This window comes from Vidua macroura, chromosome 8 (assembly GCF_024509145.1).
Source record: "Vidua macroura isolate BioBank_ID:100142 chromosome 8, ASM2450914v1, whole genome shotgun sequence".
Taxonomy (NCBI): Eukaryota; Metazoa; Chordata; class Aves; order Passeriformes; family Viduidae; genus Vidua; species Vidua macroura.
The window spans coordinates 26,832,357-26,893,304 of record NC_071578.1 but is presented as its reverse complement, the minus strand read 5'-3'; the positions used below and the strand labels follow the sequence as shown (position 1 = coordinate 26,893,304).

General features: G+C 37.9%; 2 protein-coding genes across 2 annotated transcripts; one reads left to right on the top strand and one right to left on the bottom strand.

The window, feature by feature from the left end:
• Positions 1-353: 353 nt before the first annotated feature.
• GLUD1 (glutamate dehydrogenase 1) lies at positions 354-29,463 on the bottom strand. Its single transcript, XM_053984081.1, has 13 exons — positions 28,970-29,463; positions 17,314-17,394; positions 16,415-16,470; positions 15,475-15,538; positions 13,742-13,836; positions 9,443-9,622; positions 7,826-7,963; positions 6,627-6,764; positions 6,419-6,499; positions 5,531-5,654; positions 4,579-4,670; positions 2,624-2,686; positions 354-2,016 (listed from the first exon to the last, which is right to left on the bottom strand). The coding sequence occupies exons 1-13, from the start codon at positions 29,403-29,405 to the stop codon at positions 1,897-1,899; spliced, it is 1,668 nt and encodes a 555-aa protein (XP_053840056.1). The 5' UTR covers positions 29,406-29,463; the 3' UTR covers positions 354-1,896.
• Positions 29,464-49,754: 20,291 nt separating this feature from the next.
• On the top strand, positions 49,755-58,836 carry SHLD2 (shieldin complex subunit 2). Its single transcript, XM_053983753.1, has 8 exons — positions 49,755-51,267; positions 51,799-51,906; positions 52,664-52,858; positions 53,716-53,850; positions 54,821-55,027; positions 55,886-56,120; positions 57,720-57,835; positions 58,403-58,836. The coding sequence occupies exons 1-8, from the start codon at positions 49,755-49,757 to the stop codon at positions 58,573-58,575; spliced, it is 2,682 nt and encodes an 893-aa protein (XP_053839728.1). The 3' UTR covers positions 58,576-58,836.
• Positions 58,837-60,948: the final 2,112 nt, after the last annotated feature.

Below are 60,948 nucleotides of genomic sequence, written 5' to 3'. Positions count from 1 at the left end.
AAGATTATTTCTAATTTTTGTAATACAACTGTTTATTTGTGAGCTTTAAGCCTCCAAGTTTTGGTTACGATTTGTCAGAGCTGAACTATGAAAATCATAATTTTGTTTTACTTTATAATGGTTTATATAAAAATGGCACTGAAGAATATGATCCAGGATACAGATCTTGTGTTTAGAGATCCATACCTTGATCACAATAATTCTCAAGCTCTAAGGGTTCATGTTTTTTTTAAACAGTATCAGTCAGTGTATATATTTATATATATATATATATATATATATGCTGCACTTCTTTTATCTGTAGTACTTCTACAACCCTAGATGGCAGCATATATGGCATAGTAAACCACCAATTAAATGCCTCACACAGGTTTATTGCTCCATGCTGACTACTAAATAGTTCTTCACACAAATTTTAAAGGATAAGATAAAAAGACCTGAAATGATTTACTAAATATATGCAACTTCAAAATCTTGCTGAGAGGCAAGTTCAAGAGACAAAGACCTGTATTAGTGAGCCCCTTAAGATAATTCAGGGACAGAATCGTAGTAGTGGTCAGGTAATGAATTGATATGTGTGCTGTGAAGAGATGCAGATTGTACCTACAGAAACCTATTCCATGAAATAGAAAACAGTAATACACCAGCATAGTTGGTTTGGAAAGGTCAATTTTTTTTAATAACTGCTCTCTCTCCAGGTTATGTCATGCAGTTACAAAGTAGTTAGGAAAAAAAGCATGAGTTTCTGGGAGGGACTAATTGTCTTTTTTAAAAAAACATTCATATTCATTACATAAATAACATCTGGCACTTCAAGGGGACTCCAAGGGACAAAAGCCTTAAACTTCAAAAACTGTGCTTGATCCAATATTTTGTTGAGGTCCATTTTGTTGTACTTTATGTTCAAAACTGTCAAGACCTCCTAATGACAAGGAAAAAAAAAAAAGGCTGTGTATGTTAAGACAGTGAATTAAGTTTATAGCAGCATTCTAACTCCTCTGTGGTTTGGCCAATGATTTCTGGGTTCAGTTTCACTCTAGTTGTTCACTGAGGCAGTATCTAATTTCCAGAAAGCCTCTGAAAGGAAAAGACTGAAAAAGAATTCCAAAAAACCTAAGTATGATTGCTTACCAAATTCAGAATATCCCTTTCATAAAAAAAAAAGGAAACAACCTATAGTCAGAATAGTTATGTAGATACTTGATTAAAAACATAACTAGAGTTGCTCAATAGTCTCAGCTATAAAAATATTAGTCTGTCAGCGCTACAAACGTCATGATGATAGTCAAACTGGCTTGAACAAGCGAGGAAAGGCAGTCCTGTAACAGTAGCACAGTTAAAGAAAAAATATTGCCTTAAGAGATTCAGGCCTGAAGCTTTACTACAAATAAAAACTAGACTCCTATCAAAGTTAATCCCTGCTGGAGGCCCACTCTTCCTTTGACAATGCCACAGCATTGATCATACAAGGCCTTACTGAAAGTGCTGAAGCCAAAATTATGTCATTAAACAAAAGTGCATGAAGTAATAATGAGCTAAGTGCTCATATAGTACAGTATCTGATCTGAAGTCTGAGAAGTGGCTCAGGTGGCAAGACCACTCTTTCATACATAAAATGTACCATTTTGTTTTGTAGGTGAAACACCCAGAATGGCCCCCACAAGTGCAGATGAACTGTTATCTTCAGATACATACTTGTATACAATTTCCTAATCCATGGATTTTTTATTGTAAAAAAGACTAGTTTGGAACTGAAACTAATTGAGAATAGAATCCACTATAATGTCAGAAGAAAAGAAAATTTTGTGGTTACATGTAAACTTGTGATAAGCTTTCTCAAGAAGAGGGTACATTAACAGCGGGGGTGGGATACAACAAGGAGCGGTCGTGGCCTGTTTATGTAAAGGTCAAACCAGCCTCATTGTACACTTTGAAGACTTTCTCAATTGCATTGACATAGGCAGCTGTTCTCAGGTCCAGACCCAGGTTGTATGTCATGGCAGTACGCATGATTTGCTGAAACAGAAAAGGTTACATGTAGTTCCTGCAGGTTTCTCCATAGGAGCTCAACAATTTTGCTTGTAGGATCCAAGTAAGGAGTAAAAAGTAAGGAGCTGCTAGATTGGTATCAGAGCTCTGATTCTTTGTGGATCAATTCTGAAATTTCTTGATTCCCTTTACAACTGAGAACTGAAAGGGAAGGATATCTTTCCCAGGTCACTATATTACCCCTTTTCAACTGATAGGGAGAGATGAGATGTTTCAAGTAGCCTTTGTCCCACTAATTAAACATACAGCATAAAGGAATTAATCTAAAACTGCTAATGGTGAAGTAAAGCACTCTTATGTACCTGTCCCAGATTAGCCAGGTACAAGAGGACAACTAAAGTTTCTACTTACTGCAGCTTCTATGAGAATAATCTCTAATGTTTATTATACCCAGTTAAAGTTGGCCATGATGGCACAGAGCAGAAACTCTTCATACTCTAAGTGACTTTCATTAATCACGTACTATTTATCTACTCCTTTAATTGCAAAGAAATTCTGCACAACCTATTCAAAAACTGTCCCAAAGCCATTGAGTTTTCCTGCATGTAAGTATCTAGAGTTATGCAATATTTACCCGGGCAGAACGTTCCATCGTGTAAGCCAACCCAGAATGCACAATGTCTTTCTCAGATGCACCCTGCAACAATAGAGAATAAAATCAAGGTTTAATCCAAGACACAAAAAGGTCCTCATTGTGTGCTGGGGACAATGACCTGTTGGATTCTCTTAATTACTGAAGCTTGCTCACTCATTCTCTTCTAATGATGGGTGAAGAATCTAAATAGCCTTTACTGTGTTATGTGAAGTGCTAGCTGTGGTCAATTCAATTCTAAAACCTCAGCTGTAAGCACTGAAGACTTTTATGGGCCTAACTTCTAGAGCATGATTATCTATTGATGTAGTAATTACTGTTTTCAGCCTTCAGACCACACAGTAAATATTAAACAAAAAAGTTTCCAAGAGTCAACAACCTATTGTAATTGTTTTGAAGACAGACAGGTTTTAGGAAGGGCATAGATCCCAAATTAATATACTCCACTTTACATTAGGCCTTAGCAATTCCACAGCTTTATTCCCATTAAAATTTAAATATATAGAACAATAAGCAGTTGAAAAATCAGGATGACTCATTACAGGTTTAATGTTCCATCATCCTGATTGCTGTAATTTACTAATAATTTGACATCTGGGTCCACAAAATACTTGCTTTCCCTCAAATACCAATTTGGCTTGGAAGCAGAAAGTAGTAGGCCAGTTTCTATGGCTTGTGTTTAAGAGATCCAGCATATGCTTTAAGCCACAGAACCCATCACACAGGCTACTCATATAGCCTAACATGTATAACATGCACCATTCTGCATCAGGCTGAAGTCTATTGCTATCTGGCTGTAGTCCAAGTTTATATGCACTTCTCCTGATTTCTTCCTGAGGAAGTATGGTTTAATGTTTTCCCAACTTGCTGGACTTTTTTCTCCTCCTCATTTGTCCCACCTCTTTCTGAATTAAAGATCAAACCAGCCAATGCTTTTGGTTTCCATGTATCCCTTGGCAGAGTATTGCACACCTGAACTGTCTGCTCTGCTAGTAACCACCCCCTTATTCTTCATTCTACATCTCACTGTGCTGGTTTTGTTGGAACACATCTCACTCTCTTCCACCACTCCGTGCAGTGAACAACCTGTCCTTACCCACCTCTTTCCATGTCTCTCATTCTACAGATCACTGTCTCCACCTCAGGCCTCGTTCAGGCTAGTAGGACCTAGGTTAGTTCACTGTTCCATGCCAGAGAAGCTCCTGTACTTTTATCTATCCTTGTGTTTGAAGATGCAGAGACCTAACCTGCACACAGTATTCAGAAGGCAGCACACTCTGAATTCATATAGTGGCATCATTAGTTTAGTCTTACCCCTTCAGAGCAATTTCTAATGCTGGATTTGCTTATTGATTCCTGTGGATTTCTAGGCTTGTATTTTGTCATCACCTCCAAAATTTCTTTTTAAATACAAACGGATGAGCTCACAACCCATCACTTCATGTGGAAATTTCCCCACCATGTATTGCTACACAATAGATAGCAAAGAATTTTACCTGACATTTCTTTGCCTGTTGATTCACTCTTAAAGGAACAAACTATAGTTTTTTCACTCAGTTTTTATTCTGGATTTACAGAAACATCAAACTGTCTGTGGTGAGATATCTTGTTCAAAGTTTTTTTGGAAAACCAGGCAAACTATATCAACAAGAGCTCCGAAATACAAAAAGCATCTGTATTAAAACTGTAGCTTTTTTACTATATTGGAGGTATTTTGCATGGACTGAAGTAAAAGAAAACAAAAATAGCTTATTTCCAATATTCTGAAGCATTTCAGATCATTTGCTCACTTTGTTTGGCCATCAGGCTAATCATATACTAATGCTTTGCTTGGGGGAAAGTGCTCCATGATAGTTAAAACAGTAAAATTTAAATTTCAGTTATAATATCAGAGTACACCTCCCCTAACAGTAAAAAAGCCAGCAGCAACTACTTACCGATATCCTGTCTTGAAATTCTGCTGTAGGCACAACTGGAATAGTTCCCCCATGTTTCCCAAATTTTCTTTCCAAGCTTTCCTGGACAGACACTAGGGGAAGAAAAAAAAAAAAAGTAGATGCAAGGTAACTGACAAATGTGAAATTTTAGGATTTTTTTTCCCTTAGGACATGAGCAGTGCCTTGGTATTTTCATTGATATTTATTTCATCTTAGTTCTTGAAATTCTGAAATTCCTAAATGACATCAGAGCGTTTGAGACAACACAATCTCAAAGTTAAGAAAGGGATTTAAATGAGAATTGCCATCACTCTCCACTACTTTAGAAACACCTTACAATGTATGATTTATGAGAAATGGTTATATTAAAAACGATACAGGTGTATATTTTGTCAAGTCCAGTGTCTCAAGATTCTCATGTTTTCTACAGAGTTCTGTTTAAAATAGAGCAACATCCTCCAGTTCTTCTCCACTGAGCTTCCTCTCATCACGTAATTGTTATTGTTTCCCAGAAAGTGGAGCTGTGAGCCATAAGCAGGTTTTCCCAGTGCCTGTCTCTATTATATTATTGGCCTTTATAGAAAGCCTTTTTGTTGTTATGTGGAGAACAATGGCACCTGCTTGAATTTCATTTGAATGTTTCCTAAATACCAAGTGTACAGCTGAAAGACATTTATTAAGAAGTAATAAATACTTCACTTAAGTGAAATTTTACAAAACTGAGGAAAGAATTTAAAGATAACCAGAAAAGTATGTATTTAACTTAAGTCATTAGAGTTGCAGGTCAGTTAACCTATGAAACCTTTTCTATTCTTTAGTAAGCAGCAATTACAGACTTCTGGGGAAACTGTGGTGAATTTGAAAGAGTTCTGTTTCCATTTCTCCCACCTTTGGTGTTTGCTAGTCCGGTCTATTAGTTAAACAGTGTGTGGAAGCAGAAGTGAGCACTTACTGAGCAAGTGGTAGTTTGAATCTCTTTCATATTTGAAAGTCAGACGGCCATAACTGACGTGGTTCAAGTTTTTTAGCCATTCAAAGTAGGATACTGTTACACCACCAGCATTCAGGTAAAGATCCTGCACAGAAAGAATAAATATTTTGAACTGTGACCATGTGACATAGACAGTGCTATCATGTTCTGCAAAAGTAAGCAGTATTATGTCCACGGCACTACTATAAACTGCAGTACAGAAGGCAATCCAGTTCTTACTCTTAAAGGACAACACCCTTTCCTTCAGTTTAGGAATTACTTCTACTGATTTAAAACAGGACTTGACTTTAGAACACATCAAGTTCAGGTGTGCTTGACAGACTACTTGCTTCTATTTTAGCACAAGTGTTTAAGAAAATTAGAGCATTCTTAGGCCATCTCAGTGAGTAAAGACTGAAGATCAGCTACTCTATCTAGCAAGGTCAGTTGATCAGGACACCCTTTCTCTGTGAAAAAAATTGTCATTCTAGCTGGATAGGTCTTATTCTTTCAAGCTATCACTACACATACTCTATACACTCTGCAGTACACAGTTCTTCCAGAGCATCACCCAGACACACCATGTCTACAAACTGGCCAGAATATTCTTCCTGTGTTTAGTGCACTTTTTGATTGAGCAAATGTCAGCTAACAATCATTTTCTTTAGTCATTTACAGTTGTAGTGAGGTCTTTAATAAATATTATAATTCTTCAGCAACATTGACACCCATTTCCTAGACATCAGTTAGTAAATAAACACTCTTAGAGAATGAATGGCTATTAATAAAAACCTTCAATAACTAGGGTCTTGTACTCTTCACAAAAATGTTCCTTTGAAATGAAAATCAAAGGTCATGATAGATCCTTACAGGGATAACCATGATATTCCGCTCCAAGAAGATTTTGTCAGCTTCAGGAGTTGTAGGCCCATTGGCACCTTCAGCAATAATCTGAAAGAAACCACAGCACAGAGTAACTCAGAGGTATAGATTTGGGGTTTTTTATGCTGAATATTGAATATTAGTATTTAAACAGACCATCTCTGGTTTTCATTTCCATTTGAACTTTTTGACTTACTTTTGCTTTAACCTTGTGTGCATTGGCCTTTGTCAACTGCTTCTCACTGGCAGCAGGGATGAGAATGTCACAGTCTGTTTCCAGAATGCTGCCCTCAAGTGGCTTTGCTTTAGGGAAGCCCATGATTGTCCCGTGTTGCTGTGTGAAGAAAACAAACCACAGTGCTTTTAGTGTGTTGTGCACTCATACCAGTTTCTTCCCTTCTGACTTTCACAGTGAGAAAAAGGAGAAGCAACAGTACTAGAGAGACAGCACATAATGTAATTCCTACCCTTACTGAGACGTAAAAAGCAAGCTACAAAGCTTCAGGAAGAAAGTTCCCAAGACTGAAGCATAACTGCTTTTTGCATAAACCACTGATAAACATTTGGGTTCTGGAATATATATTAAAAAAAAAGGTCCCTCTGAGCTCTTAAAATTGTTTTCAAACAACCAAAATGACTGACTACTCTGCTACACCCAGGATAAATTGCATCACAGGTTCAAATGGTTTTTAAAATCCAGTACTACAATGATAGCCTTTGTTTAGTGATAGAATCTACATTCTTTTGAGAAAGAGGGTGATAAAGAAATTCAAATGTTCCCTATATACAAGAAGACACATAAAATGAGCCCCTGAGAAGCTTTAAGTAGAAAATTGTATTTAGTGCCTGTGAACTGTTCCCTCAAGTCTGCTTCACTTGGAAACTGAAATGAAAAGACCACATCCAGTTTTCATTATAAACTACACATTCAAGTCACACTGCCAGGCAGGCTTTCATTCTTTCAGAAACATCCAGTAGGTAAGAAACAGCAAAAGTACACTTTGTACATCTTAAATGACCATGTGCTTGTGATTCTCAGTCAGGAATCCCTCAGGAACCTGCTTGTTCTGGTTCCTTAAGACATCCTTTCTAGTTTAGGCATAAGAAAGGCAATATAATAATAATTCCAATTCCGAAAACAAAGTAATTAGCCTGCACACATACAAACATTTTTTTTGAGAGTCAGGTCAAAGGGTAAAAAAGGTACCACCTGCCTCTGCATTCTTGTTGGGGATAAGAAGGAAAGTCAGAAGAATCAATATTTCTAAGCCATTTTGTAAGGACTATTTGCAGCATGCTTTAAATATCCCAACACCAGTTTACAGTCATCAGTCGTTCTTTGTACTTGCAAAGCTGACAAAAGTGAAACTCTTTCTGCTTAGCTAAGTTTCATACCAATTTGAAATCTTCTAGTTCCTTTGGGTCAATCCCATCAGGATTCCAGATGGAACCATTAAACTCTCCGACAGCGACGCATTTTGCACCAAAACGATGCAAGTATCTCATCGAATGCAAGCCCACGTTACCAAATCCCTGAAGGTGGAAAGAGAAAGGGAAAAGTAGTTAATCCTCCAGTTAAAACCATGCTTACTGCTAGGGCTAATACAGTTTTAAATAGTTCTTCATCTATTGGCATGTCTTGGCATTAGATGATGTGCATAGGCAAGATGGAAGAAATCTACATACATTCTATTCTTATCTGAATATCACTGCAGAAATTATGCACTATAGCCAGTTATCACAGTTGTGATAAGTGCTTTATACTGGAAATATAGAAAGGAAGGAGTAATGCTACTATGAAAGTGTCAAAACTATGATGTTTATCAACCTGAGAACATTTTGTGTATCCACTTTATGACTGGCACCCTCTTAAAGGGATAATGGATTTTTGTATGACTACTGACTTAATTCCAGGCCATTAAGTTCCTTTACTTCCAGAATGCTGATGTTCTGGAAGTAAAAGAACACACATAGCAGATAAAAAGTCATATGATCATTGTTGAAAGTTTGTCTGTGCTGAAAAAAAAAGCTGAATAATAAATTCCTGTATAACACAGCTTCAATTATATTTGGGATTTTTGCTTATGTATTAGAAGCAAACTTTGACAGAAGAGTCTATCATGCTTTAGGTCTCTTTGAAATGCTCTAGGTTCATTTTCCTATGAGAATTTTCTGCTTTTCTTATGGCCATGTTTTCAGTCTACGTTTTGCTTAAGGGCCTGTTGGTTAGTCCTCTGCCAGGCAGGAAAATGCCAATGTGCAGGGAGAGAAGTGTGCTGCTGGGCCTGTGCAGGGCAGAGATGTTTGTTGCAGACCAAGGTTAACTAGAGGACAACTTGGAGGTTACAATTACTCTGCTGTTTCTTTTCTAACAAGCACTTTCGAAAGCAACAAAACAAATCAGTTCCTCAAACGCTCCATTTAACATAGAGTTTAAAGTTGAACAAGTTTCCTCTCTTTGAAATTTTAGGAACGATAATGCATACTACTATCACTTTCAAAATTCAACTACATAAATCTCCAAGTCTTAGGAACCCCAAAAATGTACATTCAACCCTACAAATTTAGGATAAGGTCTTAGTTTCTATTTTTCCAATTGATTATTCTGTAATGGAACCCTCAATTCCTCCTCTTCTTAGATTTTTTATTGTAAAACATTGCAACAAATTTTATGTAGGTAAAACCAGTGTCACACCTCATTGAAAAGTGTGCTTAAAGTGAAATACTCGTGTAACAGTATTTCATTTTGGTGTTTGTAGCTTACAAGATCATAAAGACTATAGAGATTTGGCTCTGTGCCTGTAGAGTGCAATTGAAAGTTCAGTTTATAAAAACCAGTCCAAAATAAAGGACAGCTATGTTGCTTGAAAAACGTTTCTAAAGTTTGAGAGTAAAGCTTAACTTGGAAGTTTTAAAGCTCTCAGTTTTTAAGGGCTACACCCTGTTCTAAGAACAGCTGTACTGAAAGTCTATGTACTACTTCTTTTCCTACTGTCTAAGGAAAAAAGTTACCTGAACAGCAAATGTTTTATCTCCAAATCCTGGAGTCATTCCTAATAAGCTCATATATGAGGCTTCATTGATGAAATTTTCAATTCCATGGAAGACACCACGGCCGGTTGCAGATATACGTCCATGGATCCCACCCTGGCTGATGGGTTTACCAGTTACACATGCATGTGCATTAATATCCTGTAAAACAGCAAAGGACTTGTGAGACATGGAATTAATCAAAAAACAGCTGGAACAAGAAGTTCAGTACACTTTTGACATAAGGGAAAACAGAAATTTTAAGAGTTAGAACATGATATAGCTTAAATGAATTTAGTTTTTAAGGATGATTTCCTTCCTCACTTTGTGTGAACACCTCAGAATATTCTGTCAGGAAAGTTGTGTAATGCAATAGTGGATATGGTCTGTGATTTTTTGTTACCTCTAAGTGTGTGTGTGTTAACTTCAGTCTGTGTATCATGGTGACATCCCCAAGCAGACAAATCAAAAAGCTTTCAGGAATGTTTCTCAAAGTCAGCTCCTATTTACAGCCACAATTTCTTTACATCACTACTTTTCATGTCTTAATTTTTTAAGGGCCCAGACATGTCCTTGAACTGGCTTTTAATCATCTTCAAACAGTGTTTAGTGTTCCTTTATAACAATTCAGTTATTTTACAATTACAAAACGAAGCATGAGGTCTGTAGTCAGAATACAGAGATGCTCCCAGAGGAAATCTGCAGTTTGAAGGTCATATGGGAAAAGTTGTGTATTTACTACTTTTATTCAGAAAAGCAGCCTTTACAATCAAGCCTCTATTCTTAATTTGGAGGCAATAAAATTAAGTTTTCTATATGCCAGATAATCAGCCAAGATAAAATAGCTATTTAAAACCATAGCTGATTTTCCAATTGGAATTAATAACATGAAAGAAATTCTTCCAAACCAGACATTGGAACTCCCTCTTCTGTCACCAGTGGTTCCCATGCTCCCACACCCTGGGAGCACAGTCACACGGTGGCTTGGCTTCCAGCACAAGTGAAAAAGTAGGGATGAAAGAGACTCCACTGAAATGAGTGTGCCAGCAGCGGATGGGTTTCCATTCCAGCAGCCACACATTCACTGGGAGGCTCCCTCTGCTCCATCCCTTGTGCCAAAGGCATTTGCATGCCTGTGGTGCAGGATGCTTGGTGAGAGGAAGGAAAGGAGCAGACAAAAGTAAATGGAGGAAGAATGGCTTGAGGAGACTAGAGCCATAATGAAGACTAAAACTATTTACTGTTTGCAAATGATAGTGAGTTAACATATAAGCCTCTTTAAGAACAATAAAAGTGATGCTGGCCTTGCCACAAAATTCCTGATTCAGCCTCCCAAAACACAGCTCACTGCTCTCCATAAGCTGTATGCTCCCTCTTGTGGCATGTCAACTGTAACAAACATTGGCAGGGGTGTTCTCTTGGAACGATTTGGCCTGATGTTTTGATGGACTTTCATGTTTTTATTCTGTTATATGGTCTTAAACTATGCTTTGGGCTTTGTGCATTCATAAAAGAGGGAATATATTTTATAAATACATGAAGAAATACAGCTTCCCACCATATATAAGAATGTATTTATCAAAGTCCTTTCCTGTGTACCAAAAGTCAGTTGATTGTGTCAGGAAGCACAGAAGAGCAGGAAGGATTAATTTAGTAAAAAACTTCAGCCATATATAACTCAGTGATCCAGAAACTTCAGATGGATTTTCTGGAACAGTTAACATGGTAGTTATTAACAACTTGCATGGTTTGGCAACAAAACAGAGCATGAAGTGAGGGCAGATCCAGGTCTTCTTAAAGTCACATATAAAAGCCACAGCTGATGTCAAAGTCCTAAAATCTTTGGTTTCAAGTCAATAAGCAAAAACTTTCAACACGTCTTGGGTGAAAACCCGTGAGCATGCCTTTTACTGAGAACCTTGAAAAATGGCTTATAGGTAGCATCAAAGACTTCTACATCAGCACTGGTAGCTATGAACTTAGTTGGTGATGTTCAGGCACTAACCTTTGCTCCTTTCTTTACCCCTTTCCCCCCTGCAATGATGTTCTCCTTGTCTCTCCAGCTTCCTTGCTCTGTATGGTAGGTTTTGAGCAACTTCCCTTATTTGCTTGTATCTGTTATTTGATTTATCCTTCCCACTTGAAACTCCCTGAACACAGCTGTGTGCAGTGTGCAAGCACAGAGCCATCAGGTCTGTATCTGAGACAAATCCCTCTCACCAGAGTTATCTTTCCACTCCACTGAATGTAGTCCCTTGCACAGCTTCCATCTGCGTTTGGAATTATGGCTTGTTTCACTTTTGTTCGTTGCTCATTTATTGCTCTTAGTTCCCTTCCCTTCTTCCCCCATGGTCACTTTTATCTTTTTAGTATTCCTTAATCACCTCTAGTTTTGCTCTTGGTGTCCCAACCAGATAGTTAACTGAAACGTCTTCCTGTAGAAACTGATTTCGATGGATTATTCCCCTTTTTATAGCCTTGTCAGAATTCTCACTTTTCTTCTCCATTACCTAGTCATTTTCCACAATAGCTCTGGAGTTCCACTGTGGCCACCATTCTCTCGAGTACAAACAAGCAACCCAACAAAATTAAGGAAACTAACATTCTCCCCCACCCCTTATCTCAATTTTTAAATTAACTTTGCAGAAAAGTGTTCCTGAATCCTCTCAGGTTTTTTATTTTTCAATAGAATACTGCCATACAGAGGGAGTCTAAAAAGAAGCTGTTGTAGCATAATTCCAGTTTTAATCCTCAGTAGTTATTTTCTTTTCTGTTGTCATTGAATCATAAGAATGTGTAGGACTACAAAATAAGGTTAGCTTATAAAATGGTAAAAATAAGAAAATCATTCATTTGAAAACTTCTCTATCAGGGTTTAGTTTAATTTTTAAAAAATGAGCTTTTGTATAAAACTGTATGAGAACTCTTCAATACAGCAAATCTTAAAGCAGGTCACTTGCTGTGATCCTTCTTGTCAATCTCAATAACACAGTGCTGTTGTATCACAGTGAAATACACATTCTAGTGCAACGAGTTAAATGTTAAAACTCAATGCTTTGAGGCAGTAGTTTTGCTCTAAGTTGGAATTTTAAGTTCTGACTGAGGGAATTAGTTGCCACCCTGCATGTTGAAGTCCTTCTGAAGCCATAACTTTTGCATTTTATCAGATATCAAGTTTTAATTAAAATATTTACCTATGTGAAGCGCAAAAAGCAAATAATGTTTTACAGTGATATCCCTAACAGAGAGCTTTGTGCAAAAGTGACTTAACTAATCAGCGTGCCACAGCTGATTCCTCAAGCATTCCTTTTTTTCTTCTGTAAGATACCTCAGACTGTATTTCAGACTTAGAATAACCTGTGCCACTCCATCTCCTACTGTCCAAGGCCTCGGACAGGTCTTGTGCCAGGAGATGCCTGAGGACAGCCAGGCACGTGGTGGGTGGCACTAATGCCCGAGGCACACGCCCTGCAGTACTTAGGGGAGCTGCTGGAAGGGACTGCACTAAGTACAAGGAAAGAGGAGCTGGGATAGGCAAACATCCAATAGAATAGTATATTAACATACTAATACACAGCTACTGACAAATAAGTTGTCCAAAATACACTTTTCCATGAACAGACCTGTTTGGTTAACAGGTACAAATAACCATACTGACACAAGGACAAAGGCCAAACCAAGGGTTAGCATTAAAAAGTAATTTTTAAAAACTTTAATTTTTTTTTTTATTGCCTCCTAGGTTATAAATTATGTCAGTGTCCTTTTGCTTTACACTTTGAAGAATTTGCTGAAGTCCACAATGAAACTTGTTACTTATAGGAGATTGCAGTGAGTCTTAAAACTTTTCGTTTTAAAACTTTTAGTTTTAATTTATACCAATAGTGTGCATGTAATTTGCATCATCTCTTGAATGAATGAAACCATCAGTATGTATTTAATAAAACTTGTAAATTCAGTTATCAGTTAACAACTTTATATTAGTAATTACAGTACCAATGAAAAACAGAGGAGAATTATAGAAATGGAAACCAATTTTAGACTATATACCTTTAAAAACAGTGTATTTTCTTTTGTGGAACGGTTGCAATCAGTATTGTATCAGAGAAGCTTCTTTTAAGGCTAGTGTAAGAATATTATCCTTAAAGCTATATTTCCTTTGCTGTACCCTAAAATCCTCACACCACTGAGATTGTCACAGTTTGCAAGAATATTTTTAGATCCAATAAGTAAACAAATTGATTAGGCAGCTTTTCTGCTCAAAAGCCTCTGCTCAAGACTTACATAGTGTCCTATGGTACTGGCATAGGTGTCAGCAATCCAGGACATCTCCCTCTCCCCCGTGCTCATATCAGGAGCAGGCACATCCACACCAGGTCCTGTTGGCAACAGTGAAAACAGCTCTTAAGGATCAAAGACAAATAGTTATTGTCAATCATTATTCCCTTGGGAACTGTGCAGGCCTTGGCAGAGAAGAATTGTTTTCCTGTTTAATCCTCAGTTTATTATGCAAGCAACATATTTTTCTGGATTCAGTGCAGTTTTAGATGCTGTATCACACCTTTCTACAATATTATCAAAACCCCCAACCTTTACATAAACCATTTGATAAAAGGTGAAGGCCACTTCGTCAAGAAGAAGAGCAAGATAGTGCATCAGTTGTGGTTTGGTTTATTTTGCAGGGAGAGTGCTATCTGGGTATGATTATATTGGATTCTTCTGCATAAGAATTTCCTTTCTGTTCCTGTGTGAGTTTAAATATTGAAGGCAGGCTGTACCTAGTCATTGCACTGTAGCACATGCATTTGATTTTACTGCTTACTTCAAGAAAGGTTTAATTTCTCTTTCTTGATGAAATAAACCTTTAAAAGAAGTCTCACACATCTGTTAAAAATAACCTCTGTTTTTTGTAGATAGCTAAAAATAGTATTTTCCCAGACTATTTAAGATCATAGAATCTTGCTAATATTATATTATATAGGATATTATATGCAACTCTACCCCAACATTTTTTCCTAAGTATTTTTTAAAAGGTTTGTGAAAGTTGTGTAGCACCAACCAGAGAGCCAAAAAGGAAGATAATTTTATCAAACCATTTTAATTGTCACAGAACTGATTATCACTCTAGCTTGCATTGTGTATAGTAAAATCATAGTCACATGTAACATCAGTTAGTGTGTTTATAAAGCAGCTTAATTTAGATGATAAATGCTCTGTCTGGAAGAGCAACAAACACTCTGTCTGAAGAGCAAGAAATGCAGATGAAAAAACAGACATTCCCAAGGCAGTTCGATATCAGGAATACATGACAGACCTTTAACTAATTAGATGCCTCATTATTCATCTGAGTAAGAACCTTCTCTGGATAAAGCTGCTCCCTTCAATTAGAAGTTGAGCTGGTAATAGTCAGCTTTCTGCAGAGGAGAGTCCAGACAGCAACTCCAGACAGCAAAGCTACCAGAACAGCTCAGGGCTGAGTGTGAATGAAGCCCCTACTGACATTACAGAAGCTGAGGTTCTATTACAACAGGCTCTTATGCTTCTTGCCTACGCTTCCCTTGCAGCCTCTGGTTGCCATGGGTGAAGCCATCAGCTTTTGCTGGGGTGGATCTTCTATTTCCTTCCTCTCTTTCCTCAGATACCTGCCAAAAGCCTCAACTGAGACTACAGGAAACAGTAACAGTGAAGAGCTTGCTATTAGAGATTAAAACTGCAACAAATATGGTCACCATTTTATGATCTAACTCTGAGAGAAATGTGATTCATTTTGGATACCATGACCTCAGCTTTTGTGGCTTCTCATAAGAGAACAGCCACCAGAAAAAGTTAAGAGACAGTTCCTTTAAAATGCACTAGGATGCAATGACTCAATTCTTTGTGGTTCTTGCTGAAAGTTCTGTATCCAAATTGTTTACAGCTCTCAAAAATACTGTTATTTAAGGATATCATCTAACGGGCACTGACAATGCACAATAAATCCGATTCCTAAATTTGAATGGTAAAGCTGCCCAACATACCAATAAAGCCCTTTTTTGCCAGCTCCATGGTAAACCTTCTTGTGATCTTTTCCAACTCATTGTCCTATAGAGAAAACGCAATAAATATCAGAAGAAATCATTAGTGCTTATGAGTATTTGCTCAAACTTAGCCCAAGCATAAGCCAACGCCCTCTTCTTTTAGAAGAAAGGATGATTCATCATTTATATGCCACTCCCTAGCAGACCATTGGTATTCAGGCAGCGCAAGAAACATTGGGCTTTCTTTCTGTATATTCTGATCCATGACAAGTTGGGAGCATGGCACAGGAAGAACCACCTGTGCCCACAGCAGAGATTTCCAGCAAACAAATCTGATATCCTGTGTGAGCGATTTACAGCCAGCAACAGCAAGAGCTGGCCCTGCCAGTTGTGTAGGCAACACAGCCAAATGACTGGACACAAATCCTTACAGGAGCTTTGAGCTTAGATTATCTGTTATGTATTCTAGTATTCCTTTCTGTACAAGTTGTTTCAATTAGGGCAAGAAAGCAAGGCTGCAGTAAACCTTTTATAAGCCAAGTTAGTTATTATTCACACTGGAACACTGCATAGAATGGTTTAATGGAGCATAAAACTATTAGTCAAAATAAGCAAAAACATTAACTTTTTTTGGAAGAGTAACTTAAGCTTTTATTAACAGTATCAACTTTAAAAAATTTCCAAGTTCCAAATTATTTGTAGTCTCCTGATTTTCAGAAAAAAAGATAATAACTTAAGTAATTGAAGTATTCCACCTCTGAAACACAGACCTTTCAAAAATTCTTTTCCTACGTATTGCATGCACAGGCTACATTCAGCCTTTACAGAGGCAGAAGTGGCAGGAGGTTTTAAGTGGTCAATTATGCCCTTAGAAGAGCTTTTTTAACTGGCTGGCTTCAGTATTGCAGATACCCAAATTTTTATCTATGATTAAGCTTACTGTGTAGTTCTTGGGATTGATCTTGACACCAGCCTTTGCCCCACCAAATGGCACATCTACAAGAATGCAAAGGAAAATAATTTTACTTTTTCAACAATAAAAGCAGAACACATGAGAAAGATGTGTAATTATATCTTTGATCTTAGTGGTGATTTTGGTTTTGCTGTGTTTATAGCTTCTGAAGTGTAAGTTATAATCTGATCTAGGTACTCATAAAAATGGGAGATCTTTCAAAGCACTTTGAAAATGGTCTTTAAAAAAAGTCAAAAGTTCATTATTTAAATTTTCTATGCTTAAATATCTCTTGTACTTGACACTTGTAGAAATAATAAGTTTTACCTCTTATATTTTACTGGTTTAGCTCAAAAATTTTACATTGGGAATCCTAAGCACATCTGTATACATTGGGAAAGTATTCTCTTTTCTTATACATAATATGTAGATTCTCTCCAAACTCCTCTACAATTTAGTAGCTGTGTACAAGTTATACTTCTTTATAACCCATAAAGGAATTTCATCCTTTGCTCTCCACAGCTCCCCTGCCTGCATTCTTTACAGCCTCCATCTGTTCCCCCTAAAATGAGTCCCCTCCTAATGCAAGTTTGTCATACTTGAATTTGAGTTCAAGATGTAGTACCTTCTATGGGAGAGGGTAGTTAGCAGAATTTGGACTTTCCAAATGAAAATGCAACCATATTAAAGTATTTTCAGTAACAGCAGAGGGAATACGTATTACTGCTTTGGTCACTATGGATTTTTCCTACCTTGCTAGAGATTTAAGTTAGAGAATAGTGACTGAAATTCATTTTAATCTTTTACATGTTTGGTTTTTCCATATAATTACATCAGTACTGATTGCAACTGAAGATTGAAATCTTGCTTGAAAAATGAACACTTACCAACCACAGCACATTTGTATGTCATGAGAGATGCTAAGGCTTTCACTTCATCCACACTAACATCCATACTATAACGAATACCTGCAAAAGACACATGAGAAAAAACAGGAATTCACTAAACACCTTCATCAGTGTTTATAAATTGGGAAGGGCAATTCTACACCAACAAACTTTAACATGCAAGTAGGTTGTTTATCAACTTATTTACTCTAAGAGGTAAAAACCAAGATCCTGTTCCCCTACTTAAATGTTTATCTTTTATGTAGCAGAAATTCACTACTTCAGTAATTTTCTATGAAGTAGCTTAATGGCAGCACTCAGCCTGAGGGAAAAAAGTGAATATTCCTTGTGATGAAGATGAATCAAGCTGACAGGTAGCTAAGAGCAGAGTTTTCGAGAGGCTGAGAAAGCTCTTCAGCATTCCCAAGATCTTTAGCTTTGGACTTCATTCATTGTATATACAATATTAACTTTGTTCCTGAATATAACTTAACAGTATAGGTTATAATCAAGGTCTTTTTGATGGAGCTTTCCTGTTAAGTTCTAAGCCTTGGCTTTAAGGCCCTGGCTGCTAGTCACAGACACAAAACAAAAAGCAACAAACCACTCTGCTAGTACAAATTTTTTCAAAACATTTTGGGGGAATAGTCCTATGCCAGTGAGCTTGTGAGACCAGGCCACCCATCCCACACCCACATGGAAGCCAGCCCACACCTGCACTGCCTGCTCTAAGTCACTCAGCAGGGCTGCAAGTGTGTGCTGACACATGGTACAAATGCAAATTCAATTTGCTGTGTGCTGGCAGCAGCTCAGATGCACAATGGGTGAGCCTAGCACTCAAGGCAGCTCAAAGCTGAGTAAAAAAATGGTTACACAAAGGTAAGGAGATCTTTCACCTGCCTGACTCTTACCAGTCTTCTGAAAAATGGAAAAATCCAATAAATTGATGGAACTCAAAGTTAAGATTCATGTATCTGGAAGGTAGCTACAGAGTAGGAAATATTTAACCAAACTGACAGGGCAGATACAGAGAACTAGAGGAGCTTAAATATGATGTTTAAGATCAACATGTGCCCAAAGTCATGTGGCCACAACCAAAAGGGTCCTACAGCTGTATGTTTGTTTCTATCCAAGCTTCTCCTACTTAACCAAGCATACCACAGAGCCATGAATAATTTATTATTCCCATCTTTACTCCCCAAATCTTTGGCTGTAGGTTCTGCCAAGTTGCACGGTGGTTTGTAGCAGGCACAGAGTGTCCTTTAGATGCCAGAACATGGCACCACAAATTTCCTATTATGTAAAGAGAAGACCATATTCAGGTTCTCAGGAGTGAAAAAAGGCCAGCATACATTATCCAAACTAAAGCACTGTGCTGCTATGAAAGCCATTCCTGAATGCTCTGGAAACAATCCCAGTTTCAAAGGAACTAAGTGCTGCTCAAATAAAGCTGAGGGCCAAGTGCCGTATTCTTATGTGAGTTCAATCAGTAAAAGAAAGTACCATGCCTCTGCAGAACAGAATTTAAATTTATTTTGTATATGGGGGAAGGGTGGTCTCCAAAAGCAAACTAGTTTCTGACTTAGATAGCTGCAAGGAGTTAGTCTGAGCTTTCAATAACCTTCTCATGGGAAGTAATATTCAAAATTTAAGTAGAACCTGTCAGAACCCAAAAGACCAGTCAAAGTTAGAACATAAATGTGTTGGGTTTTTTTTTAATATGTCTTACTCTGATCCTTCAGAGCAGCAGTTATCCTTCTGTCAAGCTCTGAGCAAGAATGAGCACTACCTATGGCACTGACTGTGCTGTCTGGGGAAACCATTCCCCCTTGGTTGAGCAGTTATTCCAGGGACAGGTCTCATCTGAGCATTGCTCAAGCCAGCCAAGTTTGGAGTCACAGCCTATGTTGGCCAAAAGTGAACTCTGCCCCTCCACCCCCAGCTGATCTAGATCACTGTGTATTTATTCAACCCATATACCTATTCAAACTTCCAAGCTGTGTATACAAAGCAGTTTTGCTATAAATGTACTCCTGCAGGCACACAAAATGTTGTTTATTGATATATGAAAAGCAGCAAGGAGACTAAATACTTTGGGATAGTTATCTTGAACAGTTTAAAGAGAGAAGCAAAATACAAAAAGAGAGGGAAGCGTCTACTGCAAATCGTACAGAAGACAGGATCTGAAGAGGTAAACAAGCAGCACTTTAACTAGAAGTGCTAGTGCACATACTCACTCCAGTGCATGTAGAACAGTTAAATCTCTGGTTCCTTGTGTTCCAGTCAAGGATTACCACAAACGTACTTTGACATAATAAATGTTTTCATATGAAGGTAAATAAGGAAAAAGCCCCAAAACTAACAAAGTACTGACAGGCCTTCAACTGAGCTGCCTATCTGTCAGCCATGCACACATACCAGAACACAGAAAACTTTTGGACTTGAGGTCAAAACTGTTCTTTTCTGGACAACTTTGTACTTCTGAATAAGGTTTAACTCCTTTTCCAGGCTTTTAAACGGTTGAAATTAAAATGGCTTGACTGCTGGCTTTACCTTTGTAAGTGGAAGACTAGTCAATTCTGAGAGTGGATTCTGCTGACTCTACTGGTCACTCTTCTCTAGTTTATGTGGTAAAATCTTCCATTAGGTGAAGTTCAGGATGTGAACCCAAGTTCTCTGACAGGTGTGATGAATTTTTCCCTTCCCTGGCAGGAGCAATAACATTTAAGATGCGCTAACATTTCATTCCTTTTCACAATTCAGCCGGTTACTGTTTTCCAAGAATTGTAATTACAGGGGGCCACCTCTTGACAGGGAAGTTATTTGTGCTAAGCTGTTACAAATGATGAGAAGCAGGCATCTGAGAATGCTGTGCATTCCATCTGCAAGCAGATGCACAAAGATAAAAGACTTACTTAATTTCTGTTCTATTTGGACATCATTGAAATTTAGTTTGACAGCTTCCTAATTTGGCAGGAGTATTGCCACGCATTTGTGTGACTCTTTTGGCAGTGTTACTATGCATTCAATAGCCTAAGTCTAAAAATGGACCATATGCACAGATAAACTACTGGGTTTGGTTTTTTGGCTTTTTTTTCAGGTTCTCACCACATAACAGCAAACAAAGTCACTGTTAGGTAGCAAGATTACAATTTTTTTAAACTCTGGCAAGTCCCATTCAGTAAGTCTCTGGAAACTTGTGCCTTTTACAGCAAACTACAAAAACTAGTTTGAAGAAAGCCTCAAGTTACAGTATGACTCACAGCCATGGAAAATACTTTTCATTGGAAAACATATGAATTCTTGTTCCAGTTGAGAATTCTCTTTCCTTACCACGCCCCAAGAAGTTAAACAGTATGCTAAGAGCAACTTTGTTTTTCTATGTACAAAGGCTTCTAAATGAGGAAATGTTTTCATTTAATTTTTTAGTATTGGTCAGTATAAAGAGAAGGCTTTATCACTACACAGCAGTGTCCATGCTTTTAAAACTTCTTTTTTATGCTCTCTATTATGGAGCTATTATACTTCACTCAGTTACGTCTTCACATCAAAGTAGTCTTTATCAGCAAGGCTACTTTGGATTCTATAGTAACAGCAGTTAGTTATCATTTTAATCATTTTATAATTTTGTAGCAAGGGGTATACTAACATACACATAACAAAGACCTTGATTTCCAAGAAAATTGGTTATACATCCTACTAGATTTTACATTGTACAGATTTCAGTATGTTCTGTGATGGTAAGCATGTTTATTATGCTTCCTTAGACAATGTGGTGTACAGAACCACCAACTTTTCAAGGATGACTACTGCCTTTCTAGTACGCCTACAAATCTATTTAGGGAAGTTTGTGTCACTATTTTCTGAGCTTCTTGTGCAGTGATCCTAAATAGTAGTACCTACATGTGCCCTCGCTACTAACGAGCCCGAGGTAGTCAAAGTCTCAAAAAACCCCAAACAGTTGCCATAGCAACAGTTCAAAGCAAAACACTAGGCAAACTACTCCTCCTGTTCTAAGTATCTTGTAAATCTTAGTAAGTCTCTCAAGTTCCCCAGAACCTGGAACACATTTGCATCTCAGCCTAAATTATTAATATCTAACCAAGGGTTTTGTCCTGCTTTGACTTCAGTGTTTTCTTCTGGTTGTCGTGTTCTTGTGAACTGTGGAACTAATTTGGGTCCTTTACAGATGACAATTCCTGTTAATATGGTGCATTTGTTCTGCTCACCTCTATTTGCAAAGTGCTTGCTAATCAAAAGAAGCCTTCCAGAGCAGCAGCTGTCCTACACTACCCATACAGCATTTGGCAACACAGATGTCATGATCTCCTCTGGAAGTTCCTAGGACTGACTACAGGCATGTTAATCTCCCAGTGAGCAACACTGGATTCTGCAGCAGCTCTGTGGGTTAGCAGCTTGCCTGACCCTGTCCAAAGGCTTGAGTCTAAGTCTAAAGGAGCTTCAGTATAGATGCTCACCTATGGATTCTACAAAATCCATAAATCAGTCCCAGCACTTGCTGCAATGCCTTAGTTCCTTAATGCTTTAACTCTGGATAATGTATATTTTCATGTTTGGTTAGTAAACAAGTGCAGTTGTGATTGTACTACCATCAAACTCAGTATTCACTGACACTTAACTCAGTAGGGACTTATCATCCAAGCAATCAAACTCTTTCAGAACACACACATTTTTCTAGACTCAGAAAAACAATCCAACCTTCCCAAGAAGGAAACTGCTGAGCCTTATTTAACCATTTGGAAAGTGTGGTAAACAGCTCAGTGACCAATTTGTAATTATTGAAGACAAAGAAATTCCAGATAAACCTAACAAAGCAAGATGAGTAATTCAGTACTGGAAAACAAGAACACTGTACACCAATCAGCAACAAGAACCACTAATTCCTAAATTCAATTCACTAACTGCCAAGAGAGGAGATAAAAATATTTATCTCTTCCTACACAGCACTAGCTAGCTACAAAGCTGGGGCAGGACAGACATGCCCCTATAGAGACACCCCACCGTTCTGCTTTAAGCACCAGCATGTATAAAGTGGCCATAAGGTACTCAGCCAGACAGAATACTTCAGTATACCACTTATTGTATGTTTTTAATAAGCTGCACTTGAAATATGTTTAAACATATATGTTTATTTCAATCCATGCTGAGAAAAGCCAAGAATTTTCTCTATTCAAAAACTACCTCTGGTGCATTGACAAGACTTGGTGTTTTAAATGTGAATATGGCAAATCTAGTGCACTACCAGGCAAGGAAGTGGGACATGAATTTATGCACTTGGAATCTGGCTATGAAGTAAAGTCTCTCACCTACAGAACTACCTCAGCCCTACCTAAAGGATTAGGTCACTCATTAAAGTGCACTCAACACTGTAGTAACAAGGACAGAAACAGGGAGATACAGTAAACTGCTTCCACATAGATATTATTATTACCACGTGCAGGGGGGTGTGTGCAGAGGGTGGAAACAACACACACGTGGCCCTGGCTGGTCCAAATGCCACAGGAGCCACAAAACAAGAAGCCACCACAGTGCTGACATGAGGCAGGCAAATTCCATGCTCTTCCTAAGAGTCTAATTTCTAACAAGATGGAGCTGTTGCAAGTCATGCAACAAAGAAGTGTTTGCTAGGATCTCCCAGAGAACAGGAGGGAGACTATCACACAGGAGATTCCTCTCCCCAACACGTGTTTATGCAGAAAGCCCAATGCTGAGAGAGGTATGATCTCTCTATAAATAGACAAAGAGCCAACAGTAGCAAGGGAAAACAACTATTTAAGATCAAGGACAAAGCTGGCTACTGCAGCAATGATATGAGCTGATTATATGAAAAAGCTGAGACTAAAAAGATTCACAGCCAAAAGAACAAGGCCTAGCCTCTTACAAGAATATCAAAGGTAAAAACAAAAACTTGATATGGTTCACATTATAACTAGCATATTAAAAGACAGTAAAAGACAAGACACACATTCCTTTCCTTATTTTTTAATTTGCAGTTTAAATGTATATCCATTGTGAAGTTAGATAAGCTACACTAAGAGAATAGAAACCTATGAAAATTGGTCAAAGGTTGGACTCAAATCTTAGAGGTCTTTTCCAGTCTTAATGATTCTATGAAAGTAAGGCACTTGTATAAGCTTTAGCTGTAACACTGCAACTGTTATCACAATTAGGCTAATTACCTTTTTCCCCCCAAAAAACTCTCCCATTTCTTTCGAGTTAGATCAGTTTCCAAGGTTTATTTCAGGATACACATGGTCCATGTTATAGTTCCATCTGTTGCGTGCTCCATAGGGTACATTTCCATGTCTTACTTGAAAGACTCTGGGCCAAAAGCACAAGGTCTTAACTTTCACCCATGCATGATTTAAAAAAATCAAAGCCACTAATTCAAACCCAAGATAAACAGCTCTGCTGGTTCCAAGATACCTTATAGCACTACTCCTTACCCTCTTAGAAAAGGAATAAATAATGTTGAGACCGCACATGTACTGGTCCAAGTCCTGCACGTACAGGTTTTTCTTTTGCAAGTAAGGTCTCCATCATCAGGTATGCACACTGTTTTAACCACAATAGTGTCTGCAACAGAGAGTATTTTGTGACTGGGCACTGAGATCAGTGCCAGCCTTGGACCTCTGCAATTGGAAAACTGCGGCAAGGCTGGCATGAGTAAAAGTCACCTTATGCAGTAAGAAACTCATTAATATGAACTCATGAGCCAAGTGAGAAGGATAAATCCTGACAGGCAGAATAAATGCAGCCAAGACCAGACAACAGGAAAGTTTTGTAGTGCACAATAGCTCCTTCCACTAACCAGCCAAGGCAGCACCACACAGGAAATCAAATTCATTCACCTCCAAGTCAACTGAACAAATAAAGTAAGACTCATTTGTCTTCACATAAAAGCGTGAACTCAGAAGTAACGTTTGACAAAGCTTTCAAAATTCCTCTGTAAATGAAAGTTATACTAAATCTAGACCAGAACTAAGGATGGTTTTAAAGCCTTTCTGAACTGAGGAAGCAGCTGGGACTTGGTTACAGCAATCTGGGTGAGCACAAACAAGTTAGGCTGTTTCCGGCTCTGATTCATTTGGTTTCATTTATAACAGACCTGTTGGACAGTTGGTTTACATGGAAAGGCTTGAAAAAGTTTTGAAATCACTTAACAGCATTATTCCCATAGTAAATGCTGCTTAACAAACACAGAATCACTTCCATACTACTCAGCAGGTAAAAATTCAATAAGTTCATTTTGTTTTCTAAAACTGACCAATTAATGATAAACAGCCATCAGCAACCACGTAAAAAGTAGCTTAACCAGTTCTACACCTTTCACAGAACCTGATGAAATTATTTAGAAGAATTTATTATTTTAAGTAGGAACTGCCAGAGTACTTTCCAACAAAGTTATCTGTATTCAGACATCTCATTTCCTGTACCCTATTTGGTTTGTTTTACTTCTTTAGGCAGCTGTCAGTGCAGTGAACAAGAGCAGTTGTGGTTTCCTGTTAGTACTGGCCACTGGCATGCAAGTCACCACATCAGCAAAGGAAAGAGTGATGTGACCCACAGCATTACTCCACCTACCAGGCAGCATCAGTCCACTTGTACAAATACATTTGGAGCATAAGCAACCTGAGTTCCAACACACAAGAAAACTGCTTATTCCATATTCTCAGTGGGATGAGGAGGCATCTAACTGATTTTTCCTTTCAAGTAAAACAGTTACATTGCAGAAAATGGAGTCCTTAAAACCTGGATTTGCATGCTGGACATACTGCAAGACCTACCACTTAAATGGGATAATTCATGACCGTTCTGTAAAGATTCCTAAATTACACCAGAGAAGCACTGCAAAGAAAAAGAATCACCACCTTCTCACCTTACAAAAGTTTGCAACCCCCAAAGCAGAATTAAGGATTAACTTCTACAACAATTAAGTAGGTAAGCACCACAAGATTCAACAAGAAGTGGTATTTCTGGGTTCTCTCAATAAGGTGGAACACCACCAAAAGTTGTAAACTGAAAAGAAAGCATGTTTCAGTACCTCATGCTTCTTTTCCAGAAAAGCACTTTTCTTCACCCAATGAAGAATCACTTGCACTGCTATGTAGTGACAGCTATGTCCAACACAACCAAGCTAACTTGTGTTCTTACGTGTGCTTTGAGGGGAGAGAGTAAAGTAGGAAAAGCCTGTAAATAACTTCCTATTTTTATTAACAATGCTTTTGATTATTAGAAACAGGGTATAAAGAGCACTGTACTTCTTGAATAGAAATGCAACAGTCAAGCTTCTCACCAAGGTGTAGAAGTTAGCCTATACAAAAAATGTAAGACTGATCTTGGATTTGCCCTCCTGCAGCTGTATCAGGCTATAGTTATCCATCCACCCAGGAGCTGTATTTTCAAACCAGTCCTCTCATGGCATTCACTCTAATGAGGTATTTCTATTTTGCAGGCAAAAGAGAAGCCAGCACAGGCTACTAGTCAAGGAACTGCTGGTTTATACCAGCAGGCATCATTTGTATGCACATGTGAGATTTATAAAGATAAACCTTGCATTTCGAGTCTGGCAGTTTTCACATTTGGGCTGGACCACTAAATGGGGATTGATGTTTCAGTCCAGAAGAGAATGAGCAGGCAAAGAAATTGAAGGTATCTCTGACAGAAGGAACATCATCTAAATGTTATATTGTTAACTACAAATGTTTAGTAGAAATAAGAAGGTGCTGCTAAAGAACATGTAATTAAAATGTTTCTTTAGACTCTTTGGGTAATTCAGCTGCCTCCAAGTTTAGGGCATTTGAATCAAAATTCAAAAATTTAATTTACAGTATAAATGCTTCATTAGTTCGTAGTTAAATCTGTAAATGCCCTTATAAATGGAAAGGCATACAGAAGTACCATACAACCACTACTGAAATATTTTGGTATGAATGTACTGAAGAAATTAGGAACAATTAAAGGAGGACAGCCTTTAAAAGACCTAAAACCTTTTGTACTCCTACATTTCCTACTTGAATCTTAAAGTGTACTTTGATCATTTGTCTAATCTGCATACAAAACAGCATTTAATATTCTCTAATCAGCATATCTTATCCTTCAGTTTATGCAAACAACAATATAAGAGATGAGCTTTTATAGCACAATGCTCCTTGAAAGAACAATAGACATGACAAAGCATCCCCACTTGCTAGCAATCACCTAGCAGTAAGTAAACACCATTTCTTTCTTAGTACCAAATACACACACACACCCCCCCCAAAAAAAAAAACAGAATGGGTAACCTTCCTTTATCAAATTTTACTTTTCAGGAAGCACAAAGATAAGGGTCACAATTCTGCATGTGAAAAGTGTGTTCCTCCTAATGTCTTTGCAAGCCTTCCACTTGTCAACTCACTCCTTCTTTTAAAAGGGGGCCTTATGTCCCTTGCTGTTTCTTGATAGTGCAAATTACCTGCATTAGACTCTGGGGTCCACAGTGTGTGAGACACTCACTTCAGCAAGTTTCTCCATTTCATACTGTTATATGGAGTTTGGAGTTGTGTTTCATTGGACTTGGTGCTTTTATCCCTACTGTACTAGGATTCTAGTTCAAAAATCCCTTTTGGACAAAAGCTCAAGATTTTGGTGCATTTCAGATGGATCAAATGTACTATAAATACAGAAATATCTTTACAGCTCCTTTGTCATTAAAGTAGAAACGTTCTACTTCCTCACACACCTTTTTCATAGCGGGTTTCAAGCAATTGATCTTTGCTTATCATGCATCCCATTTAAATTTACTACCAATTCATATCTGTCACCTGATAGCGAGCAAGTTCCTAGAGAGCAGTAGAAGGTGAAATCCATTTATGATCTCTGTGCTTAAGAATGGAAAGGAAATATAATTTGTAATTTCTTCCCTAAATTCAGACGGGGTGGGGAGCAGCACAAGAAGATAAGGACAAACTACTGAGACTTCCTACTTTCTTTAGCTGTCATTTTCAATTGCCTGTAAGTGCTCCAGTGTTTGCTTCAGTGTGAGTGCAGACAGGCATAACAAATGCCACCGAAAATCAAGAAATTCTGGTGAGGATTTAGAAATGTAGGTATCAGAACAGACAGTGTCTAATCAGCCAGTTGGTGGGGTTTGTTCATGTACAGCGCATTTTATAATTATTTGTTGTGTAAACATTAGTTCCTTCACTTATGAGCAGTACTAAGGTGAACTATCAGAAGCTATCATATATTAATATTATTTTATTACTTCATTTGCCACTGGGCTGCATTTTGTTATGCAAGCAGGATCTTAAGAGTAACACAGGCTGTACAGCAAAGGACTTTTTGTAAGCAGCAGCAAAGAGTAACTTAACTGAAGCAGTGATACAACAGCAGTGTTTTAAAAGAAATTATAGCAATGGCATAGAACAGTAGATTCACAGAGTAAACTTCAGCCACGCCCATGCTGGCTGAAGTCTCATGCTAATTCTTGCTTCAAGTAAACAACTAAAAGTTGAGTTAGCCTCTTTTGGGTAAGAATTTAGCATGTTACAGGACACTCACTAGATATTTGATTTTGGAATGTTAGGAATCACAGTAACAGGACACAGTATTTGTGCTGCAGAGAGAGATCCTCATGTCATATATATATACACCAGCTGAACTGATTCTCACAAACACATTTACCTAAGAACACCCTTCCTAATCTACTCTTGAAGTCAGATGACTTCATTTATAAGAAATTGCTTGGCTTCTGTAACCGTCATTATTTACTATAAAGCTGATGTACACTGAAAAAAAATGTGTTTACAGACTAAAGAAGCTCTGGTTTGAGTCACAGACCTGAAATGGTTTCCAATACTCAAATGTCCACAAAGATCAGAGCTCTTGAGTAAGTTATGCTGAAGGACATCTGTATTTGTTTTTCAAGGAAATGCCATCTATCCCAGACTAAAAGGGGAGTCTGATTCCTCGGAGATCATGGCCGATCCCATGAGAGCCCAGCTCTGCTCAGCTCCAGTGGGATTCACCCTCTCAGTCCCTTGGCATGGCTTTGGTCTCACCTACCTAGAGCTAGCTACCTCCAGAAAAATCACTTTTGCCTAACTGTATCCAGCCGGTAACTGGAAACACAGTTAACTTGTTATCAAAACTTGTTATTTTTCTCTACGGATGTTTTCTGTGCGAGCACAAGGTTTTCGCGAACACAGCCGGCTGTGTCAAGGGACAGTGGCTCCTCCAGCTCTCGACTCGAGCAGGCACTTCTAGCACGGTGCTCCCCCTTTCCCTACAAACACTATCGAGGTCTGAGTCACATCGAGTTAAAATCAGCCGGGGGATCTCCTCGCCGTGCCTGGGGCCAGACCGGCGGTGGGTGCGGCGAAGGCCCGACCGGCGGCCGTGACACCCGGCACCGGGGCTGGCCCGGGGGTCACCCGCGGGGATGGGACAGCGGAGCGCTGGAGGGCTGCGGAGGAACCGCCCTGCGCCCGCCTTTCCTCGGGTATCGGATACCTCGGGTAGCACTGCGAGGCAGCCGCCTGGCCTCGCTGGCTGGGCGGGCAGCGGGCGCGGCGGGACAGGGGGGGCCGGTCGGGGGCACGGCGGGGCGGGGCGGCCCGGCCCTCCGCGGGCCCGGCGGGGCGGCGGGTCTCACCTCCCTTGCAGGGCGTGCGGTGCTGGCTGTGCTGCGCCCGGTAGCCCTCGATCACCTCCCACTCGCCATTGTCGCGCTTGATGGGGAAGGAAACGCTGAGCACATGGTTGCAGGGCTTGATGATGCGGAGGATGCCGCGGACGCGGTGGCGCCGCTCCTCCATGCCCTCGCGGGTGCGCAGCCCCTCCACCAGCTTGTCCTCCACGATGCTGGCGCCGCGATCGAAGAACCCCTCCACCATCTTGAAGAAGTTAGGGTCGTCCTCCTTCTTCGCCGCCTCGCAGTAGTGCCGCCGCGGACACCGGCCGCCGCCCCATGCCGCCGCCGCCACCACCGCCCCCCCGGCCGCCGCCGCCGGCCCGCCCGGCTCCGAGGCCGCCAGCACCGAGCCGGCGGCCAGGCGGGACGCCAGCAGCTCCCCCAAGTAGCGGTACATGGCGGCGGCCGCCAGAAGCGAGGATCGGAGCGGTGCTGCCGCTGTCACAGGAGGGGCCGGGGCCGGGCGCCGCCGCCGCCGCCTTTAAACGCGGGCCGCAGGGGGGGCGGCGCGCCCGCGGCGCGCGGGGGGCGGGAGCTCTCCGCGCCGACCGAGCGCGCCTGCGCCCCGCGCCCCGCGCCGCCCCCGGCGGGATTCGCGGAGGGGAGGGGGCGCGGCGGGCGGGGCCGGGCCGCGCGTGCGCAGTGCGCGCCCGCCGCGCCGCCGCTTCCCCTTCCTTCGCCGTGAGGCCGGGCCCGCCGCTGCCGAGCGCCTGGCCCGGGGCCCTGCGCCAGCTGGCCGCGCTGCGGCCCGCGAAGAGCCCGGGGCAAGCAGCCTTCACGTGCCGCCCTTCAGCCGCGTGAAAAACGAGGCCTGTCTTAGCGCAAGTGGAGTGCAAGTGAGGGCGTGCTCACGCACAGTGTTCAGCGCTCGCAGGGAGAGGAGCCTGCGGGAGAACCCAGCTTTTCCACGTGTGTTTAAGTGACTGCCCTGCCGAGAGGGGACAGAGGCTTCAAGTGAACCTGTTAACATGTCTGCTTTCATAGAACAGTTAGAGCACTGAGGTTGGAAGAGACCTGGAGGTTTATCTGCGTTGTCTGCTCGATTCTTAAGGTCTTGGTCCGTTCAAGTACATTTTTTAATGAAGCTCAGGCAACATCTCTTAAGAATATTTCTTTAAACTGTGTAAGGTCTGCTTTCAGAGCATGAGAGAGAGTGTGATGTACTATTGAACTAAATTTATTTTAGAAGACTTAAGCGGCTTGTTCATTTTCTGTAGGTTTGGGCTGCTAATTGGAAAATACAGAGGGTATTTTCTTCTTTTTAGGCTTGTGGGAGACCAATGCCCCTAAGCCAGGAATAACCAGGAAGTTGCTTTATCGCTGTGGGAATCTCTCTAACCACTATGGGCTGTGCTACGAGGCTTGTGGGAAAGTAATTTAAGTTTAGTATGTATTTGTCAGCAGGGAGATTAGTCACAGATTCTTTAACTCACGCAAACTCTTCAGGCAATTGATGCTCTATTTTTATCTTGATTTAATATTGCTCTCTGTCCTAAGAATCTGAAGAAGTTCTCTTAAGGACCACTAATAAGGCTGGGGTTTATCTATAATGAAGATGGTTTATAATTGTAGTCTAGAGAACAAAGATCCTTGATAGTGATAAGGGGGGGAAAGCAAGAAAGGAGCTGTTTCTTAGGCCAGTTTGTTCTTTGGATGTTCACACAGGGCTTCAGAAACAAGCTTACTGATTTGGTTTTTTGTCCATAGTATCAATGGTTTATGGAAAACTTCTATTTTGGTGTTAATTTTCAGTTCACTGAACTGCAGTGTTCTCAGTGGTTGTATCAGCTTTGAGGTACTACTTGATTTCAGTCATCTGCATGTTCTCGTTAGCTAGAGCTCAATTTCTGCACAAGTTCTTAAATTTTGTAAATGTGTAGGAAAGAAGGTGAAGAGAGGTATTGTGGCAATTAGCCCTTATCAGGTAATTATTTCCACCTTGTTCTGTAGGTTGGATTATCATTGCACAAACACAGAGGTTAAATGAAGAATGTGATTAGCCAGTTTGCTCAAGCATGTAGAATTAGAAGTTAAGGTTAATGTGCTTAGCTCCTGTCCTGCTTTCAGCTGTGTTCTCTCTGATTTGCCAGCACACTCAATTACCAGCTGCTTGCAGTGTCAGCCTGTTTGTAGCACACGTTTGTGGATGTATTTGAGACTGAGCACGGGACATGACAATGTGAGAAGCACGTGGATCTCTCCAGAGGCTCGGTCACACAGCTGTATTTGAAGCAATGGCTGTACCATACCTGCCCTCCTTTCCAAACAAGACTGGAATTCGGCAAAATATTTACCAAGCTGTGTGTTGAATGCTGAGAACAACTAAATCGTCATGTTAAATTTCTTAGTCTTTAAACATTGTAAGAGATAAGTAGGGAGTTTCATTTGGCACATTTTTTTGACTGAAATAATGTGTACAGTTTACAGGCAGTTTACCAGACTCAGCAAGTCTGTACCATTTCTGTTTGATTCAAGTCCTTTCTGGAGGCAGGAGTTATGACACTATCTGTGTCCCTCATTCCAGAATTCTTATGTGCTAAGCAGTGAGCAGTTGAATCAAAATCAGTTTGCCAGAGGAAACTAAAGATGGCATGCTTCAGAATGAGTTCTAGCAGGCATGAAAGTGGTAATTGCAATAATAAAATAGGATCTGTATCTTCTTTCCTCTCATATACCATGTGGGGTGCCATCAGAAGCTTCACATTTGAGTAGCATCAGTAAAATCAAAATCGATGGGGTGGATTAAAAGATAACTTTTTGTCTTCACTATCAGAAGTTTCACTAGCTTCATTAATTTCATATGAAGTTTTGGTCTTGGGCTACATCTGAAGAGAGAGATAAGTAGAGAAAACTCAATACCTGTGTGGTAGGAACTGTCTGTATTATTCGTGGACTTTGCAGCAAGGTCATTTTCAACTGTGTGTACATGACAAGTATCAGTTTCTATTTAAAATCTGTGAAGTATAATTGAGGAAGACAAACAACTTGATTTAATTTCTTTTAAGATGCTTTTAAAATATCTTTTATATAAATGTTAACAGATTATTTTCATTATAGGTAAGAACAATAACGAGCACTGTATTGTGCCTTCCTAAAGCAATCTACTGTTTTAAGGTGTGTATAAGCAATTTCATAGCAGGTGGAGTAATTGTCTCTGTCAGATCTTAAAATTTTATTGAGAAAAGGGATCTAAGACAAGAATCAAATACTTCCTGCTTTAATCCATTTATTATTTGAAGTACTAGCTATTTGAGCTAAAACATTCCCAGGGTGTACTGGTGCTGAATTCCCTCAGAAACTGGAATAGCTATTCCCAGCTCACATCCCAGTCTTCTTACCAGCTGACCAGAGCACATGAGAAGGAGCAGAGGAGCTGCAAATCAGGGATCCTCCCAGGGCTCTGGATAACTCTGCCCTTGTCTGCCTGAGCCCTTCAAATCCAGGGTAACCCTGGGGTTGCTCCAGTGCAGAGTTTGAGCCTCCATTAGACAGCACACTCAGGAGGAAAGTTGATCTGTACAGAAGACCAATTAATTTATGTGGTAAACTGTTTTCTGGGAAGACAAATTGCTTTTGAAATAAACTGCAGATGGAATTACAGTTGTTTCAGAAAATTTCATTTTAAGTTGTGAGCCATACCACTTTAAGCACTTGTTAGTTCATATTCTTTGCTTAAAGAATTGATTGAGATAAATTCCAAGTAAAAATTGAAGCAAGTTGTTTGCCTTTGAATTGCCTATATGAGCATTTATGTTTCCTTTCCTCATTGCACCAGAAATTGGAAAAAAAAAGCCTATTTTTCTTGGGCTTAAATGTTATGCTGTACTGCTTTATGTAGACCTCAGTAGTGTAACTAAATAGGTGAGAGCTGGGATTATTTTCCTACCCCAAGCTGCCTGTCAGATCTCTGGACAGTTGCATAATAGTTGCTGGGTGAATGGGAGGATATGAATCTGACAGGAATGTTAAGTGTAGTACTATTCACACACCTCTTGGCTAAAATCCTGTGTGTTTGTGTTAAATGGAGATGATGCAGATGAGCAGCAAGTGTGTAGGACTTCACAGAAATCCTTCTGCATGGGAGCTACCTGCCTATTGGGGGAAAATGCACTAAAATAGTACCAAATAGAAGTCTAATTATTTTCCAGATCTTTAACTTGAGATGCTCTCAAGTTTATGGGTTTTATTTTCCACCTTCCCAATGCTTTAAAGTAAAAACTTCATGTCTAACTGTTTTTGGCATAGAATGTGAAAATAGAGATGGCAATTTCTTTATCTGCAGGAAAATGTACTAGCATTCAGTCTTCAGAGTAATGGGAGGTAATGTTGGTACAGTATTTGTTCTTTCAAAGATGTATTTTTAAATGAAGCAAATATACTACAGATTAAAAGGTCTAAGGAATAATTAATGTAATCTGATCTTAACTTTAATTCCAAATTTGTGAATTAATTGTTGTACTCTAAGTGCTATATTTCTTGATTATGTTCTTCCTTTTTTTATGCCTAGCCAGTACATGATGTAACAGGAATGAACTGGAATGTGTGGAGCATTTTCTGGCTTTGCTGTTGCTGGAGGGCTGTCCCTGTAAGATACTGCCACAGGCAGCACATGGATTAGGTGAATCCCAGAAGATTCCATTAATTTGGGACTGTCTATGTGAGCACTTTTACCAAATGAATACTTGACTAGAAATCTTCATTTCAGTCATCTGTTTGCAACCAATCAGAGACCAAAGCTTATTAAAAGCCTTTTTACTGATAGCCTAAGTTACCTGTACTGAGATCTATTGGTTTAGAGCCTTTCCTCTCTAAATAGCTTCAGTTGAGCCATAATAGATCTGGAGAGCAGACTTGTAGGTTTTCTTCATTTACTCCTTTTGCCTTGATAAAAAAGAACCTGAATTTGCTGGTTTTCCAGGCAGGATGCAGAAGTTAATTTGCCATGCTGCAAATTTGAGATGTACTTTCTGCAATGTTGCAAAATTGGAGAAGAGGTATTCAGATTATTTTCATTTGAGATAAAGGTTTTTAAACCTTTCAATACTTTGTCTTATTAATGAGATGCTTATGTGGTCTGATTATTTAATTATTTGCATTACATTGAAGTTTTTTCTGACTGCTAAGATCAAGTAATAAGATGCAATCGTTTTCTTCATGTGTAAGTGAAGTAATGTTTTTGCTTGTCTATAGCACTGTAAGAGTAGGGAGTGAAACTCAAAATTGTGCAAGTAAATTAGGAAGTTCTGGGTTTAACCTAGTAGGGACTAGGCTAGAGTGAGTCTTGTTTTTTTACTTGAGGCATTGCTACAAAAATAATCTATAGCTGAGCAAAATAATGTTTAAATTTATTATTTAATCAAACATAAGATTTTGTTTTTCTTTACATTTCCAGAAATTCTCGTAATAGGTCTATTAGCATGTTATTTAGGATGTGAATTTGACAGGGATTCCTAATTTGTAAGTGAAAGGTACCTGGGAAAACTCTCAGTAAGTGGTTCAGAGCAGTTTTCTGAGCTTTTAACTTGTTAATAATTCTGCTGCAGAAATCGAAATATTGAATAAATGATGAAAACTACTTCATGAGTAAATATTTTTAATTGCCATGAAAAGTGGTTGTGCTTATGTTTGTTAGCTTTAAAGACCTTCTGTCTCCATCTGTTTATATAGTTGCTGTGCATGATGACTGATGCTGCCAGCTGGCTACTTCAGCTCTGTGACAGAGCACATATAAAAAACTCTTCACGTATAGAGGAGCTGATGCCCTCATCTGTTGGTCAGGCAGACTATAGATACACAGAAATTCTCAGTGCCATGTTTTGGTACTGTTACTGTCAGTATATTGATAATGAGTGTTGCCAGATAACCTAACTGATGAACATTAAATATGCTTTTTAGTGACTCTTATCTCTGTAACACCACATATGGTTTTCAGATGGGTAGGGCAAAAAGTAACTCTCTCTGGAGGCTGCAGGTCTGACCCACAAAGCTTGCTGAAGTCAATAACAAATTAATCTGATTTCTATGACCTTTCCATCAACATGGCCATTCATGATAGAGGCTTTTGTGGGTCAATGTGAAGGCTTCTCCTGTCTCAATTCGTGTATCAGTGCAAATCTGTGTAAGCAGCTGGTTTGTGTCATTGTGGCATAATCTGTACCTTTTGATTGGTATTTCCTCATTTCTAATTTAAAAGACAAAAGACGGCATGATATAGTTATGGAATCTTCAAATATTTGTGATTCTTATCTTGCTGTTAAGTGTGTTTGAAATTAGCTGATGAAAGAGCGAGTAATGGGAAAGCTGATAGGTATACAGGCATAAATCTTCCACAGATGCACTGTGAGCATTGCAGCTTTGTTCTCTTGAATAAGGTTAGGGGGAAAATAAAGTACCTTAGTCAGTTTATTTCCTGGAAATCATGTTTTTTAGAAAATTCCTGTCTACTTCAGTTAACATAGCAAATAACAGATAGTAGAAAGTGGTTTGCCAGGAGTGAAATAAGAATTGTTTGAAAGTAACATTTACAATTGAAATGGATCTTTTTTGCAACTCTTGGTGTCCTTGGCTGTCTGGCTGAAAATTATACCCAAAATCTTTCCAGCCTGGAATCACAGCATCAGAGGCTGCAAACCAGTTTTTTCTTGGTTTAATACTCAATTGATAGTCAGAAGTTGTTGACATAAACATAGTGTGTATTGTTTAAATAACAAACATTAAAGCTCTTATGAACTAGAGAATACTAGTCTCCTGTAGTACTTTTGTTTGCATTTCTATTAACAAAATCAACTTTAGTCTCTTTCACTTTGGAAGAGTGCTTATGGAAATCAAGATTGTTAAAATATGTTCGAATGCTTAAATCTTCTGTGAAATATGTTTGAATGCTTAAATCTTCTGTGAAATATGTTTGAATGCTTAAATCTTCTGTGAAATATGTTGGTGGGTGAAGCCCAGATACAAAGCATTAAGAATTACCATTCAAGTTTGTTGGTATAATTGAAATTGGTGTTATCAGAAAACACCAGGAGTACATTGGCTGGTATTGTTCAATCCATCATGGATTTCTTGGGTGGTGGGGAATAACAGGTTATGCTAGATGTAGAAGTGTATATGTGGTATCTTTTCTTGGACATCTTTCACAGACCTCGGGATTGTTCGTGGTGCCCCCTGCATGTAGAGATCCAGCACAAAATCACTGTTGTATAGCTCATCCCAGAGGAATCTCAGAATGAGAAAATAGGTCAGAAAAGGAAATATTTCTGTTTTAATTAAATTGTCCCTTCTTGAGCACACTTGAACAATTTTTGAAAACATTGTATCAAGTTTTTCTTGATTATTATTTATTGTCTAATTTTGTCAGTGTTGGCAAGATAATGTCTAACTTACCTGTTCTACTTCATCTCTTCTGTTTTTTTCCTTTGGAAGCCAGTAGGTTGAAATTAAGCTTATTTTGATCTACTGGAAAGGTATGGTCTCTGCATATCATTAGTAAGAGATGTTCTGGTTTCAGAAGAACTAGTATATTGTGGTTTTCTGACTAAATGAGTTAAAATCACTATGGAAGTTGTAAAGGTTATCCTGGTTTCTTTTGTCTTATCAGTTTTCACATAAGCTTGCTGTTTTTCTTCAGTAAAGGAACACTAAATGGCAATCTAAATAATGTATGCTTTTAGATTGTTCAGTTATCATTAGAGGTCAGCTTTCTTGAACAGAGGATGCTAATATGTTCACCTCAGGTTTTAAGGCTACATTGTCATTGTGGCATTTACATCGATGTAACATTGGGCTGCCTAAGCAGAAATTGAGCTTCCTCATGTGACCAAAAACGTCAAAGTAATAGATGAATAGGTGAAGAATGGAGTTAGAAGCCACTCTCCTTCACTGTTCTGTTCTTCCTAAATACTTTACCCCTCACCTACACTGAACTCATGCTTGTAGTGCAAGTCTGTTAATGTTACTCAGTTTTAGGTGCAATTTATTCTTGTTTATTAGATGGCTAATTCGGTGAAGGTTATGTAAGTTAAAGTTAATGGGCCTGTTAACTTAAAAAAAAAAGTCTGTTATGTGGTAAAACACTCATTTTTTTCTCCCAGAGTGAGTCCTAAAGTCACAACAGAATATAGGGCTCTGCCTCAGGACTTAAAGTAATTCTTAACATTTTGAAAACTAAGGTGTGATTGTGTGGGTGGGTTCTGTATAATATAAGGTAAGAGAAAACTTCCTTCAAATAGTGTATGAGGTTCAGGAACTAAACAAAAAAAAAAATAGTTATATCAGATGCCCTGTGTTAATCCTGACTTTGAATCATTTGATTATTTTGTCCTTGTAAACCAGCACCCGAGACCTCAAGTAAGGAAAAAAAGCAGAGGAGGACAATAAATCTCATATTGCAGGAAGAGAGACTTATAGATACAGAAACTCTATAACCAGGAATTATGACTCTTAAAATCCAAGAGGTAGAGTGAAAAGCTGAGGTAAAAAGGGTAGTTTTGTATCTTATCAAAAAGGTGAAGGATTATGCACTGGGGAATGGCAGTGCAATGTTTAAGGTATGAGTATGTAAGATTCACTCAGTGAGTTCTACACCTGGTTCAATGTATTGTGCAAGCAAAAGTAAGTTACTTAAACCTTTCATTGCCTCAGTTCCCATAAAAAAAAAGCCAGATGATAATCTATTCCCAATGTCTTAAAAATACGGGGAGGACAAATACCTTAAGTATTGCTTGGAACTGAGCTGATTGTACAAACTTGTAATGTCCTCATATCTGAATTAATATAGGGCAGAAGTTATGGAGTATGGGCAGTATGTATTCTTAAGGGGAAACTCCTGGAATTTGCTTTTCTAATAAACTCCTACAGTTTCTGTCCAATCAGACTTGATTTTCTTCAAGAAATGTAGGAAGGTCTTTGGTTATTTTCCAAAGTGATAAGTAAAATAGTTCTTGTCTTGAATGTTTATCATTTTCAGAGCATATTCAATTTACTCATTCCTAGGAACAGAAATAGTGAGGTCTAATGGAACTACAGTTCATTAATTTTATGTTGAAGATGATGAAAAATAGAAATTATGTAAGCTTTTGCAGGTTCTGTTGAATTAAAGGAATCCAGAGAAATTAGTAATAGAGGAATGAGCAGATTTTCTCTTGGAATAACAAGTACTATCCATGGCTTCATCCATAAGCTACTTTAATGGGTCAGTTTGGATAAAAGGAATGGTTGTCAAATACATTACATTTATGTTTTGCCAGCAGATTTAATTTCAATTGTTTTCATACTGTATGCTTAATATGTCTGAAAAGAAGTCAGTCTTTCAGCAAATCTTCATTCAGCGAATTGCATGATGGCAGGTGAAGAGTAAGTAATATAATTTCACCTATGGCTGTATTTGGTTAGAAAAATTTCTGAAATGCTAAGTAAAGTGGAATTACTCAACAAGCAAAGAAAATAAATACTGGGATTGGCGTGAGTTCTTTGGGAATATGCCAGTGTAGATATGATTGTGGTTTTTTTTGCTGAGAATGTCAGATCAGCTTGTTTAAAGCAGTGTAGTTTCTTGAACTTAGACTTGTTTTTGTTTTCTGTTTTCCCACCCTAGATTGTAAAAGAACATAAAATTGAGATAAGATGGAGGAAGGTGACTTTATTAGCTCTGTAACTGCATGGATTGCTAATTCTGAAGGACCTGTTGGGAATACACATTTTGCAATTGGGCTGTTCCCTGGCCTTCCTGTGTCCAGCAAAGGAGCCCCAGGAGGCAGAGCTCTGACTTCTCAGGTGTGAGACTTTCATTCCTACAGTAAGCTCAAAACCCTCATTGCATCAATGCTTGTAAAGCAGTACTAATCCTAAAGATCAGTGGCAAGCTTTCTGCAAGTAGCTCTGCTCTTGACGTCTAGTTCCTGAGCTGAGAAGTCACTATTTAATTTTTAGAATAATGGGCTAGAACTACTCTTGAAGTAACATGAGTACTTTTATTAGTGTGAAGCATGGTGGCAAATTTCTGTCATGGAGCCTGGAACTAGACTGGAAAGCCAATGTAATGTGGAAAAGCCTAGATAACTTCTACATTGGAACAGCTTCAGTCCCTGCTAAACTGAATTTTGATTTATAGAAGATGAGCTATTGAGAATTTGAAAGAATAGAGTTTGACCTATTAGGGTAAAGTTTCCCCACATCTTTCTATAATACTGATGTTGGCTGCAAGAGTGAAAATTTCATTCTTGAAAGGTAAATGTGAGTCAGGACATTTTTTAAGGGGCTTTCATTTTTTGATATTCATAGTCTTAAGAAGCTGGGCTCTGTTTGGAGAGGAAAAACTTTGCATAACACCACTGTTCTATCCAGCAGTACAGTGTAAGTGGCTTTGCAATGCTAAGCAGTGGAGAATGCTGCTGATGGACAGCTTCCTTCTCCATGTTTGCATGCTCCAAGGAAAGCTGAGATGCCCACTAAACACTTTGTCACTTCAGAGCTGCCTGGAGAAAGGAAGTGCATAGAATAGCTTCCAGGATCAGAACTTTATCCTTTAAACTTCCCTGGATATAAAATGTAAGTGCTTGTTTTTTAAACACTGTGTTTCCCAAGTTAAAGGGATCAGCATAGGTAAAGGGACTTGACAGCTGCTTCCCATTTGGGATTGGAATTTTTACTTCCTTCAGAGCTGATAAAGTAAAACTTACATGTTTGTCATATAGAGAAAGCAGTGGCAAGTAACATTGTAATGTATGAAGGAATTAAAAACTACACACTATGATTGCACAGTTCTTAATTCTTACTGTTACCTCTTCCCTCTTCTGTATTTGCCTTTTTAAATGAGGAATGCAATTTAAGTGGACATTGTTTTGGATGTTTTTCTTTTCAGCTTGCTCATTTTGTGAAACTTTCCACCCATACCCATCACTAATTTTTTTCTCACTGTGATCAGACTGTTCAGTTTTCTGTTGGCAGCTGAAGTTCGTAACATATTGTTCATATATTGTAATATCATAAAGTTCCTGTTGAGAGAAGTATGTTAATATTTTGATTCTCACTTGTCTCTGTATTTACTGAATGAATGCTATCTTTATTTTTGAAAAGATGCCTTCAATTATTTTTTAATCTGGTTTCCATCATATAAACAAAATCTCCATTTGCGGCTTTTTAGATTTGTGCTGACAAATATGATGTCTTAGTGGTTTTGTTTTATGTCTTTTATTTGTCTCAAATTTTTCTTGTGCTCCAGTGTTCCATAATGGTTAACATGAACTCTTGCCATACCTCACTTAATGTTTTTTATGAGCACATGGCTCCTAAACTGGCACTCATTCAGATGATATGTTAGTTTGACCTGCAAGATAAAGTTTTAATATAAATTGTAATGTTAACATAGGTGTAGTTCTTGGAATGCAATGTCAGGTAATTCAGAACATTAGCCAAGATAGAACAAACTGTACTGTTTTTTGAATTCCTGTATCTCTGGTCTGTTGTAAAGATTACTAATCTCCAGAGAAAGATAATGGACCACATGTTTAGTGTAATAAAATGTTGGGTTTTCTGCTTTATCTGCTGATTTTAAAATCTTTTAAAGTAAGCTCATATAAACAGGTTTTAATATGGAATTTATTGAAAGGGAAACCCATATGTATTTATTCATTTCTGGTCATATGCTCAATACTACCAAAGCTGTTCATTTATATTCCATGTGCTTCCTGACACAAGCAAGTTAAACCTGGAGTTACTCAAATCATTAGCTGGATACAAAGAGTGCTTTGATATGGAATGGATTGCAAATCCATTGCCTTGTGTTTCTTCACCTCTAATTTTGCTCTTTCATGTTTTTACAGAAGGTAAAATTCAGGTGCATGTGTGTGGCACTAAAGCACATGGAGCTGTAGCTGTCTTTCTGTAAATGATGTCACTTGACATGGAGTAAGGGTGGGTTACAAAATACTGTTCAGAGCTACTTTAGTACCAAACTCATTTGTGTGTTAAAAAGATAGTTTTCTAACATTGGGACTGTTGCTTCTGTTCTATGTGAAAACTTCCTGCTAGTGTTCTTCAAAAATGTTTTGAAGACCATTGTGATTTTAACTTTGTACAGCAGCTCACATGGTTTTCTGGATAAAGAATATGCTAATGTACTAGTAGCCAATATTGGCCCTGTATACATCAGTCCTATTGTTTCTGTTCCAGTGAAAATCAAATATAGAACTTGCAACATCTGGCAGACAGAAAAAAAAATTGCATTTGCAAACAGGATTGCAGTTCCAATACAGAAGGCCTTAAATTGTGAAGTGACCATTTCTTTATACTCGACTCTCCTTGCATTATATTGCAGAAGGAAGCAATTTATAGTTTTACTTCATATTGGAGCAGCTTCTGCATGAAGGCAAATGAATAAATAGATACATCTCTTTAGTTTCCATCCTTAACTCTTCATACTTCAGGAGCTTTGGAAGTTAAACAACCTAAAGTTTCAGGGGCACAACTATGTAATATTGCGAGTAATAAAAACATTTATAAAAGTTACTGAATCAAAGGCATCTGAGTGAAGGTACACAGCAATAGTAGCACAGTACAGATAATAATTGAGGTATTGCCTCGAACAAAAACAGTGAAGAAAATGATGTGCTTTGAGAACAAAGGTACAAGAAGTTTTTTATCAGTGGTTATGCTGCTGTGCCCTGCTGCTACTACACACTATGACTTGGAACAGTAGAGGGAGACCTAGAATGACTTGTTACATCATACCTTGAGTTTTTTTATTTTGTTTGAGGTGTTTTCAGACAACTGAATTACCATGGAAAGGGGTACAGGCCAAATCAGTGTTTCTGGCTTTTAATTAGTATACTTCATTCACATTTTGTTCAATTGTGAGGATTACCTTTCGTTTTCTGGGGCTCGGTAGGATAGAAATTGTCATCTACAATTTTTTGAAGTATAGTCAGTCAAATTGCTTTTAATAAATAGTCAAAGTGCATTGCTGTCCTAAAGTCTGAGAGAAGAGGTACCTCTTTGAAATAAGGAAATTTGCATCTAAAAGGCACCTTTGGCTCAGTCAGCTATGTTGATGGTTACTCAGTTCCCTGTTAAAGCTTAACCAGTTTGCTAAACTAACATCCATCTAAACCATTGAAATGCAAAGGCTTATATATTGGAAAGGTAATGCTAATTTTCTTTATTTATTGTATCTTAATTTTTTCCTAGGTAAATGCCAAAAGACTTGAAAACTTTGTTTTATTTCCAGAAGATTCACTGTAAAATAATCTGAATTTTTTGTCTTGGTTTCCTACGGTGCCCTAGTAAATTAACAACTTTACTACCTACTGGAATAGCCATGAAAGAGTGTTTGATGTTCATGCAGTTCTGCAGAGAAGTTGGTAGGTGTGTTCCTTCTGTGGCCACAACAAGGAGCAAGTGTGGGCAGTGAACCATCAGTGATCTTTGTAATGCTGTTCACCAGTGTACAGAGACAGTTTGGCCAAGTCTGAAGGTTATGTTTCCTTAAGGGAGCTTTATCTCTTAAAAAATCTTAAACCTCTTGACTTATAGCTAGAAGAGCAAATCCTTTCCACTTACAGCTGAAGTGTATTCTTGGGGTGTGTGCAAAAGGGAAATATTAACATAATTTTGAAAATCCTTTGCCTTTTCAAGAACTGAAATGCTGGATTTGGATATAAAAGTCATTACTGTCATACTAACATGTAGTTAACATCTCTCAAGAGTTCTGTTTAAATTACAATGCTCACATCCAAAGCATGTGTTTGAACTGTTCTTTTGAGACACTGGATCTATAGAAATGTGTAAAGCCAGCTTTCATCTTCCTGAGATATGAAAGTACTGGGGAGATCAGCTGTTGATTGGATTGGATTGCCAGCTCCTTTGAACCTCACAGAAATACAATAATGATACCACATAAAGGATGTAGCTGCACACTAGAGGAACAGCTAAAATGTGCTCAATGTGGCTTGGCATGGGGAGGGAATTAGGCCTAGTGCCATAAGTTTAGTCCTGACAAAAAGCACTTGCTGCCATTTATGTTTATGTAGGAAGGTTAAATGTTTGCTCTCTGGAGAGATCCTGTCTAAACAGTGATGAAGTAAATGAAGTCATGATTGAGCTATTGGTCTAAAGGTGTCTTGTGGGCTCATATGCCACCTGGCTTCTTCTGGAGCTCCTTGTGTAGCTTGTAGTTTTGAAAAGCCTTGGAAAATGACTTGATGCAGTGATGATTTGTGTGCTCCAATATGACTTCTTGGAGTGAGTGACTGATTTTTTCAGTTGACAGACAGTGAACTTGAATTGTTTTGTGATGCTGACAAATGAGAAATATCCCACTTGTCTTAAAGGCAAGAAGTGCAGTTTCTGTTAAGGTCTATTGCTAACTTAACCACTTGTGGGGATTGAAAGACATTTTCCTGGCACTAGGAGATTACTTACATAGAAATAAAATAAAGTAGATTACTTTACATGGTAAACTTAAGAATTACACCTTTTCAAAACCCTGTCTCCCACAGTACAAAAGCAAAAGGACAGTGTTACCTATGGCTGTTGTTCAAAACAGGGACAATATCCCATTTTTGACTATGAACGTACAGTCAGCATTCAGGTTTTCATTATAAAACTTCATTTTTTTTGAGTAAGGCTTGTAAAGATGAGAAAATAATATTTGTGGCTTTGTATTTTAAATATTTCTTATATATATATATATATATATTTTCTGGTCCTAATAAGTCAAATCCACGAGCAATTAATCTGATGGAGATCAGGCTGTTATAATGTTTCTTTGACCAGTTACCTTGCTTTCATCTTAGGTCCTGTATTGCTTTATCCACCTCTGTTTATCAGGTTTCAGTCCCAACATAGATTTTTATTGGTAATGATACTTGTGGAAAATTTTCTGTGAAATAAATAGTTTTTCTAAAAAAAGCCACAATGATGCCATTCTAATATTGTGAGGCATTTTAATATGCTGAAATATATGGAACAATATCTTTCTTGACAGAAGGTATAGCAGTTCAGTTGTTCAAATAGTTCTCAAAAATAAGGGTTTGGGGAATGAGTGTTCTTCAATGAAATGTGCGTGGCACGTTTGTGTATCTTTGACCTTTTACCTTTATCTTTCTTTTCTACTCAAAAGGTCAGTGTTCTCTAGAACTTTTGACTTCTTTTGTTTGTAGCAGCCACTGGATGCTCATATCTCCTTAATTATATGTTTTTGTGTATTGCAAAACAAAAATCAGTAAATAGAATTTACTTAAGGGGCCATCTCGAAAGACACAAAGGCTGTGAGGAAACAATTATCAAGTTAATCACAAAAGCCTACCATCTTTACTCCAAGTTTCAAACACAATAGAAGATTATCTTAGTGGCTGAATTGGAAGTGTATTATCAGTGTTCAAATTTTGCATCATTTGGTTCCAAAAAATAATAATGGTAAAATAAAATGGCTGATGCAACTGCTCAGTAGATCCATTTTTTTTTATATGATCCAAGCTTGTGTTTACAGAAGAAATGTCTTCATTTCAGATCCAGGGAAATATTTTTCTTCTAGAGCACAGCTTTAGAAACCACAGGTCCTGATCCTGCAGGCAAGTAGGTACACATTAAATATTAGCAATAGCAATGCTATTGCTTGCCTTCTTTTTTATATTAATAGTTCAGTAATAGTTATGAAGAACAACTTGCCTCTTCTTACTCAGTATTTTGATTTAACATTTTTTACAGTGTCAGACTATGGAAAACTTAGAACATGAATTTCTGGTTTAAATTATTTCCCTGCTGCTGCAGGAGTACTTAGGAAGGTTTCTATTGTGTTACCTAAACCATAGGTGTTCTGCATTCTAAAAATCATCTTGTTACTGAAAGTGCTCCAAAAACAGAAAAAAAAAAAAAATTGGATACCTCATGTTTTATGGCTGTGTATTGCTGAATACAGGTTTTATGTATTTGTAAACCAGCTCTACCTATCTTGAGTCCAAATGGTATTGTAGTCCTCTGGTAATAGCCAGTGAGAAGAACTAAATACTGAATGGATTCGTATTGCTGCTATTTAACTTCAATACTAAGTACTAATAGAAGTTATTTTATGGTCAATAATAACCTAAGTACCTCATGTAGAAATAACTTTATACTAATTACAGATACTGCTGTATGCAAATGAAGGTTTGTGATTTTCATCAATTTTGATATAAACTAGCAGGATTTTTGCTATACCACCAGGTCTGGTTGACTGCAGCCTCTGTGTACAGTATTCCATGTGCTAACATGGTGTTATTATGTGAGCCAAATGATCATCCTGGTGTAAAATTGCATTTGGTTAGACAGGTCAGTTATGGACAGGACTACAGTCTTTGCCTGAAACCTTGTATTAAAATTCAGATAAAAGGTATTTGGTGATTGTAACAATCACCAAGTCACGGATGACAGAAATAAGACCTATCCTGTTCATTTCCCCAGTTGCCCGTGTGTGTGTATGTTCTCCCACATCTATTCCCTGAGTTCTTGTTAGGTCCCACCAGCCTTGGCTACTGCAAGCCATGTAAATCTCCAACTGCCATTCACTTACACATATAATCTTCTTTTAAGCCCACATGATACATCCCTCAGTCCTACGTAGCATAAGTTTGCTCCAGCTGCAAGGTGCTTAGCTTGAGTTCTTCTGTCAGTTTTTATTTTCCATCGTGTTCCTCTCAAAATATATTTGGACCAAGCTTATTGATTTGGAAGATAGGTGCTGTTGCTGTTATATTGATTCACTTGCAGTGCCAGCAGGAGCTGTTGGCAGAAGTATCACCCTTTTTCTTGCACAAGTTGCAAGCAAATGTGTAATGTATTCATCGCTTCATTCCAGAGTTGTTTCAGTTTCTAAATGTATGAAGCTGTTACTACACTGCTTGCTGTTTCTTCTTTCAAAGTTACTGTACAGTTGCAGTATCTGGCTTTTTAAAAAGATCATGTTGAATTTTGGAGGGAGATTTGAGCAGCGTGGTGAAAGTGCCAGAAGAGTTTCCTGTGATGTAATCAGAATTCTGCATCAAGAGGTTTTTCTGGTTTCCATTTGGTGAGCAACTGTCTTAGTAGATTTTCTACTCCACAATCACGTGGGTTGATTTGTTGAAAAAAGAAAAACCCAGCCAAACAACCCTACAGCTTGAATTGAACTGAAACAAAATACTCTGAAGATGGCTATGAATAATTCAGTTTCCTCTGTTGTAAGGTAGATGAATCAATCCTTTAATTTTTTATACTACATGTAGGAGGAGTATAAAGTCAAGTATGTGAATAAGGGAGGGTAAACTCTACAATAGAAGTTAAAATTTAGAATTTAAGGAATATCCTACTTTATATATTTACTGGGCCAGCTTTTCAGCAGGTAAAGGACAATATAATGTTTTCTTGCATATTTTAGGGGTTAAATCATTAACCACTTACCATTTAGGATGTTCATCAAGCTGCAGCAAATCAAAGTAGGAAGTTAAAAGAATACACGGTTTGTCTCCTAAAATTTTAGTGTTTCTAGAGGGGAAAGTACACTTTTGCATTATATTGGTATAGTTCTTTGTCTTCTGATGCATTGCTGTCTTTTATTTCTGTGGTTTTATTTGTAGTTTGAAACTTTGTAGTGTGTAACAGACATAAACTCTTAACTGGAGGTTGAATTAGTGTCATTTACTTTTTAGTGTACAAGGCTTAAGTAAAGACTTGATGAGACTATTTGGATATAACTTCTCAAAACAGAGATTTAGGCATGTGGCTACTGTGAATATTCAGGAATTATAGGAAGCTGAAGCTGTGTCACCCTCTTAAATTACCTTGGCATAAGTCTTAATGATTATCATGGTGAGTGAATACTATTAATGAGCAGAAAAATATGGAATAAAATTGATGAGTATTTTTGGGGATACTTAAAGATCATGTATGTAGCATCAGACCATTTCTAGAGGGAAGAGGATTTTTAAATCTATTTTTAATTTTGTTCTATGTGCAGCAAATCACTAGAGATTAACAATCTGTTAATGACAGTTCGTTTTTAAAACCTTTAAATTTAGAATTGCTGTCTTACTGTTTAGATTGGAGGAAATACACTATGTAGCATAATATATTTCTGTATATTAAACCTCAGTTGCAGTGCCTTGCAAATGTAAAACTTGCTGATGTAGTTACTGTTTTTTAATAGATCATTGACCCATCAATCAGACTCTGACCATTACAGAGATAAAAAGCTTGGCTTTCATTGGCTGCTAGGAATAGAGCACCTTTCCACAAATTAGGAAATGGTGTAATAATTAACAGGTATAATGGGTATGTGCATTCAGGTTTCAGTTGTATCTTCATGAGTTTTAGCTCCTGTTATCTTTTGTGTAGTTAGTTAACCTGCTGTCTGCCCACAGATAATTTAACTACATTATAAAATGGATTTTTTTTTGTAGCAGTAGAATTTTACTAAAATAATTGATGGTTTTTTTGCTCACCTCTTAAAATCTGTAGTGAATTGTTCTTTCAGACTTTTATTTATAACAAGGTGTAGGACTTCACTAACAAAATTCACGAAGTGAGTAATAATTCTGTTCTAAAGCAGCAAAGCAATGGTTCTGTAAACACTTTTGCATACAGAGAATTTAGGTAAACTTTATTTTTTTTTTCTTTCTGATTTACAGACTTAAATGATTTTAGGTACTGATGATTCCTAGTGCAGGAAGGAGTTTGACATCTTTGACCCAAAAAGTCACTTGGAAATTGCCAAAGTAGGTCATTTAGTAGTGGACCTATTGCACGAATCAGAAAGTTTGGCAGAGGTTGTTTACCATTCCTAAGGTAATTTATGTTTTGAAAATATAAGCTATGCTTTCATTTCAAACATTCATGAAATAACATTATTATTCAATTCTTTTGGTGTGATCGTAGAATCATAGAACAGCTCCACTTGGAAAGGCTCTTAAAAACCATCAAGTTCCAAACCCTGTGCCATGGGCATGTTTCACTAGACCAAGTTCTTCAGGGCCCCATCCAACCTGGCCTCAATGTACTGGCACTGCAAAATGTGAATCAGGAAAGCAAATCCAAAGTTTTGAGAAGTTACAGAACTGGAAAGTCAAGGAAAACTTTCTGAATTTTTGTGTAACTTGTATACCTTTAAGCACGTCAACAAGCAAAAGAGAAGTGATACTTAAAATGAGGGGCTGATAAATTGCTATATAACTACACATTTGCTAAGTTCATTTGAACTGATAGTAACATTTAATATTTGTCACAGATCTGTAACTAAGCTTTTTACATCATGTATTGTAGCCTTTTATCTACAAAACTTATTAACATCACTTCTTTAGGGATTCAACCTCACTATCACTTTGCTTAGTCTTTCTCTTACCTGATCCACTACTTTAGTGTGGACTGTAAATTCTGTTCTTCTGGTTATTTATATAACTCAAAGCTTTCACAGCTTTGGGTATTGTTTTTTAAGATTTACCATTTTCTGGGACTAAATTTAAATGTACAACTGCAGAAGTTTGGACACTCCAATATTTTAAATGGTATTTATTTTGTTATGAGGATAAAAGTGAACAATACCAGTCACTGGATTTTGTAGCTTCTTTGTATTTTGCCCTATCTAATTTTAGTGATTGTATATTGTTTTTCTACTGACAGCAATAATACACCAGAGATCACCATTCTGGGGTGTTTATGTTTTTTCCATGTTACAATGAGCCTTATGAATGTGCAGATTTATTGACCCCTAGTGGGGTTGTTGGAAAATGGTCGCTAATTTAATTAGTGCTAAATGAAAAAATTGCCTATTTTTCAATGCTGCTTTTGTTTTAATGGTCTTTTCCTTCTATTTACAGCTGGATTAGCTCTTGAATTTTTTCTGGTGCTCTCTACATCTTCAGAATTGCCTATTGAAGCAACTTCTATTAGCAACAGCACTCCCAAAACAAGTAGCTCTAATCAGCATTTTAAGGAGCAGTTATAGCTTTTTCTGCACATATTAACATTATACAGCAGAAATTTTTAAAAAAGGTTGTCTTTTTGTGTGCTGTGTAAGTGGGCTTATTTTTAATTAGCTAGAAAAGCTAGTAATTTCTTAAGTAGTTTGATACATAAATGAATTAAAGCAAATCCTAAATCACCTGCTCAAGCTTTACTGACCTCTTAGTGGTTATTAAATAATTATTATTTATCAGTAATAGTCTGAAACAGTAGTTTCATGCCAAAACAGCACGTAAAATACTGCATTTCTACCAAACTTTAAATAGCTCTAGTGTTTTAATCATTTAGTTGAAACTGTAATTTTCTGGGAGATGATATGATCTCCTAACTATGCTGTGAAGATTTCTTACATTTATTTCAGATGAGCTAAAATCAAGTACTGAATAGTGAAGTCACATTTGACTGTTTAATTAGCAATAGTAAATGAAGACAAATAGGTCCATAATTTAACTTAATTTTAACTTCACTATAATGTGTTTCCATGTATCAGAATCAGAAACTAGGTGTTGCTGTAAATTTATTTTTCTGTGCAAATTTGACAGAAATAAATGCTAAGTGTTTCTAAAATAATTTCCCTTTTTTAGATTTTGTACCTCTATTTTTATGGGCTTTAAGTAGTTAAGTAGTGCATTTACCAATTAAACTATGAAATACTCCCATGAATTTTAGGTGTTTTTAAAATTGTAAAGAAAAAGTAAAATCCTTTTTTTTTTTAATATTTATTATTGTCCTTATTGCACAAACCACATTATTTAAAGTCAAACTTACACAGCAGTCAAAAATGTCAAAAAGACCTCAAATTCACATTTTTGTGGGAGCACCCACTATTCCGAGCCCACTGGAGGGGTTGGAGCAAAGCTCAGCCCCTAGGGGTGAGAAATGGAGGGAGCTGCACTTGCGCGGGCTGTGTGAGAGCCACGCGTTTGTTTCGGGAAAGCTCCAGGGTGCTGCTGCCCCCTCGGTGCCCCAGGCAGAAAGCTCCACAGCCACAGGAGTCCCTGCCAGTGGGGACAGTGCTCAGCAGGGCAGGGTCATGGCAAAAGAAGGAAAAGATTTGCCATCTCCTGCCCCTGTGGCACTACCTGGTACCAGCACACCTAAAAAGTGCACAGGTTTAACTTGCTCTGATTGTCAAGAATCCAAAGATAGATTTACACCTGCAGATGTAAATCAGGCTGCAGATCAACACCTGCCCCAGGGCTGTGCAGAATCAGCTGGACTGGAGAAACCATCAGGTGCCTGCTGCCCAGAGCTCACTGAGTTTAGACAAGCCCATCCTTCAGAAGTTAACAGCTCTGACATTTCTGCTTTGGTTGCCAGCACTGAGCAGGTCAGCATCCATCTGCAGTCTGTGGGACTTCAGGCAGCTCACAGAAGTGAGCATCATGAACATCTAAGTCAGTGTATGGATATGTTTTTCCAAAAAGGTCAGGAGTCCAAACCAAAAGAACCAAATGACTGTGCAGATTTTGCAGTGTCAGCAGACACTGAATTTCGTAGTGTGGTGACTTTGAGTCAGGTGGCTGTTTTTGCACAGAATGAGATGCAGGAAAGTATTGTAAAACTGTCAGAAATAGAAGCAGGCAAAAAAGCTGAAGAAGGACAGTATGATCACATCCAATGTGATTCTGGTGTTGGAACATGTACTACTAATGTGACTGAAAATGAATATGAGGAAGAGGATGCAAGTTCTCTTGAACTTTTCAGTTCTGAGGATGATGGGGAAAATGTTTCGATTAAAGCTACAAAACAGGAAGAAAGTGCCCAGGAAAATGCAAAGAAGTATCAAGAACTTAATGTTTCTCCTGAGCAACTTGTAAATGAAATCCATATTGAGCCATTGAGCTCTGGAATGCTGTGCTCTCAAGAGAACTGTTCTCACAAGAACTCTGCTAAAAGACCCCGCAAACATGAAGGTTCCTTTCAACTTCCTCACTCAGCATTTAAAAGACAGCTGACATCCAAGAGAGCTAAACTGAATTCTTCTCCACCTGGTTCTGGGGTGAGAGTGGATCCAGACAGGATGGCAGAGTTCAAGAAACTCCAAAAGAAACTATCACTGCTTAAGAATTGCTGCAGCAAAAATCAAAAGTACAATATTTTGGTCGCAGTTGTACATCCTTGTCATATCAAAGAAATACAGAAGAAGAATAAACCAAAATCTTCATGTAACGTTCCTGTAGCAACAATTGTTGTTATTGACCAGTCAGAAATTGAGAGGAAGGTGGTGCTGTGGCGTGGTGCTGCATTTTGGTCTCTCACTGTGTTTCCTGGGGATATTGTACTGCTTACAGGTGAGAGGTCTTTTGGTTGCCTTTTAAAAATATGGATCTTAAGAATGCCTGTTTAAAGCAGAAGAATTTGGAACAAGTAATTTGGAACTATGGCTAAGCATTTGTAAGTTGCTTTCTTACATCACTTGCATCATTTGAATTCTCAGTCATCCTGCCAGTGGAACATTGACTATTCCATGGAAGTTTGCCCTCAGACACAGCCATGGAGAGTCAGGATATTCTGTAAGGTGTCAGTGTTTTAAAACAGTTGTTCCTGAAAAGTACAAGTGCTACTACAAACCAGACCTAAGCAGTGTCTGCTAGGAGACTAATAATTAAAATTGAAGAATTACATCAAACCAGTGAGAAAATTTTACTACCTCTTTGTAAATGGTGTTGGTAGATGAAAAAAAAATTCACTGTGTTTCCAAGTGATCTCTTTCAAACCCTGTGCCTTACACATCTGTATGTAAGATGGTTATATAGTCAAGAAAAATGATACACTTCAATATTGTTGACACGTGAGTTGATAAAGTTGTTCTTTTCTTGCAGATATAATAATGTGTGAGAATCCTTGGTGTGGAGAGGTCATGCTTCAGTCAACATTTACCAGTCAGTTACTGAATCTGGGGAACTGCTCAGCTCTCAATACAGAAGAATGTAAGATTGTAGTGCATAAGTTGCCATGAAAATCACAGTAAAAGAGCTATTTTCCATTTTGCTGGCAATGCCTCACACATGGGATAAAATGGAAATGTGTGCAACTGGGAGGTACAAAACACAATAGAAAAATATGACAGAACACCCGAGCACAAGATGTGGACATGACATCAGATAGGCATATGGAGATCATGATAAAGTTTGGTGGCTACCACTCTGAACTCTAAAAAAACAAGTTCAGTTTAGGAAAGAGCAGTTATCCCAGGACGTGCCCATGTGATGTCTGAGATTGCATGAAGATTAAATATTTTACAAAATGGAGTAAGTAGATCATTCAGGGAAAGTGATTAATTGTAGGCCATGGAGGGTTGGAGACTGAAGGGAAAAAATACTGTGGAAGTATCACTATATTGTTCTTACTGTCTTTGTAATGTCCACTATTGTGATGCCAGCCCTTAAGGCAGATTCTGAGGTCAATGATCAAGAACATCTTTCTTCTTACCAAGCTATGATACAAGATTTTTTTTTTTTGTGCATTTTAAAGTGTTGTACTTAACTTAATTTTATCTGCCTTTTCTTGATGCTACCCTGAAGTACAGTTTAATTTCAAATCAAGTGTTATATATCCCAGGAATTTCTTACCTTAAAATTATTCTAAAACTTCTGATTTTTTTTCAATGTAAACATGTTGCAAGTCATAAGTTTTATACTTCTAAGCATAAAAACAAAATGTGACTTTGCCTTTTTTCCATATAAGTTTATCCTCTAGTGGATGCTGGTGTTCTCCATGGCTTATTGGCATACATATCATCAGAATTTCCACACTTCAGAGACATTCCACAAAGACAAGTTCAGAGACTGGATGATGTTCGGTATGTGCAGCTAGATCAGCTCCAGCCAAATACTTTGGTGCACTCAATCCTGAAAATTAACAATATTTCTGTGTTAACAGGTAAGTTCATGCACTGGACTTCACCTTCTGCAATAGAAACTTAAATAGTGGAACTTAAATAGTAATTTTGCAAGGCAAAGTGTTTCTCACTGCTTGATTTCAAGCTTTGCACAAAAATTTGATCACATTGCACTGTCATTTTGAACTAGTAAGATACAAATTTCTACCCACATCATCAATAGCATGTTTATTAGCTTTAAATGCAGAATTAAGATAGAACTCTTGATAATTTGCTCTAGTATGTAAATCTTGGAACTAGATATTAGTTATATATTGCATCCAGGTGTTCTTGTTGAAAAATTATTTTTGAAAAATGCTGTAGTTTTAGTGTGGAACTGAAACAAAGATGCAATGTCCTGGATAAGAGCTGTGTAGAGATTTGTATGTACTGTTACTAATAGTTTTAGTTTGCCTTGTACACCTTGTGCCTATAGTTTTCTTTTATGTGAAAACTTCTAGAGAAATGTTTCTTCCACTATTCTACAGAAGTTATGGGAACTTCAAATTACAACATTTGCTGAGAGATTGAGTACAATTTCATTCTACTCAATACAAGTCAGGATGAATGAGAGATGAAAGATGCTCAGATACCTCTCGCTTCAAAGGGAGTTGTCCAATTAGACCAAATTTGGATAAAAGTTAATTAATATACTTGATGCACTCCCTCAAACTAGATTCCTGTTCCAGAGGAAAGCAGGTTATTTTCTGTCCAGAAGAAATTGTAAGTGTATTCTTTGCTTTTAATTGTAGCATAAAATGTGATAGCACCATGATTTCACTGTAATACTGAGGCACGTGGGGTTTGTGTGCTTAAATGCTTTTTACTGTAGAACTAATGTAATTTCAATTTTTTTCAGAATCTGTATACAGCTACAGAGGTGGCAGCCAAAGAAAAATTATTCTAACAGTAGAACAGAACAGAAATCAATGCTATAGGATGGTTCTGTGGGGAGCAGGGGCTGCTTGGTACCCCCAGCTTCAGCAGAAAAAAGGTAAGGTCCTTGTACCTGTTGGTAGGTCTAAAAGGATTTTTATCATGCTGTTAGTGCCTTTTAAGTATTCAGCTGGTAACATTTATCCATTCAATCTTTAAATACTCCCTTTGGAGGGGTAATGTATTGTGTGCTAATTCTAACATAACTCCTCAGTTTAGAAGCAGTGCCATCAGCAACAGAATTTGAATGCACTTCAGAAGACTGAGAAGGCATAAATATTTAAAAACTTGAATCTATCTACAAGATGCAGTTACTTGTATAGTGCCTGGTTATGTAACTATAAAAAAATCCATGAGTGTTAACTGTGTTACCAGTTTTGCTGGGTCTCCCTTATCATTATCTGGTTTAGCATGAATTGCTGGGTTTTTCCTACTGCTTTTTTCATTTTCTGCTTTCCACTTTCCTCGTGTCAGGCTTTATATCCTGATGGTCTTGAGATCAAATCCAACTGTAACTGATAAAAGCATCACTTGCAAGAATTACATAGACTGTGTTTCAGCAGTGACTACTACCAAACTTTGGTTTATTCCTAGTCTTGTTCTTTTAAGAAAAGCTAAACTAGTTTTATGTTAAATTGATAATTGTGGAGATAGAAGATTAAAAAACAGGGACATGTTAAAAAATGGAAGTTGATTAATAACATGAAGATTTTTTTCTCTGAGACATTGCTAGCATTAGAGCTGACAGCAAATTTCAGAGCTGATTTGTTTTTCAAAAGGCTGAGTTGTCTTGACAGCTGAATTTGGTAGGGATGAAATGAAATTTCTGTTACGGGACAACTCATGCAAAGTTTATAGGGAAAGGAAAAACCTTACATGTCATCACAGTTAAAAGGAAGTTGCCAGAGCTGACCATATGAGAATGTTTTCTGATTTGTTTCTAAATCTTGTAAGTGACCTTGGCTTTCTGTAAATTAACCATGGTATAGAAAGTAAACTCTTCTGCTTTTTGCTTTTTTGTTCTGTAGACCACATATGGGACTTCAAATACCTTTTGGTCCAATGTAGTTCTGTCTCAGGTGACTTGGAACTGCACACCACTCCATGGTCATCCTGTGAGTGCTTGTTTGATGATGACAAAAGGGCAGTTGAATTTAAAGAAAAGTTTCAGAAAAGTCAAACATCCCTCATGGAGTTGACAAGGCTCTCGGCACACCTGGAAGAAAAATGCTCAGGTAAATGTTATCCATGGCTCTGTAATGTCTGCTGTGTAAGTAGGCAAAATAGATGCTGTCTTGATGAAGTAAGAGGATTGTTTTTTTAAGGTAGCCCAGGTCTGGTTCTGAATTTATTCTGGAGGCTGCTGCCCTGTACTTGGCCAAACTGAATGCAGCCTTCATCCCATGAGCCCAGCGGAGAGATTGGTGTGGTGGGTGGTGCCATGCAAAGGCAGCTTTGGAACACAGAGGGAAATGCTGACTTTTGTTGTCCACACCAGCCAGTCCAGTAATGATGTGACTAATTACTGAGAGTTTACCAGTGTTTCTCAAAAACTGGAACTCTCTAAAGCAAGGGTAAAACAGCTGCTGCTATTCAAAACTTCTTACAAAAGGACAAAGAAGACATTTTACACAGTCATACTCTCCTAGATAAACCTAGGAGATTGCTATGGGTACTGTTAAATTCTAGGAAGTGATTAAAGTTGTTCTTGCAGCATTTAGCTCTAGTTTAATGCTACAAAGAGTGAAAAGCTAAGTTGTTAAAGCTATGCTTTTAAGTGTCTTTGAAACAGTGGCAAGAAAATCACTTGGAAATTCTTCACACAATTTTGATCTCTTATTCAGGCACCTTCTAGAGTGGCATCTACTAATACAGTACCTGAAAATGTAGTACTTTTATACATTTTTAAATAATATTTAGCCACCAGGATTTTTCACTGAATAAAATATCTCTAAAAATTTGAGCATGTGTTAACAAAGGCTTAAAAACCGAGAAAGTTCTTGATAGCAGTTTTGGTTTCTAATCAGCTATAGCCATTGATTTTGCTTTCAGTTCTAAATAAAGCTTAATTCATTTCTGAATTGTTTTTGTAGGAGTGGTTCAAGTGAAAGCCCGTATCTTGGAATTGAAGTTTACCATTTCCACTGGTCAGTACAAGCAACTCATCTTCTCTGCTGACACTTCACTAGAATGTGTTTTGGCTTCTCTGCCTATGATTACGTATTCAGGTTGTGCTAAATGTGGTTTGGAACTACAGCCAGATGAGAACATGATCTACAAGCAATGTATTAGATGTCTGCCATACAGCAAAGTAAAAAAATTCTACAGGTAAACAAAATAGAGCTAAAGTAGTGTGTATTATTAGGGAGGTAAACTTTCTCCATTTTCATTTCCCCCATATCTAAAATTCTTTAAGGTGTGGTTAGCAATCCCTGTCTCTCTAAAGAATTTTCAAGTTATTATTCTTGAATTGCTGTATTATATTGTCATTAGTTATACATGCTATTCTTAGCTTAAGTCTAACTTTTTAATTTCTTTGAATACTATATCATGCAGGAATGATCTTTACCCAGTACCGTGTCAGATAAAGCTAAGATGGAGTAGAAGCTTGAGGACTAAAGGAAAACTCCTTGAGAATCATGTTCCAGCCTAAATCTGAAATCACATGAATGCAGAACCATGTTTTTAAACTGATTAGTCAGTTTCAGCTGTGCAGAAATAATATTGACAAATGTTTTCAATAAAGATTCTCGGAGAGCAGAGATAGTGAGCTATCACCAGATGGCACTGTGAGACACATATTCACACTTAGAGAAAATAAACTAAGTGGATCCAGTTAATGTAGGTACATCTTTATTAACTAATTGTTTAATTCTCAATTTATCTTGGGCTTTTGAAATGTAATTATCATTGTGACTAGAAAGACATGTAGCTAGAGAATGTTTGAGACAACCACGGACGTGATAGAATTCTAGAATATGTAAATTTTCTATGTAATTTTTTTCTCAAATTCTTTCTAAACTCTTTCATAATGAGCTTAAAGAATCATTGACTTAAATACTATTACTTAATGAACTATGACTTAAATATCCTATTTATCTAACCAGGTAGTGACTTAGTATTTTTCCTCTAAGCAAAATAGTCTTGCATCTTTATGTGCTACTTGTTTTCCTGTGAGGGAGGATTAAGTGCAAAGAGGTTTATTCCTTAACTGAAAAGGTTCTGCCAGTCTTTCATAAGACTATAAAATCTCAGTGGGCATGAAGGACCTCAATTTGCTCCTGCACAAAAGATGGGAGAAAAATGATAAGGATTTCCAGTGTTTGTATTCTCAGCATGGGAACACATCCAGATGTAGAATTTACATGTCCATTTTTTTCAGAGAAAAGCCTGACATTTTTGCACTGAAATTTTCTTCTGATCTATTTAGTAAGAATGCCTCACTTTGGGAGTATTTCCAAATAGGGATTTTTATTTGTTCAGTGGTTTGTGAAAACATTTGGTATTTGTTACAGTACAAGAGCTATACCTTGGTATTATGTGGCTATAAAGTGATGTATTAAGACAGATAATATGGGGTGATGTTGATACAGATAGTACAATTCCAAGTGATACACCTAAGCTTATGTCCCCACTTTGCATTTCCACCACCTCCTCTGTGGGCAATCCTGACCATCCTAACAGTGAAAATTTTCCTTCTAATGTCTGAGTGTCCTGTCTCAGTTTAAGGCTATTTCCTTATTTATTGCTCAAACTGATTCCAGTGCTACAGATTTGACACATGAGTACATAGAGATGTTATCATTTTTCTATTTCTTGGTATTATGTTGCAGAGTAAGATTAAATTGTAGTGCTTTCTAAAATTTTGCTTCAATAGAAAACAAACCATAGTAGCTGAATGTCATGAAACTTTATTTTCTGATTTAGACCTGCTTTGATGACAGTAGAAGATGAAGGATATGAAATTTATGTCCATGTGGTGTCTGAGTTGGTGGAAAAAATCTTCCTCAATATTCCTGCAGACTGGCTGAAGAGATTAGTAGGTACTGATTCATGAATTACTTGTGATAGAAACAGGCAGCAAAGTTCACAATGGAAGCAAAATTTTTAATCATTGACAGTTTAAAAAAACCCTAAGCAACCAACATCAAAGAAATATTTCAGTGGCTGTCTGACAAAATCAGAATTTCAGAGGAGAGGTTGCAACAACAGGAGGTGAGATGATGTGACTACCTATTATATAACTAAGTAGTTGTAGTTATATACCTAAATATTCAATAACAAAATAGATTCCTTATGTGTGAAATAGAATGTCTTAGGAGGTTTTAGAAGGAGCTGGCATGCTTTCATGATATGAAACACTGAGATGTGTTTCAGACAAGCTTCACTTGATACATCCTGTTTGACTTGAGGTGTTTTATGTGATTCACAGGTGTTAACAGTTTAATGAGAAACAGTTTTTAAAAAGTAATTAAAAATAAAAGCTAATTTTCTGTTCAGATGTTGAACTTCACTTCCAGTAATTCAATGGAGCTTCATGGAGGTAGAACTTGAATGTTAGGTGGTATTGTGAAAATCAAGTGTAAATTGAATTGTTTTGTGTTTTGCAGTGCCCTCTTCAGATATAACCTACAGCACAATAGTAGCAGATCTGTGTCATTCACTGCTGGCAGATACAGAAGCATCCTATTTGCTGGAAATCAGAAGCCATTTCGTGCTAGATGAGAACAGCTATCCTTTGCAAAAGGACTTCCATCTGCTGAATTTTCATCCTGATCTTTGACCTCTGCACTAACTGAGTAACAAAGACCATAAGGACACACAGATGGGAAGCAGAAGAAAAGTTACTTAGCTGAAGGAAGCAAATCTCTTTAAAAAATTATAATAAAGGATTTTGGTTTTAACTTATGAAAAAAGCAAAACCATCAAGAGGACCGGTATGGAATACCTGCTAATAGTATATACTGCTGGAGTATAACTGATGAATTTTCGTAAAATATATTTTTATACATGCATTTTTGTGTTAATAATTATATTAATAAACTCCAACAATTTCTTCTGTATCTGTTTTCCTTTTTCTCCGCAGAAAAGTTCACAGCTATTGTGAGAAAATGAATTTTCCTGAGACCTGGCATATTAGAGGAAGACAGAGAGAATTCAGTAATATTTTAGTTACACAACTTTTGTTTGTCTTATCCCATATGCTATCTGTAGCTTGCTGATTTTGTTTTGCTGTTGTGGTTACTTTCCTTCTTTTAACAGCAGAATTTTTTCCATTTACCCTCAGCATTTTTGCTGCTCTTTTCCCTTGTAAAACAGAACTGTCTTGTAATCATTCTACCTCCTTCAGCTCAAGGTAAGTCTCAAGCACAAGATCAGATGGATGTTATATAAAAGGCAGTAGGTAAAAAAAAATTGCTTGACAGTTAAAAATATTGTATTAGAACTCCTTATTTGATGATGTTTCTTGCTTTGAAATAACTCTTGTTCAGGTAGAGTCAAAAAGGGCCTTTCTCATTTGCTTCACTTGGATGAAGTCATGAGTCATCCAAGTACATTGGTAAGTGCATTAGAATTTGTTTCTTCACAATTTAGCTGAAATTACTGAGCACACAAGCTGGAAGTATTGTTACTTTAATGGATAAGAAGAAAAGAGTACCATACTGTACACAAGTCAGACAGGTGACTTGCCACCTTAGGGGTATTTGTTAACAGACACTGTGCATTGCATGCATCTTATGCACAAGCTCATCAACCAACTGTCTGAAATACTACTAACTGCTTACTTTTAAGATCCTTAATGGTATGGTTGAAATAATGAAATACAAAATTTATTTGGTAAAATCACTTTATTCTAGTAATATGTAAACTGTATGATAACTGAGTAGTTTTTCTCCCCAGAACAAACACAATAATTTTGCTTATCAGATTGGTTTGCAGTAGTTTTGTGGGGCTGAAAATTGAATCCAGCTCTTTGGGGTTGAGTTGCTGGTATTACTCCTTTAGCAAAGATACAACGAGGGTAGAGCACTTAGTCAAATTCGGTTTCATGTAATGAGTTTAGGCTCATTTTGTATCCAGTGGTGTAATTAGCAAGACAGACTGAGGGTACTATGTAACATACCAGATGGTGGATCAGGGAGCTCCGTTATCTTACAATTCCTCTGTGGTATCTTCTCATTCATAACATTTCCTTTAGGTAATAACAATATTATCAAAATGGAAAGTGGTTTCATCTCCCCAGAGAAACCTAATATTTTTAAGATTTTGTATTAATTAATATTGTATCCTGTTTGAAAGGAAGTTGGTTTGATTTCAGCTGTAGAGGTTATGGAACATGATTGTGCAAAATGTTTTGCTGCAGTAGTCTGTGTGTCTGGTTTATGACTGTACAGTGAGAAGGGTACAGAGCTCAGGTCCCCAGTGAACAATCAAAAAGAGAAGATAGTCCTATTTTATTTTGATTAGGAATAATTGCTCCGAATTACTTTAGAGAGCAGTAATTTATTTAATGAAGAATACTCTACTACTAAAACAGACACATGCCCAGGGGGCTTAAGCTAATTGAATTTTCAGTGTAAGAATGGTCATACTAGGTCAAACCAAGGCTCTTGTAATCAATGCTCTGTCTCCAGCAGAGGTGTGTTTAGAGAGAAATATAGAAGACAGGACAGGTCCTCATTTACTGTCTCAAAGTACTCCAGTACTGGAATAGCATCCATTCACTTGTGACTCTGACTTCTTTACTTGACCCTTAGTGTCAGCACAAAGTGCTGTAGTTGGGGTCAGCTGAAAACATTGAACTGAGTTACTGCAGGAAATACACTGTGAGCAGCTGCTTCCAGGTGTGTGACCAATAAGCAGTGCCTTCACCGTTCCTGTTCAAAAGAGGTCTAAAATAGCAGCATTATATTTAAAACAAGTTCTGCATGTATTAGTCAGTGTCTTTTGGGCTTGTCTCACTTGCCCAGCTCACTGGGCTTCTCTCCCCTTTGGTGAAGCCACTGTTGTGATGTGGAGCAGTGGGCAGATAGGCCTGGTGTCGTCACTGGCAATTCTTGGGTTTTGGGCTCTATCTACATGATGTGTGATCATTTGTGCCCAGAACTCATGACCAAGAAGTGGAATTTACTAGTCAAAATAATTAATACTGAGA

Excerpts from the sequence above, each read along its gene's own strand:
- GLUD1 (XM_053984081.1), bottom strand. The coding sequence starts at position 29,405 with ATGTACCGCTACTTGGGGGAGCTGCTGGCGTCCCGCCTGGCCGCCGGC. Across the intron at positions 15,539-16,414 it reads TCAATCCCAAGAACTACACA|GACAATGAGTTGGAAAAGAT; the intron begins GTAAGCTTAATC and ends TTTTCTCTATAG. Across the intron at positions 6,765-7,825 it reads AACTAGAAGATTTCAAATTG|CAACACGGGACAATCATGGG; the intron begins GTATGAAACTTA and ends TTCTTCACACAG.
- SHLD2 (XM_053983753.1), top strand. The coding sequence starts at position 49,755 with ATGTCAAAAAGACCTCAAATTCACATTTTTGTGGGAGCACCCACTATT. Across the intron at positions 51,907-52,663 it reads AGCTCTCAATACAGAAGAAT|TTTATCCTCTAGTGGATGCT; the intron begins GTAAGATTGTAG and ends TTTCCATATAAG. Across the intron at positions 53,851-54,820 it reads CCAGCTTCAGCAGAAAAAAG|ACCACATATGGGACTTCAAA; the intron begins GTAAGGTCCTTG and ends TTTGTTCTGTAG.